Source organism: Hibiscus syriacus, unplaced genomic scaffold (genome assembly GCF_006381635.1).
Source record: "Hibiscus syriacus cultivar Baekdansim isolate YM2019G1 unplaced genomic scaffold, ASM638163v2 tig00110332_pilon, whole genome shotgun sequence".
Taxonomy (NCBI): Eukaryota; Viridiplantae; Streptophyta; class Magnoliopsida; order Malvales; family Malvaceae; genus Hibiscus; species Hibiscus syriacus.
In genome coordinates this window covers 1634623-1697345 of record NW_024062688.1, presented here as the reverse complement: position 1 = coordinate 1697345, position 62723 = coordinate 1634623, and the positions used below count along the sequence as shown (strand labels likewise).

The following is a 62723-nucleotide window of genomic DNA, read 5'->3' as shown; positions in this document are numbered from 1 at the left end:
GTTTCGAGTCCAATATCCTTCGTTGTGAAGTTGAAATTGGCTCTGAAATTGAGAATGTTTGTTGACAACCAGCGGTCCCTTCGTCGTGAAGTTGAACTTGCGTTGTCTGGAGTCCAATATCCTTCGTTGTGAAGCAGAAATTGGCTCTGAAATTGAGAAATGTTCGTTGACAACCAGCGGTCCCTTCGTCGTGAAGTTGAACTTGCGTTGTCTGGAGTCCAATATCCTTCGTTGTGAAGTTGAAATTGGCTCTGAAATTGAGAAATGTTTGTTGACAACCAGCGGTCCCTTCGTCGTGAAGTTGAACTTACGTTGTCTGGAATCCAATATCCTTCGTTGTGAAGTTGAAATTGGCTCTGAAATTGAGAAATGTTCGTTGACAACCAGCGGTCCCTTCGTCGTGAAGTTGAACTTACGTTGTCTGGAGTCCAATATCCTTCGTTGTGAAGTTGAAATTGGCTCTGAAATTGAGAAATGTTCGTCGACAACCAGCGGTCCCTTCATCGTGAAGTTGAACTTACGTTGTCTGTAGTCCAATATCCTTCGTTGTGAAGTTGAAATTGGCTCTGAAATTGAGAAATGTTTGTTGACAACCAGCGGTCCCTTCGTCGTGAAGTTGAACTTGCGTTGTCTGGAGTCCAATATCCTTCGTTGTGAAGTTGAAATTGGCTCTGGGTAAAACCTGCAAAGATATGCATATATGTGATGTTATGGATGTCATGCTCTTAGGTATGCCTAAAATGCATATGCAACATATGTTATTCTGGGCTCTGGAGAGTAATCTCGATCTCCGGTGGCCTGTCGTTGTTGACTCTTGAGCTTGAAGTTCCGATCTCTGATCTTGAATTCTTCAAATGTTTGATGATTTTTTTTTTTTGAAGATGCTCCTCAACCATCTCAAGCATGTGCATGAGCCTTGATCGGCTTCTGGATACCTGTACTTTTCAATGAATCTTTGTACAGTAATATGCGATTATCTTTCATAAAAATAAATAAACCATTAGGTTTAAATCTAATTCAAGATGCTCAAAAGGAATTAGAGGAAAGATGGTCTTTATTCATAAGGGAGGAGAAGAACAAATAATACATGGCAAACATTCTAGAAAATGAATACACAATGATGTGTAAATGAATGTCTTAGATCTCGATAACGTGGGCACTTCTGAGTTGAAAAGCCGTTTGGTGACTTTGAATGCAACCTTTGCCAAAGGATCTTTGAAAATGCGACAACGTTTGGGAGGTGCACATTTCTCCGATTTGTTGAGTTCGTAGAAGATTCATGTGTCGGGATGTTTCCACCGTTGATATCCAAATCGCCCTTTCCGGGTTTTCAACTTGGACCCATCCTTAGTTGCAAGACGCCCTTTTGCGGGTTTTCATCTTGAACCCACCTTATTTCCTCTTCTTTTTTCCTCTTTTTTCTTTTTTCAATTTAGGGTGCCCTTTCGGGTTTTCACCCTAAACGTTCTTTTTTTTTTCTCTTTTTTTTTTCAACTTAGGACGCCCTCTCGGGTTTTCATCCTAAGCGAAGTATTTCTTGACTGCGTCCGAGTTAATGGGATGTGGCAGCTCAGGTCCGTCCATTTCAGCCAGAATAAGGGCTCCTCCGGAGAAAGCCTTCTTCACGACATAAGGTCCTTCCCAATTTGGCGTCCATTTTCCTCGGAAATCTTTCTGGACTGACCAAATTCTTTCTAGCACTAGATCCCCTTCACGGAATATTCTCGGGCGCACTTTTTTGTCGTGTGCTCGGATCATTCGTTTATGATAGATTTGACCATGATGAATGGCTTTCAGTCTTTTTTCATCTATCAGATTAAGCTGATCATATCTGGATTGTGCCCACTCTGCATCATCCTGTTTGACTTCTGACAAGACCCTGAGAGACGAAATCTCGACTTCAATGGGTAGCACTGCTTCCATTCCATAGGCTAGTGAAAATGGAGTTGCCCCAGTTGAAGTTCGTACCGAGGTTCGATAAGCGAACAAAGCAAAAGGCAACTTCTCATGCCAGTCTTTGTAAGTTTCTGTTGTTTTTTCCACTATCTTCTTAATATTTTTGTTTGCTGCTTCTACTGCTCCGTTCATCTTTGGTCTGTAAGCAGTGGAATTGTGATGTTTTATGTTGAACTGTTCGCAAGCAGCACTCATCATCTTGTTGTTCAAGTTTGTTGCGTTATCGGTGATAATCCTTTCAGGTAGACCATACCGACATATAATTTCTTTCTTCAGAAACTTGCAAATAGTGGATTGGGTGACACTGGCGTATGACGCAGCCTCTACCCATTTCGTGAAATAGTCAATTGCTACGAGAATGAAATGGTGACCATTCGAAGCTTTCGGATGGATTTGCCCGATAACGTCCATGCCCCACACAGAGAAAGGCCATGGTGACGTCATTACATGAAGCGGATGGGGTGGAACATTTATCTTGTCTCCATAAATCTGACATTTATGACATCTCCTAGCATAGTTGATGCAATCACTTTCCAGTGTGGACCAAAAATATCCACATCTCATTATTTGTCTTGACATCATATGCCCATTTGCATGTGCTCCACAAACCCCATCATGTACTTCTTCCACTATCATTTTTGCCTCTTCAGCATCGACGCACCTTAACAGAACTTGGTTATGGATTTTCTTGTATAAAACCTCTCTGTCAAGGACATATCCAGCTGCCAACCTTCTAAGGGTTCTCTTCTCGATTTCAGTGGCTTTTTCTGGATAACTCCGATGCTTGATATACTGCAGAATGTCGTAGTACCAAGGCTTAGTATCTTTCACTTCTTCGATTTGGTAACAATGAGCTGGATACTCATACGACTGCATGTTAATTGGCATCATTTCAGACTCCCCGCCAGCCTTGAATGTGGCTGCCAAGGTAGCTAAAGCGTCAGCCATTTGATTTTCTTCTCTAGGCACGTAGTGGAAGGTGACTTCGTCGAACTCTTCGAGCAGATCCAACACTAGTTTTCGGTACTCTAACAGCTTTATATCCTTGGTTTCCCACTCTCCTCGGAGTTGATAGATTACTAAGGCCGAGTCTCCATACACCCGCAAAGTCTTTATATTTTGCCCCAGTGCAGCCCGAATTCCCAAGACACAGGCTTCATATTCTGCCATGTTATTGGTACAATCAAAGTTCAGTCTGCTGGTAAATGGGTAGTGACTCCCTTCTGGGGAGACTAGAATTGCCCCGATGCCATGTCCTAGTGCATTTGATGCCCCATCGAAGTGCATTCTCCAGGAACCGTCCGTTGAAATGCTTGCTTCCTCTAAAGATATGGCCATTAAGTCCTCGTCTGGGAAATCAAAGTCCAGTGGCTCATAGCTCTCATCAGTTCTGCTTGCCAAAAAATCGGATATGGCGCTGCCTTTTACCGCTTTTTGGCTCACGTATTCGATGTCAAATTCAGACAAAAGCATCTGCCATCGGGCTAGCCTTCCGGATAGAGCAGGTACACCCATCATGTATTTTAGTGGGTCTAACTTGGAAATCAGCCAAGTGGTGTGATACAACATGTATTGTCGAAGTCTTTTTGTAGCCCATACCAGGGCACAACAAACCTTCTCAATAGGAGGATATCGGACCTCGCAATCGGTGAACTTCTTGCTTAAGTAGTAGATGGCTCTTTCCTTCTTCCCAGATTCGTCGTGTTGACCCAGAACACACCCCATGGAGTTCTCGAATATGGAGAGATACAAAAACAGAGGTTTTCCTGGGATAGGGGACATCAGGACAGGAGTGTGAGACAAATACTCTTTTACCTTCTCAAATACAATCTGACAGTTTTTATCCCATGCTCCAGGGCTATTCTTTCGGAGGAGGCGAAAGATGGGGTCATATTTGTCGGTTAACTGAGAGATAAATCGAGCTATGTAGTTTAGTCTGCCCAGAAAACCTCGGACTTCTTTTTGGGTTCGTGGTGGAGGTAGATTCTGGATAGCCTTAACCTTATCAGGATCGACCTGTATGCCTCTCCTGCTGACTATAAAGCCTAATAGTTTTCCAGATGTTACCCCGAAGGTACATTTGCTAGGGTTTAGTCTCAGTTGGAACTTTCTCAATCTCTGGAAGAGCTTCTTCAGATTCTTGACATGTTCATTCTCGGTTTGTGCCTTAACAATCATGTCGTCAACATAAACTTCGATCTCTTTGTGCATCATGTCGTGGAATAGGGTCACCATAGCTCTCTGATATGTTGCCCCAGCATTCTTTAATCCGAAAGGCATCACTTTGTAACAGAAAGTTCCCCACATTGTGACGAAAGTGGTCTTCTCCATGTCTTCGGGATTCATCTTGATCTGATTGTACCCCGAGAATCCATCCATGAATGAAAAGTGCGTTCCCGGCCGTATTGTCCACCAGAGTGTCTATGTGTGGCAGAGGAAAGTTGTCCTTGGGACTGGCCTTATTAAGGTCCCGGTAATCGACACACATGCGCACTTTCCCGTCCTTCTTCGGCACATGCACTATGTTGGCCACCCACTCAGGGTATTTGGCCACTTGGAGAAAACCGGCATCAAATTGCTTCTTGACTTCTTCCTTGATCTTAAGGAGCATTTCTGGTCGCATTCTTCTCAGTTTTTGCTGCACTGGTTTGAATTCTGGTTTGATTGGCAGTTTGTGAACTACCATATCTGTGTCTAGTCCCGGCATGTCTTGATACGACCAAGCAAACACATCTTCGTACTCCTGAAGTAAGGCTATCAGGTTTTTTCTTGCTTCAGTCGAAAGAGTTGTGCCGATTTTAACCTCCTTTCGATCTTCCTCAGTGCCCAAATTTAAGATTTCGATCGCCTCCTCATGCGGCAGTATTTGCTTTTCTTCTTTTTCTATCATTCTCAACAATTCGGTAGGTAAGTTGTACTCTTCTTCATTATCGCATTCTTCAAATTCCCCAAGACAAATGGTTGATTCAAAATCCACCTCCGGATCAGGGTCATTAGTGCCCACATTATCGTTATCTGGGAACCTGAAAGGAGGAAGATGTGTATGTGTGAGAGGATAATATCCCACACGGAATGGTCAAGAACTAACTTTGAGAGTAACTGGAAATGAAATACTGAAGGAGATAGATAATGAATAAAAGAAAACTTTGTTTGCCATGGAAAAGAAAAATGCATCCTTATTAACTTAAACAAAACATTTATTCACCCTTACAAAAGATCACCTATTGCCCCGGGTATAGGCAAATAGGGATAGTTCGAATATTACTCTGAAAGATTCTTGTAAACCACAGGTAGTTCTTCCACCGACCAACTGCTAGGTACGAATCCATGCGGCAGAGGGCATATCCTGGATCTATCTTCGTTGTCAACATCTTCTGTGGTCACGGCATTAACGTTCAGATCTTCCAGAGCCGTTTGTAACTCGGACATGGTGGTCTCAAACATAACCACCTGACTTGAATGTTCTGAAGAGCGGCGGGAATGTCATAGGCTTCCATTGGAGTTCGTTTCCAGTCAATCTGGCTAACCTTCTCTCCCGGTTCTTTTGAATTTCCTTTCTCTTTTCATGATAACCGGGCTGAAAACCGAGCCCAAATTGGTCTAATTTTGGGATAGGACGGACAGGGTTGATCATTCCTTGCAAATATTTCCCAAAACCTCTCCCGGTTCTTGCGCCTCGGCCTAGGGTTTGCTTGATCTCCATCCTTGTGCATTTGGAGAGTCGAGGTCTTGGGATTCTTTTTCCTTCTGCCACGAATGTGGCATTCACAAACTCCAAGGAGCGGAACGAACATTCTACCGCTTCCTCGTCTACTTCGATGTATGGAGCCTCCGTGGTCACGCTTGCCACGATATCTTCCTCAGCGTTGATAATTACCAAGGCCCCGTCAATGACAAATTTAACTTTCTGGTGCAACGTGGAGGGTACTGCACCTGCTTGATGAATCCACGGCCTTCCCAAAAGACAGCTATAGGACGGCATGATATCCATCACAAGGAATTCAACATCATAGGTGGCCGGTCCGATGGTCAATGGTACCTCAATCTTTCCGATTACCTCTCTTTTGGTCCCATCAAATGCTCGGACCACATTCTGACAAGCTCTCATATGAGAGGTATCTATTGGTAGCCTCTTCAATGTAATCAAAGGCATCACGTTCAAGGCTGAACCATTATCGATTAAGACACTTGGTAAAGCGTGCCCCTTACAGTAGGTAGTAATGTGTAACGCCTTCGTTCGGCCTCTTCCTCCTGATGGAATCTCATCATCTGAAAACGAGATGAGATTATCAGCTTGAATATTGTTTACCAGTCGATCCATCTTGCTGACTGGTATGTCTTGTGGCACGAACGTTTGATTAAGGACATTCAACAACGCTTCTCGGTGTGCTTCCGAGCTTAAAAATAGTGCTAGCATTGAAGTACGTGTAGGTAAGTTGTGGAGCTGTTCTACAATGTTGTACTCGCTGTGCTTCAAGATCTTGAGGAACTCTTTAGCTTCTTCCTCCTTTATAGGTTCATTGACGACTAGCACATCTTCTTTGAATGGCTCCAGTGGTCTTTGCCCCACTTTACTATTACCTCCTCCGGAAGTGCTCACCTGACACTCGTACTTCCATGGCACTTGCCGATTGTCCTTATATTGAAAAGGCCGCGGTGCGGAGATTACCACCTTGGCTGGTGTTGTCACTGTCATGCTTGCCTTAGGGGTAATTATCAAAGGACTACCCCTACCAAATTTTCTATCTGATGATTCTCCGGTGGCACAAACATCTGCTTCCAAAGAATCTTGAATTTCTTCATAAAACTCCAGCTCCTTTCGATCCATCATGAGCTGGACTAACAATCTGAAATCTGGGCAATCTTGCACTTTATGCCCTTTTTTGTTGTGGTAACAACAATGGATACCATCTTCATTTTCTGTCGTATCTGGATATGGTGCAAGAAATCCTGCCTTTACCATTTGGCTCCATACCCAAGCCAGAGGAGATTTAATTTCCGAAACACTTGATTTAATTCTCCTTCCCCCTTCAGTAGTAATGGCATTGATTCCTGTCTCCTGATGATTGGGCAAGGGATTCTGGGCGACGTTTGGTGCTCCAGAGTTGAAAGTGATCCAATTTTTGTTTCGCATTCGTTGCACAAGTCTTTTGAATGCGAGACAACTTTCAATCGAATGCCCCTGCACACCGCCATGGTATTCACAGTGAGCACTCTCGTCATACCATTTCGGGTAAGGGGGATTTATTGGATTCATAGGATAAGGCGACACTGCATGAGTGTCGAAGAGCTGTTGGTATAATTCTTTATACGTCATGGGGATGGGATCAAACTGCTCCCTTTCCCTTTCTCTTCTTGGTTCCCTCTGGTTCTGTCTAGAAGTACCGGATGGTACAGCTGCTGTGGAATTTGAGCTTGAGATCGTAACCCCCTTGTTGACGTTGTAGGTGTTCACATTGTTGATCTCTCGCTCCTTGTTTTTCATGGGAGGTTTTTTACTGGAGTCTCCTCCCTCAATCTTTCCTTGTTTAATGGCCAACTCGATCATTTCGCCGGCCATTACTAAATCCGAAAAACTCCCCGACGTGATTGCTACCAAATGCCCGAAGTAAGGTGCCCTCAGGGTCTGTACAAACAGCTTTCTAGTTTCCTTTTCATCCAAAGGTGGATGAACTTGCACAGATAAATCCCTCCATCTCTGTGCGTACTGTCGGAAACTCTCGTTGTGTTTCTTCTCTAGGCTTTGTAACATGACCCGGTCTGGTCTCATATCGTTGATATGCTTATACTGCTCCAAGAAAGACTTGGCTAAGTCTTTCCACGTCTTGATATGAGTTCGGCTAAGCTGGTTGTACCACCGAATAGCCGAACCGGACAGGCTCTCCTGAAAACAATGGATCAGGAGTAGGTCATTCCCGCCATATCCTGTCATCTTTCGACAGAACATAGTGATATGGGCTGAAGGGCAACTGTTCCCGTCGAACTTCTCAAACTCAGGAATTTTAAACTTTGGTGGAAGCACCAAGTCTGGAACTAGGCTTAGCTCCATTGCGTCCACTCCATAATAATCATGGTCTCCCTGGACCATCTTTATTTGATCTTCTAATATTTTTATCTTTTCTTCCATCTTTTTGGATTTATCTTCCTCGTCAAAGTCTGGGACATTATAATCATCCGGATGATCATCAGGGATGATTGTAGAAGTTTGTATCTTCACAGCAGGTGCAACTTTCGCTTTGGTAGCGAATGAGTCCCCGGGTAGTGCTGTTTTCCCTTTAGTAGCAGATGCGTCCCCGGGTAATATTCCGGGTGAGAGAACCACTTGCGGGGTTGGTGGTATGGCCACCCCCTCGGAAGAGATGCCCCCTGATGCACTAGCTTGCTGTAGACCTGACAACTTGGCTACGATTTGGTCGACCAAGGACTCCTGATTTTTCTTGATAGACTCAAGAGTGCTTTCACTGTTCTGAGCCATCTTATCTTCTAGTTCCTTTTGAAGTCTTGCCATGTGCTCTTCGATTTTCTCCATTCTGGCTTCTATTTGTCTCTTTTTTGCTCGAGTATTGTGCGGGTGATGTGTATCTGATGCTTGTGGTGGTAAGCTCGGTGTCTGAGACATGTTCTGTTAGTTAATACGAATGTAAAAACATGGAAAATATAAAATAAATAAACATGAGATATAAAATGCAAGAAATGCAATGTATGATGTATGCAATTGGAGGCATTGATCCAGAAAAGTGTTCATTATTATAAATAATCCTTATTCAGACAAAAATGTTTTATCTTTTTTAGAGACATAAAAACAGATTAAAGGTACATTTGGACTAAATCCTCTAGACCCCGAACAGCTTCCAGTAGGTTGACAAGTCTTCTGCCTTCATCTGTCACTGGTTGAATGCCTTGTCGAACCACACCAGCTTCCTTTGCTAGGCCGTGAAGATGACGGGCTGCTTTTTGCACTTGATCCAGGAAATCTCGGATGGTTGCGTCTCGGGCCCTCACCCTTCGTTGTGCTTGTTCCCAACGGAAACGCCATTGTAGTCCTCCGTCGAAGGGCACCATCTGAAGCTCGTTTGCTTGCCTGTTGAACCCATCTATAATAGCTTCTAACTCAGCTATCGTCTTGCCATCTTTCTCATGCTGTTTCTCTAAGTCAGCTACCCGAACCCTCAAGCGTTGGTTCTGATATTGACTATCTGCCAAGCGTCTTTGGGCAGTCTTTGTTTGTTCTTTCCAAGCTCTCTACTCAGGCCCCTCGAACTTCCTTTTCAGGCTATGAGCTTCGTCTTTCCAGTATTCAGAGGTTACCTTCAACTTGGAGTTATCCTTGACCTTATCTTGATACCCCTTTCTCAAGTCTTCGAGCTCAAAACGGACTCTTTTTTGTTCTTTTTCCAGTTTTTCTGCCCGATCTTTCTGAGAGTCAGCATCAAGCTTCCACTGATAACGTTCAGCTTCAAGTTCCTTTATCCTTTGCTTCAGCTCATTATTCACGGCTTCAAACTCGGTCTTGGCTATCTCAAGTTTAGAAGGGACATGCCTGAGATGTTCCTCCATGGTCCGGGTGTCATCACAGTCTGGCACAGGGATATTGTCATTCTTTCTCAATCTTCGCCACTCCACATAATCCGGAGTGAGCATACTTCTGGCAGCTACAACATCCATCCAGAATACTTTCCTCCACGAATCGGCTACTTCTTTGATCATCTTCTTATAGCTGTCGCCGTGATACTCAAACTCTGACCTAGCTAACCCGCATGTTGCTGGGACAAACTGACGTGCTCCATATTGTCTAAGTGCTAATAGCGGAGCATACCCGACTGCTCCCCAAAGTCCAAGTAAGGTCACAGTGTCGGAGTCACCACATCGAAAAAGAACATCACTGAGGAAAAACCAAGGGGCTCTCCAAACAATATCTCGGTCTTGAAGATGCGTAAAGACCTTCATCCATTTTTCTTTCGAGGCGCCTTCATGCCATTTTAAGGTAATAAATTCACCTAGAGGTGAATAGGTGGTGCTGAAACGGCGGTAGGCAACCCCGTCAGTCTTCCAGAAGTGGCTGTGAATCCAGACTTGAAGGAGCTGAATGCACCCGGTGAATCTTCCTCCGCCAGTTCTTCGGCAATGATTGAGAGATCGAAAGGTCTCAGCCAAGATGGCTGGTGCTGGATTGACTCTTCTCGAGAGTTGTTCGAATAGCTCCACTACGGTGGCATCGATGTATCCCAAGGTCTTTGGGAATAAAATTAGACCATACAGACCTAATGCAAACAGGTCTATTGTCTTCCACTCGTCAGGGTGGTGCTTCATTAGTTGTTTGATATGAAGCCAAGCGATTCCTTCTCCACTACCCTTACATCGAGCTCGGTCAGTTACCCATTTTTCATCAACTCCGGCAACCTTAGCTAGTGCATTTTTGAAAGGTTGACTTTTAATGTGCTTAAGGTAGGCACGCTCGAGTTTGATGTTTTCACAATGCAACAGTGTAGTGTATTCTTCTATGGTAGGCACCATGTCTTCCCGGTTAAAGGTGAAGCAACTGTATCCCGGGTTCCAGAATTGAACCAAGGCTCTAATTAAGGGCTCATCAATCTTAACATGAAGCAGAAGTGCAACATCACCGTATCGTTGGCTGAACTTCTGTTTCACCTCATTCTTCCAACTGTCCCAGATGTCCCGGAGCTCTTGTATGTCATTATGCTTTAGGCTGATCGAGGCGTAGCTACTCTGACACATAGCTGTCTTGAAGACTGTCTCCCTTTTCCTTCTGAGTCTTCTCGGACCATAGTCGTACCTCAGGGTTTTTAATCTCTTGTATTACAACACCTTTATCCATTAATTCAGATTATTTTGTGCGTAATGAACGTCTTTTTAGGGATCAATGGCCTCTTGTTATGATGCAAATGCTAAAAACAAACACAAAGGCAAATGGTTAGTAAAATAAAAATAAATGGAAATAAATAAAAATAACAAGAAATAAATGGCAATAAAAACATAAGAAAAAACAAATGGTTAGGAAAAAATTGTCCTAGGTTTTGGAATGTGGTTTTGGGGTAGGCTCCATTTCTTCGAAGTCTCCTGGTTTAGGTTCTAAAAACGGTACCCGAGTTCTCCTTGCTGGTGCCCCCTTGGGCTTACCAGACCCTTAGTCCTAAACCCATCACAGGCTTGTGTGGACTAAGTTAAACTCGAGGGGACACATTCCCTTATGTCTATGCGGAGAATAAATTCACACGAAGACATAAGGTATATGAATCCCGAAGGCTACTTGCTAGGCATATGCGGTGAATAAATTCACACGAATGCGTCGCTTTCACCCCCACTTAAAGGGTTCGGAGCTCGGGTATAGAGCCTTTGGATGAAAAAGTTTGGAAGACTGAAATCATTAGAAAACGGTCAGTCCAACTATTTACTCGAAAAAAATATAACCAAAAGTAAGTAATAAGGATCGAAATGTTACCTTAATGTTCAAACTTACCCTTTTCATTAGAAAGACAACTGGAAATTACCTTAGCCTGACTCACTTACCTGTCCCCAGTGGAGTCGCCAAGCTGTCGTAACCGTCTTTCGGTTGTACCCCGGAATTGGGCTTCGACTTAGGAAAAAGTGGATTGGAGTCGCCACCGATCATTCATTTAAAAATAAATGGGTTGACCGGGTACCTTATTTCTTACCTGATCTACGTCTTACCAAAGATGTGTCGGATTCGGGAGTCGGTTACAGTCAAGGAAGGGTTAGCACCCTTGAACTGCCCTTTCGGTACTGTGTAATTTCCAGTTGTCTTTAATTAAGAAAATCGTAATTTTAAATTGGAAGGTAAAATATCGATCCGATTACTTACAATTGATTGACTTGAAAGTGAACCTTTTAGGAGCCGAAACGTATATTAGAAAAGGTGATGAAAATGAATTAAAATTGAAAGATAAAGAAAACGAAACAAAGAACAAAAATAACAATAGATGATACACCAAAAGTAACATAATCGTCATGGAGATATAGAACATGAAGGAAATAAAAATGAAGACAAGTATGACAACATGTGATAAGATAAAAAAAATGAAAGAATAAAGAAATAAGAAAATAAGACCCAATAAAACAGAAAAAAATAAATAAATAAATAAAACATAATAAAGGTGAAATAAAATAATATACAAATGTAAAGTGATAAGAATTAAATAAAATATACATATGTATATAAAAAATGTAAAATAATAGCGTATAAGGTAAAATTAATAAAAAACATATAATAATATTAATTCCATATATATATAATAGCTAAATATGAGAGAGAGGGAAAAATATATAATAATAATAGAAAAATTAGAAATGTAAAATAATAGCGTATAAGGTAAAATTAATAAAAAACATATAATAATATTAATTCCATATATATATAATAGCTAAATATGAGAGAGGAAAAATATATAATAATAGAAAAATTAGATAATAATTACAGTAATACAAAAGTAAGGAAATAATAAGATAGAATACAAAACATATATATATAATAACGTTTAAACAAGATATTAGTATAAAAAAAAAGATACAAAATGAAATGAAAATAAACGAAAAGAAGTACGAACGATAATATATCTACGTGTATATATAAGAAATAATGAAAAATGGTATAATATAACATAAATAAATAAAACACCAAAAAGATAAATATATTTTAGTATGTATATATATATAATAAGGATTGAGATGAAATGAAAAGCAAATCAAGTGGCCAATTTGAAAGTAAATCGGAATTTAAAATCGGATTTGGGACCAAAATAACGAGCCTTTAAGGAAGGAGGGACCGAAAGAGTAGTTTACCCTAATTTAGACAGAAACACGCGGATGTTTAAGCATAAAAATCAAAATTTTTTTAGCAAAATACACATTTCTCTCTTCTCCAAACCGAGTCCTTCCCCCTTTCTCTTTTTTCTCTGCTTGGTTCATGTGTTCTTGATGAACACATGAACACCGCCGTAGTTCCCAGACTCCGGCCACCGTATGCCGCCTCGTCGGCCACCGCGAACGGCGCTGGCCGCGGTCCTCGGCGGCGAAAATGAAAAAGCTTTTGTTTTTTTGAAAGGTCTTCTTGCGTAGGTTACAAAAATCCAACTAGTTTTTTTAAACGGGCCTCGGGGTCGCGTAGATCTAGCAAAATAGCTTCGAAAGCAACCCCCTTTGGTCCTCGGCCAAAACGTTTTTTGTTGTTTAGAATCAAACCAGAGTGAAGGAAATACATACATACAAAGTAAACAAGAAAGGTACGAAACTTTTACCCTTTATTTTGATACGAAACGTTTACAAAATATCGATCTCTGAAGTTACTTTGCTTGTATTTCACTAATGAACCCTCGTAATGTTTGTATGTGCGGGTTGTCGTGATGATCTCGTATGTTCGTCCAGTTAAAAAAAAACCTCCCCCTGAGTGTTCTAGTTACCTCTATTTATAGTGAAAAAATCAGCCTATTTAGTGTTCTAATTCGAGTAAAATACTAATGTGGGTTGTTGATGATGGTTGTGATTCTTGCGCCGGAGGACTCGGACTGTTGGGGACGTGAGGGAGGCGTGCGAGAGAAGGACTGCTGCGCTGGTGGAGAGAGGCGGCTGAAACCCTAATTTGCCATAGGGTTTCTTCACGTGGGACTTGGGTTTAGTCCACTGTTGGGCCCTGAAAAGAAACATGTAAATAAATATATAATATAATTTATAATATAAATATATATTATATAACATAAGGACGAAATTTAGTGTATTCAAATATAGATTATAACGGTGAATTAGAAAAAGAGTAAAATAAAATATAGGGTTTTAATGTTTTAAGATCAAGAATGAGAGGATGAGATAAAGATGTTGATTTAAAAATTTTAATTTATAAAAAAAATATGATACGACGCATATCCATTTAATTGGTTAGAAATTACAATTAAAGTAGTGTAAAAGGTTCATAAAATAATTTATTTATAGTAAAATTTCCTTGATCGGAGATGGATTGATTGATTTAACGAATGGTAGGGTAATATATAAACAAAACAGTATATTCTTATTAAAATTTTATTTTATTAGTATGATATTTTAATATATAATCTATATTGGTAAAAAATATTAAAAATTAATATATATTAAATGATACGATATAATATTGAACTCGGTTACTGGAATTTCGATTAACCCTAATTTCAACACAGCATTGGGATTTGAAAGAAAAGTGGGGGCGGGGTGGTGCTGATGAAGAAATGTTATGCTTGCAGTGACCCAAAATGTAAATGCTCCCCCACCATCTTTTACACCGTCCCTTACTCAACACTGCATCTCCCTCATCATAATATCATAAGTTGGTCGTACAAGTTATCACAATTTATTACTACGGCAAATTAAATTTGTGACAATTTAATTTAAGAATGATTTAAGATAAATTTTAATTTAAGATGTTAACATATTTAATTCAAAAAATTATATAGTTTATAATTTTCTCATGTACAATCGAAAATATTTACGTTATGATATGTTTACAGTTTATAATAAATAAAATTATACAATTCATAATATTTTTTATTATAATCAAAAATATTATTAAATATATTATATTTTATATTTCCACTTAAAATGTTACTATATATAACTTAGAAATTATAAGATTTACTGTTGCGATCGATTTATGTCATTTTTATTTATGTCATTTTTAAACCTTGAGACTCATGCTTGTGTAAAGGGATGAGTGTTCAATTGCGTTGAGTTGAGTAAAAAAATTACAAATTATTTGAATTGATGAATCTTATTTTATACCTCGAATTTGATTTAATTTTTTTCATGTTTTTTTAAAATTTAATTATAAATATTTATAATATTATAAAATTAATTAATTCTAATTTAAATAATTTTTATAACTATATACAATATATAATCATATTCTCTTAATATATATATTATACAAAGTCAAAAAACATGACTCAAGCTTAAAAATCAATTTAATATTTACTAAAATTTTTAAATTATTCGATTTATTCAAATTATATTTTATAATTTAATTTAAACCTAAAATATTTTCAATCAAATTTATAAATTTATAACTTAAAATTAATTCGAATCAAGTTATTTAAAATCAAATTTTGCTCAGCCTTACTTGTGTGAATAAACTTAAGGGTTGTTTGTTTGCCTTTTAATAGAGTCATTCAGCGCTAAATGTTGAACCGTTCAGTATTCAGCGCGTTTGTTTCGCACCTCTAAATGATTCAATGCTGACTGATTCAGCAAAACAATACAAAATGATTCAACACAGAAGTACATACTGAATTATTCAGAGCCATTATCAAACAGCATATCACATTCAAAACTAATTCATACAAAGACTCTGAATCATTATAAAATAAACAAACAACCCCTTAGATCTCTTACCATTCAACCCGAATGACGTTTCACTGTTTAGTGTAGAGAAACAAGAATGTTTAAAGTAACTGTTGATTAAATATAGTGGCTTTTTTAATGTGAAATTTAAATATAAAAAAAAACCCCAAACGGTCGACAGAGTTGTAGAAGGGGCAAGCATATGTCTTAACACTAAACAACCATGTGAATCCATGTGATGAAGGCCAAAAAAAAAACAAATCATAAAATATCTTCTCCCTTGAAACCACTTGAACAATTCTTCTTCTATAGTATTTCCAATCCTACTGTGTTTGTAGTAATTAAAACGAAATCAAAGATTAAGAGTTCAAAATAAAATTATGGGTAAAGTATAGTAATGGTCACTGAACATTTCTGAAACTTGCATTTAGGTCCCCCAACATTTAAACCTTGCAATACAGTCCCCCAACATTTATTCCGTTTGCAATATGGTCCCCCAACTTAAACCACAGTTAGAAAATTAGGATAAATTATATAAACGGTCATTGAACTTTTCAGTCACTTGAATTTCGGTCCCCCAACTTTTAAAACTTGCAAAACAGTCATCAATTTCATTCTAAACCCCAATTTCCAAAGTAATTCAATTTTATTCTAAACCCTAAATTCTAAAATACTTCAATTAAATTCTAAAATACTTCAATTTAAGGTAATATAGGCTTGAAGAAAGAGTTCAAGGCACAGACACAACGAATAAAAATATATTTATATAAATGTATATTTATATTTAGATGTATAAATAAAAAATATATTCATATATTAATGTATGAATCATTTATATTTTTTGAATATTTTATTTTTAATAAGAAATTAAAATTATTAATTATATTAGAAATACTCAACTTAAGATTATATATATAATAATGAATTATAAATATGAAAAATATAATTATTAAATTTAGTTTAAAAATATATAAATCTTAAATTTATTCTTTTAAAATATTGTATCAACTAATATTTAAAAAATATTAAATCTATCAAACAATTTATCAAATATAATATTTTTTATTGTAAAAAATATAATATTTTCCCATCATTTATTGCTTTCAAATTTTTTGCCGAAGTTCAAATCTCATTATTTCCATTTTACATTATATTCTTTTTTTTCTGGCATTGGTCATACTATTAGTATATGTATTATTGTATATCTCTTAACACAAACGATGGTGTTAGCTTAGTGGCTCCACCCTATATCTTTCATTTGCGTGACTCAGGTTTGAGTTTGCCCAAGACCCAAATTTTACTTCTTTGTAACTTAATTTTCTTCTAATTAGGAGGTGACATGTGTCACCAATAACACATATCATGATCATGTGTTAACACATGTCAGATCCTGATTAAATGATTAATTTATTAAATTTTATTTAATTTAGGACCAAATTGATAGCATATATAAATAATTAGGTGGTAACACGTGTCACCAATGACACGTGTCATGATCATGTGCTAACACATGTCAGATCCTAATTAAATGATTAATTTATTAAATTTTATTTAATTTAGGACCAAATTGATTATATAAATAATAAAGACTGAATGTATAATAATGTCAATTCCTTTTAACTGCCACATCATCATTTTTATCAATTGGTAACGACTAGTGGCTTAGTTGAAACAGTTAAATAATTATGTGGTATGATTGATAAATTTAAAAGATTGATGACAAAAGTAAAAAGGGCTAGATAGTTAAGTTGTCAACCGAGTAGTTTACACTTTTATTTATACGTCAAAATAACATTTTATAAATTTAAAATTTGAATTATTTTCAACCTCTTTTATATCCTAACTACTTTTTTTAATTAAAAAATTTCTTCAACAGATAAGAATTATACTATTATATTTATATAAAAAATACGTATCACATGAAATAAGATGAAATTAAATAATAATAACTTTGACATAATTGAATTTAATTTAAGTATTTTGGAATTTAGGGTTTAGAATAAAATTGAATTACTTTGGAAATTGGGGTTTAGAATGAAATTGATGATTGTTTTGCAAGTTTTAAAAGTTGGGGGACCTAAATTCAAGTGACTGAAAAGTTCAATGACTATTTATATAATTTATCCTAATTTTCTAACTGTGGTTTAAGTTGAGGACCATATTGCAAACGGAATAAATGTTGGGGGACTGTATTGCAAGTTTTAAATGTTGGGGACCTAAATGCAAGCTTCTGAAATGTTCAGTGACCATTACTATACTTTACCCTAAAATTATTTCCAGATATATGTAAAAACCAGTAGGAACAATTACGCAAGGGTGTAAAGGAATAGTCTCTCTAATAAAAGATCATAAACATGTAATAACTATTTAACCGGAACCAATAGTCGGCAAGCTCTTCACTTTTTTAGCTTCTAACGGCTAACAATGATGGAATGTCGGAGAGATTTGGGGTTGTGTTTTTGTTGTCGGATTCTCTAATCACGGCGGCGTTATTTTTCTTATCGGAGGACGGCTTGGTGAAAGCTCTCATGGGACTAGCAAAGGCCCATCCACGGCTCTTATTACTCCTCCCATTGATGTTATGATCATCGCCTGAAGAAGATACCCAGTGGGATGACGACGACGAGGACGATGAAGTGACGATGAAACCGCTGAAAATGCCACCGCATTTAACCCTTTCTTTCATTGCCGACGGTGCGCCGACGGCGGTGGAAGCTTTTGGTTTGCCTTCTCTTTGGGACTCGACTCTTCTCAGAGTGCAGTCCCCGAGCCCTGTCGAGATCCTCTCGAAGAAATCGCCCGAGAAGCTCCGGCTTCCGCAGCCGACGGACCTGGATCTCGAAACCTTCCGCTCGAACGACGAATCAGCTGAGGGAGTTGTTTCGTTATGGGGGATATCGTCGTCTTCTATTACAACAATACCTCCTTTCCTAGATGAAATTCTGCTTTTCTCCTTCGGCTTCACGATAGAACCAGATGAAGAAGCTCCTCCAGTTGCGGCTGTCGCCAACGTCGAGACGGCGGCCGTCGGAGGTACTACGGAAGCAACTTTATCTAGCTTTTTCGTAACATGCGACTTGGAAGAAAGGTAGAGAAATGACCAAAAACCGGTTCTTTTTCTAGGGCTAAAGTCCCCACCATGGTCACCATCCAAGAACCGGCCTCTAGTGGGAACTGAAGTTGACTTGCTTCTCTTAAAAGCAATATTACCACCGTGATGATAAGGATGATCTGATGACGCAACCACCGTCTTCTTCTTCTTCTTCTTAGCCAACAGGAAAGGGATCATAGCATAATGACTACTATTACTGTTTCCATTGTCGTTCCTGGCCAATGTGGGACGAACAATAGACAGAGAAGAAGTAGAAGTAATAACACCGGCGCAGCCAACGGTGGAAATCGGAGCGGTGTCAGATCTAAAAGGAGGGGAAGAAGAAGAAGGTGAGGCACGAATAGGTAAAGGAAGAGAGGATGAGACCAACTTGCCTAGCTTTTCTTGAAGGCAAAAAGCACAGATACCACCTGGGTTATTTCTATAAGGATGATTGCTGCATTGCATTCCATCTCCCATATCGTCGTCCCAAACGCCAACTCCTCCTTTGATTCCTTCCATCATATCTTCTACTTCAAACCTAAAACAAAAATATCAAAGATACTCTTTTTTTCTCTGCAAAAGAAAGAGAAAGTGGAAGAAGAATACAAACAAAAGAAGGGAAACAGAGGGTCAGAGAGTGAAATTGAAAAAATGGCATTGAAAGGGGGAAGGACTGAAAGGGAGAGAGTCCCTCCAGCACGTGGAACACTGACTTGCCTACACACTAAACAAAGTGGAATCATTTAGCAAGTCACAAACGCAAGCTTAACCCATTTTTCATCAAAGCACCTGCCAGCTTATCCCACCCATTTGCTAACATTCTGACTCACTCAGCTTTAGCTCTTGAGATGGTTTTTCATTAAAGTCTATTGCTTTGGCTAGGGTTCGTCCATGTTTTCACACATTTCTTTGTTTTAGAATTAGAAGTAGAAAATATGCTTAGCTGTGTAAGCTGAGAATAGTGTAGTTTCCTTCTTTTCTTCATTAATTAAGTGTAGTTTCCTTCTTTTCTATCATTAATTAAGTGTAGTTTCCTTCTTTTCTATCATTAATTAAGTGTAGTTTCCTTCTTTTCTATCATTAATTAAGTGTAGTTTCCTTCTTTTCTATCATTAATTAAGGATGGTAACAGGGCATGATGAAGAGTGGTCGGTTTTTACTATGATATTTTTCCTCTAAATTTGTTCATGACTTGATTATAATTATTTTAATATCATTTATACAATAAATAAGTATTTAAAGTATTTTTATTTAAATATTTAAAATATTGTTTATCTAAATAAATATCTAAATTTTAATCAAAATAGATATCTAAAATGTTTTAAGTTAAAATAAATATTTAAACTATACAATTTTTTCAATTAAATTCTAAAAATGTTGACATATACCATTAATTATCTTAAATTATTAAAAAATAATATAATAATTATTAAGAATTTTCAAAACAACATGCAACAAATAGATATTATTAATTTAATAACCGCAAAAAATAATTTATTGGATCAATATCTCCTATTCAATTTTTTAAAGAAAAATATCTACAAATTGCGCACATAAAACTCTCACATTCTACAAAACGCGTCTAACTTCCTCGCGTTCTATAAGACGCGAGTCTCCTCTAACGTGAATATATTTTTTCAGGGATGCAATTTAATATTTCAATTAATGATCTCGCGTTTTACGAAACACGAGGCTCCTGATATATTAAAACCTCCTCGAGAATTTGAAGTATCACTTTTTTTTTAAAGAACCTTGCATTTTGCATAACGCGACAACTATCGAATTTATTCTAACCATTTTACTTTTATTGTATAAATAATTAAAAATATTTTCGTTAAAATAAATTGAAACTACTTATTATAATTGGAATTCAATACAGAGGTAGAATATTACAAAATAAAATTCTTCATGGTTCAAAAAACAAGAATCATAACAAGTACATGTGTTCATTAGTTGCCAAACTTGGTCTTATGAATTACACTGACAATTTTTAGGAAAATTACAAGTTTTGATTTGTTCTAAGAAGGCAATGTTGTGCGACTCCACGACATTAAGCCTAAAAATGGATTCATCTTCGAACAATAACTTCTAAATTTATTTTCTTAGAATTGACGAGGTCGAGAGCTTTCATGATTCAAAGTCATTCATCTTTTTTAAGTCACCCCAGTATAAATTAGAATAAGACCATGAACATATATGGCTTTGATATTATATTTATCAATTGCTTTCTTCAGACAATGCAGACTGAACTTCGAGTTCATTCCACTAAAATAATTATACATGTCGTTTTTATATAAAGCTTCATGATTATTAGCAGCAATGAATCTTTCATGAAAAGTTTTTTGGCTTGATTCTATGGCATGATGTTGAAATCTTTCATTGATACATTTAAAAAAAATGTAATTGTAATCTGCAACTTCATGAAAAGTCTTGCAATTTAACAACGTGTTGACGAAGTCAACGATAGAATTAAAAGTCACATGCACATGATTTTTTATAACACTTCCCTCGAGAATAACTCCACGGTATTAAGACATATTTTTTCCATTTTTCTTTGAAATATGTTTAGGAAACCTTCCAAAATTGGTCTCTATTTATAACAGTCCTCAAATTCATTTCGAAGCGAGGAATCGATGCAACTCGTGTTTTCTAAGATGCAAGATACGTTGGAAAGGTGTGACCCTTTAAATTGAATAATAACCAACGTGTTAAAAAGGAAATCACGATATACGTGATGTGAGGAAAATTGAATTTGATCAGAATAAAATCCACTATACATTTCCTTCGCTGGTTGCAAAACACGAGGCTATAAATTGTAAATTCTAGTCCCCGTCACTTTTTTTCATATCCATGTTTGAGGCGTTCTCTCGGGTCATAAATTGTAAATTTTTGTAATTTATAAGATTAGTGCGTAATATTTGAACTTATATTTCAGTTTAGTCTAATATTAGCACATACGAGACATTATAAGCGGGGTAAAATTTGCATTCAAAATGATACCAAAACTTGGTTTGTGCATGAAGAACAAACTAAAATGGATTGATAGAAATGTTCGTTGAGTATTTTTCCATAAGTTAATAAAAAATTTGTGTAATGTTTCATCTTAAGGGCGCAGTATTACAACTTATATTTCAATTGAAATTGATATGGCTACATACAAACATATTTTCGTAAATAACTTGTGGTGGCGTAAACAACTCCAAAACTTATCTAAAGTTGTTGAAATGTATTGCATATCTTAGCACGGTGGACAAGTAGATGTTGTCACAAAAGATGATGTCTTCTATATTAAAGGGACACCAACACACTAAAGAAACATAAAGGAAACATAAAGGTATAAAACGCAAAGGAAAAAGTTGAATAACATCTCTTAAAGGGTGTCCGCTTAGACCTAATTGATGGAGAAAAAAGTTTCCCGAGAGGCCTAAGAGGAAATTTAGACGCCACTAGAAGAGGATGCCTTGCACAATGCGATATGAAAACCTAAAAAAAGCTCAAAAGTTTTTTGAGAAGTAGGTAAGAACCTTGCGTTGTACAGATTCATCTTAGCCATGAAGAACAATATATTTTATATCCGATGTTGTAGAGGCACTCATGGTGCCTATCTTAGCGTGGATAAATAAACAATGTCATCGGAAGAGGATGTCTTTTTTAAATTAGAAGTTTTTTTAGAAGGGATAAATAATTTGTAAAGAAAGAAAAGGTATCACGTAGATGATTAGGTTCGATGGAACAAAAGGAATTTAAATAGGCAAAACCCTCGACGTGATGTGGCAGTGAACTCACGCATTACACAACGCGAGTTCCCTTTCATTTCACGTCAAACTGTCATGTCAAATCAGTTCCAGCCACATCAGGAATCTCTGAAGAACTCACGTTCTGCAAAATGCAAGTTGCTTGGCATTTCACCTTAATAATCTTTGCAAACTCATGTCTCTTCCACATCACGTCAATAATATATTCTTTTGAAAAATGAGACTTCCATTTGAATCTTTAATCCAAGTAAGTGAAGGTAAACAAACGAACCATTTAAAATTAAAGTGAAGGCAATGATAATGGAATTGATCAACAACTGTTTTAATCATAAGTTTATTTGGCACTCCTCGATTATTACATAGTTTAAAGTTATTACAATTTTTCTAATAAATAGGCTAATCTTTGCATGATTATAGATATTTTTTTAAAACATCTCAATAAGAGAAAGTGTTACTGCTTTGGTATACTATGATGACAAAATGATGTGTGATGCATCTCTTTGTATCGTCTTTCAGTCCGCACATATTGTGATGATAACATTGTCGAAGAAATTAACGAATAACAAGTTAATAAAAAAATTCAAGAACAATGTTCCACATGGTCGCGAGAAAAAACTTGAACTGTTGAAGTATTGACTATTGACGTCATTGAAACCACTAACATACTCAATATACAATGTTGAGGATGACAGTGATGTGGACATGATGCTTAATTGTCACATACAATATTCATCAGGAGGGCTCTTGAGTTATATACAAATTTTTCTGATAATAATGATACTACCAATGTCCCAAATTAGAGATGGACAGATTTTAACTTTGATCATAATATTCATAGTCCGACAACTAATTTACGTAACAACTTCAACTTATTAAGTACATAAAGTAGACATAATGACTTGGATGCATCATTGTTTTTTATACCAATGCATTCTTACGTAGATATCTTTAACTTTGACATGAATCAACCACCAATGCAACATTGAACGCACAATCCATACAATATTGATGTGGTTATTTTAGACATATTTGCAATATGTTAATGCATTTTGCCACCACAAGATGATGGTTAGATCAATGACACTTGGTTGTACGAAAAATACACACAAATATTGTTGTTGGCAGTTGCACAAGACGACAATAGGAAAACTATTCTCATCGTCTTCATAATAATTGAAAAGGAAAACATGGATTCTTGGGAATTATTTTTTAAGTACTTGCACAAACATGTTCTATCACATGTTTTGCGTGATAGAGATGGTGGGATATGTCTTATTTTTTACAAAGGCGTAGGGATAAAATATTTAACCTAACGTGTGGGACGATCTTTGTAACCTCTCCATATTTATCACAAGTATTGTTTATGCCATACTGTTGTAAATTATGTGCAAAGTTTCAGGAATGGATATGAATGCGTAATGGTGCTTCGAATGAGTATGTCTTTCATTTTTTTGGGTTTAAGATATCTTTTCATTCATTATTTATAATTAACTGTTGCATTTTTAATCGATAGACCACTCGCATTCTGTACGTGAGGTTGAAGAGCTATTTCAAGAATTGAGACACATGAATGAACAAGGTATAACTACCTTGCTAAAATCTCGAGATAATAATGGCTTTGTTTATTTGATGGGGGTAGACGATATGGTCACATGATAACAAACTTGGTTGAGGCGATCAATTCATCATTGAATGGACTGCGACATTTTCCTATCACTTCTGTTGTCAAATAGACATATTATCAGTTGGAAACTCTGTTTGTAACCTTGGAAAAGCAAGCAATTGACTGGATTGCAAGTGGTCACACAATCCACTCAAACCTCCATACAAAATTGTAAACCTTTGTGCAATACTAAAACGCAATGAATGCAACATGCGTTTCTCGTGAACAAAATAAATTTCGTGTTCCGGAATATTCAAGGCCATTGGAAGACATACAAAACAACGCATATGTCATTAATATACGTGATAGAACTTGCGATTGCGTAGTATTTCAAACTTTCAAATACTTGTGTACGTGCATCATTGCTGCTTGTTCTTCTGTATGAACTGACTACATGCAATTCGTTTATCCCATATATTTACTTGAAACCATATTCAAAGTTTATCAATACGAGTTTCCTCTAATTGGAAATGAAAGGATTCGAATGAAGTTAATAATGAACCTACAATACAACCATATTTTGCACTACAATGCGAAAAATGGTCGTCCACAGTCAACAAGGATTTACTGTGACTAGGATTTGGTCGAACATCAAGAAAGAATCAGACAACCGAAGCTATGCAGTATTTGTAGGAATCCCGGACACATGAATAACCAATGTCTTAATCTATCACGCCACCGTATTGATTAATTTCTTTTAAATGTAATTTTTTATGTTATCCTTGAACAATATGATAATTAGTTTAGTTCGATGCATAAATACTTTGGGAACCATCTTGGCTTCTAATTTTACAAATTAATTTTTTTTAAGATTAACTACTCGAAAATAACTCGTCCAGAACATGCCTATCAAGCCATTTTAGATTCTTATTCATGTTCACAAACCAAGCTTTGGAACAATTTTGAACATGATTTTTATCTCTTACAATGTCTCGTATGTGCCGATAATACCCTGAATTGAAAGATAAGTTCTAATACTACAACTTTAATCTTATAAATTACGAAATTTTTTAGATGAACTACCCGGAAAACCTCTTGAATATGCCTATCAAACCATTTTAGCATTTCTTCATGCACAAAACAAGCTTTGAAACCATTTTCAACGTGATTTTTGACCCGCGTATAATATCTCATATGTGTCGATATTGACCTCAACTAAAAGATAAATTTCAATACTACGTCTCTAATCTTATAAATTATGAAAAAATTTAAAATAACAATTCGAAAAATACCCCCGAACATGCCTATAAAACGCTTGTAATTTGGGTTGAAAACCTGCATACCTCGCATTTTGTATAACATGAGGTATGTAAAATAACATACTTGATAATTTATCAAAATATTTCAATATCTTGGGAACCTCGCATTTCGCAAAACACAAGATCATTAATTAAAATATTAAATAAAATTCTCTAAAAAACGTATTCACATTGGAGGAAACTCGTGCCTTATAGAACGCGAAGAAATTTAACGTGTTTTTGTAGGACGCAATGTGGTCTTACTTGTACAATTTGAAAGTATTTTTTTCAAAAAAAAAAACTTGAATGAGAAATATTGGTCCAATAAATTATTTTTTTAGGTTATTAAACTAACAGTGCTCTACTTATAGGTCGTTATCTCTTTTAATCTCTCTCTCTATATAGTTGACCAACTGAAATAGTAAATAGTCGCCATCTCTGGAATTTAGTTCACCGTCTATCTATGATGAAATTAATTATATATCATTAGTTGCCCCACTTCCCCACCATCTTAACACTTTCATCCCTTTCTCCTTTCAAGTCATATATCCCTCCTCTCTTAAAGAAAGTTTCACGTGCGGTAATCTTCATATGGTCAGGAAAAACTTTGTTGATTTTGTTATTATTTTTTATTAAAATTATTAAAAAATTATTAAAAATATTATTATTTTTATCGATATTATTATTATTGGGTATTTTACCAGTTTTATTAACATATCCGGTAAAATGCTATCAGTTTTGTTATTTTTTCTATCGATTTTGTTATTATTGGACACTTTACCGGAAATATTAAAAAACATTAATGTTTTAGGTAGAAATAATAATGTTTTAGGTAATTTTTTACCGGTTTTGTTAAAAAATAATAACAAAAACCGTAACACTTTTCTTTAATTGTATATTAAGACTGTCGCATGGTAGAACTTCCTTTCTCTCTTCGCTAATTGTATTTATCATCTACTGTTAATCAAGTTTATGTTAGATGGAATCAATTTGGACTGAGTTCATATAAATTTTAAAAAATTTAAGTTATCATAAATTTAATTGTTTTGAGTTTAGCATTTAAGTTTAAAGTTTAATTTTATTGAATTAAATCATTTTAGGCATGAATCTTTTTCAAATTAGGAATCGCTTTAATATTAACTTATTTTAAATATTTGTTTGGATCACATCGATCTCACGCTGAAGATACTAAATTTTTTTTATCCATATTATTATTATTAATATTATTATTATCCTTATTATTATTAATAATATTATTATTATTATTATTATTATTATTATTATCATTATTATTATTATTATTATTATTAAATATATTAAAAAAATAATAATTACAGGCCCAATTACAATTGGACCGGCCCAGTTACAAACCAACCAGAACCGGTCCAAATCCAACCAGAAACCCTAAATATTTGGGTTTCCAGTTAGGGTTTCCTAACCCTAATTTGATCAGCCGCCTCAGCTCACAACCGTTGGATCTGATAAGATCCAACGGTCCAGATGGTGCCAGAAGGAAACCCTAGGGTTTGATACCTTAGGGCCACGCGGCGCCGCTCCAGCTTCCACGCGGCTGCCGACAGCCCTCGCCGCCTCCGCCGCTGCCACGTCCCAACCGAAGACTCCAGAAGATCATATACCAGCCGTCCATGCAAGGCTACGGGTGAGTCACCACTGGTAGTCCGGTGACTCACCGAGGCCCCCTCTTCGGACCGGTCTGAGACGAACACCGGTGGTGGCTATAAAAGCCACCACCCCATCTGCGAAGAAAAAAAAGAGAGGACAAAAACTAGAAACAGAGAACGGAGAAGAAAAGACAGAGAAAAAAAAAAAAAACAAACTAATACCAACGATCTCAGCAGCAAAGAACCAGAAGAAAAAAAAGAGAGAAAAAGGAAGAAGAGACTTACCGAGGAAGCGTCGACCACCGGATCTCGTCAGAACCTTCGAAACATCGAAGGTATTTTTATAAGATTTGCTCCGATTAGGAGCCTTTTAAAGGAAGAGAACACCGGGACCGTCCTTAGGACGGTCCGATCTATCTATTCGTATAAAAATATTTTTTTCCGGCCACCGGATGCGGTGGCCGGCGGTGATATTCACGGCGGCCCACGGTGGCCGACCGGTAACCAGCTTCCCTCTGATGAGGGAAGCTAGAGAGAAGGCAGAGAGTTTAAAACTCTCTCAGTGAAGAGAGAGAGAAGAAAATGGAAAATGAAGGTTGGCCCTTCGGGCCAGTCGGTTTTGGACTCTTATAGTCCTTCCCGAACGACGTCGTTTCGGGAAGGACTATGCGCGTAATTACAAAATAGTTAAATCCCGTCCGTAGTCCTCCCAACTTGTAAATTTTATATTTTGGTCACTAAACTGAATTTATAATAATTTTAATTCAGTCTTTGAATTTTAATTTTGTTCATTTTAGTCCTTTTTATTAAAATAATATATTTAGGATAAATGACAAATTTAATCCCTTAATTTTAATAAATAATATTTTAATCCTTAGTTTATATTTTTAATTTAATTTATTATAAAATTCGAATTTTAGATAATTTTATTTTGGTCATTAAATTATTAAATTAGAAGATAAAATATTTAATCCCTATAATTTCAATTAATTAGGAATCAGATTTAGTTTTATTTTAATTATAATTTAGTTATTTATTTTATATGTCTTCATTTATTTTATTGTTTTTAAATATATTGTTTTAGTAGTATTTGTATTTTTATTATTAAATATTTTATTAAATATTTTTATAAATATATAATAAATAGTATTTTTTTTTTAAATATTTATTTTTAATATCGAAGAAAAAGGACAGTCTTAATACAACTGGATGTCCTATTCTGATATTTTAAAATTAAAAAGTAAACAATATTATTTAAATTAATATTTATCAATATCAAAGAAAAGAGTTGTCTTAAGGCACCTAGAAGTTCTTTTCGGATATTTTTAAATAAATAAATATTTTTTATATAATTTTTGAAATAATAGGATTATAAATTAAATATATTTTTAAATTTTTAAATTTTAATAATAGAGACAATTTATAATTAAAAAGTACCAATTTTGGGCGTTGTAGGGGTGCTAATCCTTCCCTAAACGTAACCGACCACGAATCCCTTTTTATTATTAAAAAGAACGAATTTTTGGTTATAAACGCAGATCAGTTCATTTTTTAATTGATGTTTTCTTAAAACTCTTTTAAAAAATAATTTTTAGGTATTCGACCTACCTGACCCAAAAGGCCGATGGCGACTCTCAAATTATTTTCAAAACCATTTAATCACATCAATTTCCCCGCCAAAAAATTAATATTTCGTGCCCGGACGAAAACCGGTTACGACAGCTTGGCGACTCTGCTGGGGACTGGTCAAACTTTTAAAAATTAATTATAAATTGTCTCTATTAACTAAAAATTAAAAATTCATATATTTAATTTTTAATTCTTTCTTTTCAAATTTTTTATGTATTTATTATTTTTATAATATTTATATGTTTTATTTGCAAGTATTTTATTTTATTAGTTATTTTGTCAGAGGTATGAACATTTCTCCTCACACACAACACTTGCATTGCATAACATAAAGCTCTATAATTGAGTTGTCCCTTTTAAGTGGGAGTGAAAGCGACGTCTTCGTGAGAATTTATTCTCCGTGTCAGACCTAGCAAGTAACTTCCGGGGTTCATATGCTCTCTGTCTTCGTGAGAATTTATTCTCCGTGTCAGGCATAGAGAAATGTATCCCCTCGAATTGAACTCAATCCACTTTAGTCTGTAATGGACTAGGATTGAGGGTTAGCAGCCCAAGGGGGCACTAACAAGGACAATTCGGGTACCTTTATTCTTAGATCTGAAACATTGCATATAAAAAACCTTAGAAACTCTTCCGATCCGAAGTCATGCCAAAATTTTGTCCAAAATAGGTGTACACATAGGAGAAATGAATTCTGTCTTTTCTGTTAATTTATTTATTGTTTAAATTACATGTTTATTTAAATTATTTAAATTCAGAAAAGCATGTTTAAATAAAGAATATTTATGTAAATGTTATTATTAAATTTCTTTATTATGTAAACTAATTTATTTTCTTTTTGTGTGTTCTTTATTTTTCTGTTTGCATTGCATCATACATGATAAAAGACATTGATCCTTGTGTTAATTATCTCATTGGAAAGCCTTCATCTATGGATAAAAAGTGTTCAAGTCAAATAATTCTAAACTCAGAAGTAAGACAGTGGGCTGAGGATTTACAAAGACAAGAAGGAGACAGTCTGCAGGATGATTATGTATCTGACTTGGCCAGTTACGCTTCAGTTTCACTAAAAAGAAATGATATGCAAGATTTGCGAAGCATTTGGGAAAGTTGGGATTCAAACAAAAAATTGCAGTTTTATCAGACTTACGGAGACATCCCATATTTGCTCTATGTTGAAGTTGATGATGAATTACTCAGAGCCCTAGTTCAATTCTGGAATCCAGGGTACAATTGCTTCACTTTTAATAAGGAGGACTTGGTCCCTACTATTGAAGAATATACAACTTTGTTACATCTTGAAGGTGCTTTGGAGAATCGAATATATTCAAAGTCAATTAAAACTCAGCCCTTTCGAGTTAAATTAGCAAAGATTGCTGGGGTACGAGAAGAATGGGTAGCATCCCGTACAAAACAAAAAGGCGAAAGCGAAGGCATAGCTTGGACCAACATCAGAGAACTTATTCAAAGCCATCCAGATATTAAAGTACGATTCGATATATTTACTCTGGGTATATATGGTATGGTCATCTTCCCAAAAGTATTGGGATATGTTGAAGCTGCAGTGGTAGATTTGTTTGAACAGCTACCGAAGAAGATTAATCCTGTTTCTGCCATCCTAGCAGAGACCTTCAGATCGTTAAATGCTTGCAGAAGGTTAGGAGGTGGACGATTCTCAGGGTGTACCCAGTTGTTATATGTTTGGATCCGTAGTCATTTCTGGAGGACGGAAAAGGTTTCATACCGACGCTTCAATACGGATTATTCACCATTAAAGGAATTTCTGGAGCAGGAATGGCCTAAAGAAATTAAGAAAGATATGTGGATTAATGCCTTTCGAAATCTGCAAAGCAATGACGTTGTTTGGCGAGCCCCGTGGCAAATACAAAGAGAATTCTTTTACAGGTGTGGTGATTACAATTGGATAATGCTGCTCGGATTATGGGGAGGAATTGGATATGCACCACTTCTGGTTATAAGACAGTATGAAGGTCGTCAATTTGTACCTGTCACTGCTGGACTACAGTCATCTGAGTTCGCATTCCACAGCAAAAATTATAAAAGAAATATCATGGAAGCCGTTACAGCTTGGAAAACAACTTTTTGTATCCGAGCTAAAGCAGCAAAAGAAATGCTAACTCCTGATTATGAAGATTGGAGATCTGTCAGAAAAAACGAAAATATTCCTCTACCAGATCAAAATGAGGATATCTCTATGGAAGATCGCATTAAGGTGGTTCCATCAGAGATTGAAATCTTGAGAGCTGAGTTTGAAACAGAAAGAGATAGCTGGTCGAAAGAGTTAGAGCAAATGAGACAAGACAAAGCTATGTTGGGGGTTGACATTGACTTTCATTCATCACAATGTGCAATGTTGAGAAAAGATAAAGAAAAAGGTGAGGATGAGTACAGAGCCTTACAGAAAAATTACCAGGAGTTATATAAATCCCGAAAAGCATCAGGACCCAACCAATTGACGGTACAGATGACCAGAGAATTGAACATTGAGAAAAGACGAGTTGAAGATCTGAAAGGAAAGAATAGCCGTCTACTCAAAAGCCTAGAAAAAGGAAAGCAAAAAAATGGAAGATTTCGAGGTTGACAGAAGAGAGCGAATTATAAAACACAAGGCTGAACACCGCGAGATCATGAATGAAATGCAAAGAGAAAAGGATCGAGCCAAAGATTTAGAAGAGATGAAGAATGACATCTTTGATAAATTTGAAGGCGAGAAAAATATCATGTTCAAGGGATTTGAATCTGAAATGAATCATTTGATTGCTGAACTTGAAGTCAGAGGCCAAAAGATGGAAGAATCCAATGTTGAAAAAGAAAAATGGGAGCTAGAAAGAAAAAATTTCAACACCAGACTTGAGGTAGAGCAGGAGGTGGCTAGCAATTGGATGCAAAGATGCAGAAACAAAGATGTTCAAATCCAGAAGCTTAATCAAAGAACGCAAGAAGCACGAACAAAACTTGAAGAGGATCTGGATCAGTCTAGAAACAAAAACTCAGAGTTTAATGCTTACATTTTGCAACTTGAGGAATCATTGTTTCAAGAAAAGGTTCGTCTAGGACCTAATGATCTCAAAGAAAGTAATGAGGAAAATGCTTCACTGCGAAGACGCATTAGAGATCTTGAAAAAATTCTGCACAATTGTCAAGTCAGAATCACTGAGTTAGAGCAAACTCTTGAAGGAACAACTGAACAATGGCAAAAGTCAACTGAGTTCTATGTCGAAAGAAGTGAAGAAAGAAGCAATATGGTGTTCGAGGCCATGGTACAAATGAGCGAGGTTGCCAGATATGTTGGGGAACTAGCTGTTGAAGCCGAAATAATTGAGCATCAAGTTGATCCAGTTTCTAAGTGCAGAAAGAAGGTGTCATGGTTAATGAAAGAAATTATAGAGCTTAATAGGAAAGCTACGCCTTATCTGTAGTTATGAAATATTATAAAGAAACTTTTGTATGCCGATGGAAGTTGTTCTATGACAGTTAACTTTTTGGGATCAATGTTTTTACATACATGCATTTTGCATACATTCATCATTCATTTCATAATTTTCACTATGAATTATTTTATTTATTAAGTTAAAATTCATCAATTAAAATTTGAAATAATATTAAAAGATTTTTCAATCGCAGTTACTCTGGCCAAAAGAGAAATACTACATCACTACAGTACTAGACAAGCTACTAAGAGAATTATGGAGGATAAAATACAGCGTATTGAGGAACAGCATCATAAAGAACAAGAAGAAATGAGAATGAAGTTGGAAAAAATTGAAGCCAGCATTGCAAATTCACAAGACAGTATGATGAAGAAGATAGAGGACATGTTTAAAAGGCAGGCTATCAGTGGAAAAATGCATGAAAATCCTGTATCTTTTGACCAAGAACCCATATATCCTCTAGGTTTTTCACCAGAACCAATTTATCACTCTGGTACTACCCCTATACAAATCAATGCTCGTACATCTGCATTACAAGAAGCTAAACCACATGAGGATCAACAAGTAGATCCTGCATCTTCAAGCAAAAATCCGCTTATATCCGATGTGAAAATAGGGGATCTTAATACTGAGCATTTGATCCCAGATTTGAATGAGCTGAATGAGAAACAAAAAGTAAATGAAGAACTGACCAGACAGATCAAGAACTTAGAAGAACGAATGAAATCAGTAGAAATAACTGAATCATTCTATGGGTTTGATGCTAGTGAGTTAAGTTTGGTTCCAGACCTAATCCTCCCCATCAAGTTCAAAGCTCCCGAATTTGATAAATATGACGGTACTACATGCCCTTCATCCCACATTACTATGTTTTGTCGAAGAATGGCAGGATATGTGAAGGACGAGAAATTGTTAATTCACTGCTTCCAGGATAGTTTGACAGGACCGGCTTTAAAATGGTATACTCAATTGACCAAAGCCAACATTAGATCCTGGAAAGATTTGGCTAAAGCATTTTTAGAGCAGTACCGCCATGTGACAGACATGGTCCCTGATAGATGGACTCTCCAAAACTTGGAGAAAAAGAATAATGAAACATTCAGACAGTATGCCCAGAGATGGCGTGACACTGCAGCTCAAGTTCAACCACCTTTGTCAGAAAAAGAGGCCACAGTAATGTTTGTCCATACATTGAAGGCTCCTTATTTAAACCATCTAATGGGGAATGCAACCAGAAATTTTGCGGATTTGGTCATTTCTGGAGAATTAATTGAAAATGTCTTGAAAAGTGGCAAGATTGAATCGAATGATGGGTCTAGTTCCAAAAGACCTACATACCGGAAAAAGGAGAATGAGGTCAACAATGCAAATTCTTACAGCAAGGATTCATCGAAAAGTGTTACAATAACCCAGCCAAGGGTTAAGAAAGAGGAAACAAACACTAATCGAGCAGATTCCAGAGGATCTCGAAAGGAAAATGAAAGGTTATCTTTTACACCTTTACCAGTACCATATGCAGAGATCTATGATTCGCTGTTAAAAGCAGATGTTATAAGGCCCTATCCTTTGGTTCCCATGCAACCACCATTCCCTCCTTGGTATGATACAAAGGCACACTGTGTTTACCATGAAGGAATTACAGGACATTCTATTGAAAACTGTCTAGCATTCAAAAGGGTGGTTCAAAATTTGATCAACACTGGGAAGTTGGAATTCAATACACCATCCGCATCAAGTCATCCATTGCCAAATCATGGAGATAAAAACGTGAATGCAATTCAGGAAGAGAACAGAAAGAAAGCAAAGACTGACATTTCTGAAATTAAATCTCCATTTGTTTGGATATTCCAACAGCTTTCTTTAGCCGGTATAATTCCACAAAAATTCAGGCCAAAGCAGAATGAAGGCAAGAATTATTGTGAATATCATCAGGAGAAAGGGCATAAAATTCAACTATGTCCTGAGTTTAGAAACTTGGTGCAAAAATTGATGAACAACAGAGAAATAGAATTCTTTGAAGAAGAACCCGGGAAAAAAGAAGATGATGTTTGCTCATCAGAGGATTCTAAACCAAATCAAAGAATAAATGATCCTGTGATCATTAATGTGAAATCATCCACGGTGATTCCGGCACCAATAAGGCCAAAAGTAGTTATTACCACTCCTCTACCATTTCCATACAAAGATACCCGCAGGGTACCTTGGAATTATACTACCAACGTTTCAATGGTAGGAGGATCTGTTTCTCTAGATAAAACAGAAGAGAAAATGCAAAGTCTGAGTACAACATCAACGTCCGAAGCAGTGAGCGAAGTCGGTTTCTTTACGAGAAGTGGGAGATGTTACTCTCCCGAAACATCCAATGCTTCAGAACAAGTGAAAGCAAAAGGAAAAGCCATGGCAATACCTCAGAAGGTATTTGAGGATGAATCCCTTCCAGCATTCAATGAACCTGTGACAGAAAAACAAGCTCAAGAATTTTTGAAATTCTTGAAACATAGTGAATATAGTGTGGTTGAACAACTACACAAACAACAGGCGAGAATTTCTATTCTTGATCTTTTGATGAATTCAGAAGCGCATAGGAATGCTTTGATGAAAATCCTCAATCAAACATTTATCCCCGAAGATATATCCCTCAATAAACTTGACAGGATTGTGGGACATATAGCCGCTGACAATTACATAACGTTCACAGATGATGAAATACCGGAAGGCGGAATGGGGTCAGTAAGAGCTTTGAACATCACGACACACTGTCATGGTCATGTGTTGCCAGGAGTATTGATTGACAATGGATCTTCTCTCAACTTGATGCCTCTAGTTACACTTCAAAGAATGCCTCTGGATCAATCACACATGAAGAGTTATCAGAATGTGGTATGAGCATTTGATGGTACTCAAAAAGAAGTGCTTGGGAAAATGGAAATACCGTTGTTAATTGGCCCAGTCGTGTACAATATTGATTTTGTGGTGATGGACATCCACCCCACATATAATTGTCTCTTAGGGAGGCCATGGATTCACTCAGCAGGAGCCGTTCCTTCTTCATTACATCAGAAATTGAAATTTGTTGTTGATGGACAACTAATATGTGTCAATGCTGAAGAAGAAATCATTGCGTCTGTAACAAGCGATGTTCCATATATCGACACCAATGATAAGGCTCTTGAATGCTCTTTTCGAGCTCTTGAATTTGTAAATGCAACTTTTATTGCAGAAGGAAGCAAAATTCCATATCCCAGATTGTCTGATTGCACCAAAATGACGGTACAACAAACTTTAGGCATCGGAGCTAAAGCTGGGAAAGGTCTAGGAAAGAATCTTCAAGGGATTTCAGTTCCTATCAGTATAAAGATGAAAAAAGACCATTTTGGGCTGGGGTTTAAGCCCAATCCTCAGCAAAAGAATAAAGAGATGAAAAGAAGATGTGAAGACAGAAAGGCAAAATTGAAAGGGGAAGAAATCCTTTGGAAACACATGTCCTTCCCACAGTTGAAGACCATATTCAGATCAGGGGGAACAATTAATGTGGAACAGCAGCTTGTTGAAGCCTTTAAAGGAGAAAAGTTGACGAAAGATCAAGACATAGTTGAAGAAGCTATGAATGGATTATTTGTCAACATGATCATGAACGACAACAAGACTGGCAAGTACTGGGATAGGATTCGCCCATGTTTTCCTGGAGAAACACTCACCAATTGGACCGCTGAAGATCTTCCTATAGTTTTTAATATTAATGCAGAGTAATATTCAGAACTAATCTTTATGTTTAGCTCAAAAATATGAAAACTTTTTTGTTATCTTGTAAAGGAAATTATGTTAAATATAAGGAATTTTCTTTAAAATTTTCATATGGCAATCATTCTTTACATTTTCTTACATTTTTACATTTATTTATTTCATAAATTTACTATATTCTTTCGGAAATATGTCCGACTTAAATTTGCAGGTGTCACCATGTTAATAGCATGTTTATTCCTAAATTTAATCCAGTGATAAATTTAGAGCAGCCCATATGTCTGGAAGAAATCAATGGGTGTGAGGATGAACTGGAATGTAATGTTCCTACTGAACTATTAAGATTGGTAGAAAAAGAAGACAAACAAATTCTACCCCACAAAGAAAAGGTTGAGACTGTGAATTTGGGAACAGATGAAGAAAGAAAAGAGGTGAAAATTGGTACTATTCTGACAATCCAGATAAAGCAAGAATTGATAAATCTCCTTCAAGAGTTCAAAGATATCTTTGCATGGTCTTATCAAGATATGCCTGGTTTGAGCACAGATATAGTGATACACAAGCTTCCAATCAATCCAGAATATAAACCAATCCAACAAAAGCTCAGAAGAATGAGGCCAGAAATGTTGTTACAAATCAAAGAAGAAGTGATGAAGCAGATCAATGCAGGTTTCCTACAGGCATCTAAATACCCAGAATGGGTAGCCAACATTGTTCCCGTACCAAAGAAGAATGGGAAAGTTCGAATGTGTGTGGATTACAGAGATCTCAACAAAGCTAGTCCGAAAGATAGCTTTCCATTACCCCACATAGACACATTGGTGGACAATACTGCAGGGCACGCATGGTTTTCATTTATGGATGGCTTTTCAGGATATAATCAGATAAAAATGAATCCTGAAGACATGGAAAAGACGACATTTATAACCATGTGGGGCACATTCTGTTATAAAGTGATGCCATTTGGATTAAAAAATGCAGGGGCAACATATCAAAGAGCCATGGTAACTTTGTTTCATGACATGATGCACAAAGAGATTGAAGTATATGTAGATGACATGATTGCCAAATCCAGAACGGAAGAAGAACATATTCAAAATCTGAGGAAGCTTTTCCAGAGATTGAGGAAGTATCAATTAAAGCTTAACCCTGCTAAATGCACTTTTGGGGTAACTTCTGGGAAACTTTTGGGATTTGTAGTCAGCAAAAAAGGAATTGAGATTGATCCAGATAAAATAAAAGCAATTCAAGATCTTCCACCACCCAACACAAAAAAAGAAGTTCGAGGCTTTTTGGGAAGATTAAATTATATATCTCGGTTCATTTCTCAATTGACTGACAAATGTGATCCAGTGTTCAAATTACTTCGAAAGAACAATCCTGAAGTCTGGAATGAAGAATGTCAAGAAACTTTGGATATTATTAAGAAATATTTATCCAATGCCCCCATTTTAGTATCACCAATGCCTGATAGACCGTTAATTCTCTACTTAACGGTCTTCAAAAATTCGATGGGATGTGTACTAGGACAGCATGATAAATCTGGAAGAAAAGAAAAAGCTATTTATTATCTGAGCAAGAAATTTACTGATTGTGAAATTCGATATCCACCAATACAAAAATTATGTTGTGCCTTGGTGTGGACTACTCGAAGACTCAGACAATATATGTTATACCATACTACTTGGTTGATATCAAAACTTGATCCTTTGAAATTCTTAATGGAATCACCAGCTTTGACAGGCAGAATGGCTAGATGGCAGATGTTATTATCTGAGTTTGATATTGTATATGTCAACCAAAAAGCGATAAAAGGAAGTGTCATAGCTGATTTCCTGGCCAGTCGTGTATCAAATGATTATCAGCCTTTGAACTTCAATTTTCCCGATGAAGATTTGTTGTGCATATCCATGAATGAAGAAGTCAGAACAAATGATGAATTTGCAACTTGGAAGCTTTATTTTGATGGAGCATCTAATGCTTTGGGACGAGGAATCGGGGCAGTGTTGATTTCTCCAGAAAATGTTTATTATCCCTTTACAAGTAGAATGGAGTTCTTTTGCACCAATAACATGGCGGAATATGAAGCTTGTGTCATGGGATTGAAAGCAGCTATAGAAAGAAAAATCAAATTTCTCAAGATATATGGAGATTCATCTTTAGTGGTGTATCAATTGCGAGGAGAATGGGAAACGAAAGATCCCAAATTGTTAGAATATCGAAATTTTATATTCGAATTAGTGAAAGAATTTGAGAAAGTTACCTTCAATTATCTCCCTCGAGAAGAAAATCAAATGGCAGATGCTTTGGCTACATTAGCTGCTATGTTTCAAGCAACTAAGAAAGTTGATATGATGCCAATCAAAATGCAAGTATATGAAATTCCTGCACATTGTTATAATGTGGAAGAAGAGGTAGATGGTAAACCATGGTATCATGATATCCTGCAATATATCAAAAATCAAAGTTATCCACCAAATGCATCGGAAATTGATAAAAGAACTTTGAGAAGAATGGCTGCTGGATATTTTCTTGATGGAGAGATTATGTATAGAAGAAATAGTGACCAAATGCTATTGAGATGTTTAAATACCAGTGAAGCTCGAAATGTTATTAAAGAAGTACACAGTGGAATATGTGGAACACATGCAAATGGTCTTTCCATGGCCAGAAAAATAATGAGATATGGATACTATTGGGCTACTATGTACACAGATTGCATTGATTACGCAAGGAAATGTCATAAATGCCAGATATATGCAGACAAGATTCATGTACCCCCATCACCTTTACATGTAATGACAGCACCCTGGCCATTTTCTATGTGGGGAATAGATGTCATTGGGGCAATCACACCAAAAGCATCGAATGGACATTGCTTCATCCTTGTGGCAATTGATTATTTTACCAAATGGGTTGAAGCTGCTTCATACACCAATATTAAGAGGTCCACAGTCTGCAAATTCATAAAGAAAGAGATAGTTTGCCGATATGGCCTACCAGAAAGGATCATTACAGATAATGCTCTGAACCTGAACAACAAAATGATGACCGAACTTTGTGCACAGTTCAAGATCAAACATGCAAATTCAGTGGCATATCGTCCAAAGATGAATGGAGCAGTTGAAGCAGCAAATAAGAACATCAAGAGAATCATTACAAAGACTACTGAAACTTACAAAGATTGGCACGAGAAGTTACCTTTTGCTCTATATGCATACCGAACTACTGTTCGAACATCTACTGGGGCAACGCCTTTTTCTTTAGTCTACGGGATGGAAGCAGTCTTACCAATTGAAGTTGAGATTCCATCGCTCCGAATATTGAGAGAAACAAAATTGGATGAATCTGAATGGATCCAAGCTAGAGTTGATCAATTGAACCTTATTGAGGAGAAAAGATTGAAAGCTATTTGCCATGGACAGATGTATCAGAAACGGATGATGAAGTCTCATGACAAAAAAGTACATCCAAGAGAATTCCAAAAGGGTGATCTAGTATTAAAAAAGATCTTGCCTATACATAAAGATTTCCGTGGGAAATGGATGCCTAATTGGGAAGGACCATACGTTGTGAAAAAGGCCTTTTCCGGAGGAGCGTTGATCTTGGCAGAAATGGATGGAAAAATTCTGAGAAATCCAATAAACTCGGATTCTGTCAAGAAATATTATGCTTGAAGAAAAAAGAAAAGAAAAAGAAAAGAAAGAAAAGAAAAAAAATAGAAAATGAAAAAAAAGAGAAGAAAAAGAAAGGGGGTCAAGGTGAAAACCCGCAAAGGGCATCTTGTAACCAAATGAAGGATTTGAGTTGAAAACCTGAAAAGGCGGCTCAAATGCAGGTTGATATTAGGCATCTGGCAATTGAACCCTCTTAAGATTTTGACAGTTTGGGAGAAACTTCACATCTACAAGCATTTCAACAACGTTTGAGATCTTCCAGACAAAAGCTTACATCATCTCTAAATTGTGTCAACTTGATTAATTTAGAAATACTTATGCTTATAATTTGTTGAGACATTTGAATTTTTATTCTTATGCTTGTCATAACTTTGAATACAATTATATCTATTTCAAGTTCAATTTATTTGAGATTCAATTTATTTTTGGAAATTCAATTTATTCTTTTCTATTGAATTAACATAATTTTGAAATAATTTAAAGATTTCTGAATATCACTTTATGTTAATACTTTTAAATACATGGAATACAAAGTAGGCAAATCATCACTAGCTTAAAGCCATGAACATCAAGATTATTACAAGTGGTGCTACCGACAGCAAGGTCGAATCCGCCAAATCTACTCATCAATTGCTCCAACCGATCACCATTCAGTTCTTGCACATCTGTTTTCAAAGATATACTAAAACAGTAGAAGATGATCTTTGCAGTACTGATTCCAGCAAAAAGAAACAAGACATTGATATCACTGGGAAATATGTCTCTATATAGATCCTTGTGTATGGTTTTTAAAGAAAACTAGAAGCATTTCCACCTCATCAGGTTCAAGTGGAGCAACTTTATTCCTTCCAACCCATACTAGATTCCATTTTCAGCATTCATTAAGAACATACTTCTGGACACTCTAAGGTGGCTCATTGTCATAAGCTTCAAGAACCTTACAGATCCTTTCTGTCAATTTGGCACTTCATGTTCATGTTTATAAACAGTTTAACTTTATTCTTGGATTCCAAGAAGGCCATCATTTCTTTGTCAATGGAAAAGCATCAGCACATGAAAGAAGCAGAATAAGAGAAACTCTGTTGGCAGATTATGAATATAGCCTTTTTTAGTGTAGCAGCATGGAAATGCTTCGAATCTCCAAATTCTGGCTTTATATCGAATAAGTACTGTGATATCCCAGACCAAACATTAAATGGAAGATGAATTTGCCAATCGCATCTTCTGGAAGTGTTCTTTGAGTTATCTGACCTGGTTTAGCAGAACAATCATTGAATTTAGAAGATGAATTTGCCAATAGCATCTTCTGGAAGTGTTCTTTGAGTTATTTGATCTGATTATATAGAACCAAGCATTGAATTTGGAAGATGAATTTGCCAATCGCATCTTCTGGAAGTGTTCTTTGAGTTATCTGATCTGGTTGGACAGAACAATCATTGAATTTGGAAGATGAATTTGCTCATAGTAAAAATAAGGATACTCGATAGCATCTTCTGGAAGTGTTCTTTGAGTTATTTGATCTGAAGAAGTGCATCAGCAGCCTTAGTCATTTGAGCAGCATATAAAATTTGCCAATTCTGCAATTAATGAATTTGGACCACACATCTCTACCTGGCTATTGAAGCTTCAGCCTTTGAGAATCCCATTTTTGTCAAGTATAACAGTTTATTCTCCTCATCAGAATCAGAATTCAAGATTTCTCGGTATTAGAAGAACTATCGATATCTGTGAAATCATCTTGAAAGGTTACTTCATAATCAGATGAGTTGTTATCAGAATCAACATGTTGCCTGAATACAAGCTTTTCAAGAGCCTATACTATTGAATTTTATTCTCAAGAGATTTTTGTGACATTATATCTACATTTGTCAAAGATGATAGATTTCTTTCATTTGAAGAAGAAAAATCTATTGGGTTTTTACAATTGAAGAAATACTCAATTCACCAATCTGAAATCAAATAACTCAACATTCATGCATCATATTTTAAGTGTTTACAAAAATAGGTGCATTTTCATTCATTTTCATCTATGTTGAATTTTTAACAGGAATTTCAAAGATTTTAGCAAAAATTTGAATCCATCATTTGATGGAACAGCTTTTCCAGAGAAGGTTCATAATGAGAAGAACTCATCTGAAGAAGGAAGAAGAAATTCATAATGAGAAGAATTTGTTCAACCTTTTACCTGAATCCATCATTTGGTGGATCATCTTTTCCAGAGAAAGTTCATAATGAGAAGAACTCATCTGAAGAAGGAAGAAGAAGTTCATAATGAGAAGAATTTGTTCAACCTTTTGCTTGAATTCATCATTTGATGGATCAACATTGCCAGAGAAGGTTCATAATGAGAAGAACTCATCTGAAGAAGGAAGAAGAAGTTCATAATGAGAAGAACTTGTTCAACTTTTTGTTTAAATTCATCATTTGATGGATCAACATTTTCCAGAGAAGGTTCATAATGAGAAGAACTCATCTGAAGAAGGAAGAAGAAATTCATAATGAGAAGAATTTGTTCAACCTTTTACCTGAATCCATCATTTGATGGAACAGCTTTTCCAGAGAAGGTTCATAATGAGAAGAACTCATCTGAAGAAGGAAGAAGAAATTCATAATGAGAAGAATTTGTTCAACCTTTTACCTGAATCCATCATTTGGTGGATCATCTTTTCCAGGTAAAGTTCATAATGAGAAGAACTCATCTGAAGAAGGAAGAAGAAGTTCATAATGAGAAGAATTTGTTCAACCTTTTGCTTGAATTCATCATTTGATGGATCAACATTGCCAGAGAAGGTTCATAATGAGAAGAACTCATCTGAAGAAGGAAGAAGAAGTTCATAATGAGAAGAACTTGTTCAACTTTTTGTTTAAATTCATCATTTGATGGATCAACATTTTCCAGAGAAGGTTCATAATGAGAAGAACTCATCTGAAGAAGGAAGAAGAAATTCATAATGAGAAGAATTTGTTCAACCTTTTACCTGAATCCATCATTTGATGGAACAGCTTTTCCAGAGAAGGTTCATAATGAGAAGAACTCATCTGAAGAAGGAAGAAGAAATTCATAATGAGAAGAATTTGTTCAACCTTTTACCTGAATCCATCATTTGGTGGATCATCTTTTCCAGGTAAAGTTCATAATGAGAAGAACTCATCTGAAGAAGGAAGAAAAAGTTCATAATGAGAAGAACTCATCAAGAGCTTATTCAACCTTTTGAATGACTCTATCACAAAAAGGAGGTCATCATCATCCCCAGCAGAAAGTTCATAATAAGAAGAACTTATTTGGAGAAAAAGAAGAATTTATTCAATATCTCCATAATGATCAAAGTAAAGTCAAATGGATAAAAAATTTTATTATCTTTTCATCTTTGCCCTATTCTTGTTAACACAAGAATGAGCAAAGAGGGGCAGCTGAAGATACTAAATTTTTTTTATCCATATTATTATTATTAATATTATTATTATCCTTATTATTATTAATATTATTATTATTATTATTATTATTATTATTATTATTATTATTATCATTATTATTATTATTATTAAATATATTAAAAAAATAATAATTACAGGCCCAATTACAATTGGACCGGCCCAGTTACAAACCAACCAGAACCGGTCCAAATCCAACCAGAAACCCTAAATATTTGGGTTTCCAGTTAGGGTTTCCTAACCCTAATTTGATCAGCCGCCTCAGCTCACAACCGTTGGATCTGATAAGATCCAACGGTCCAGATGGTGCCAGAAGGAAACCCTAGGGTTTGATACCTTAGGGCCACGCGGCGCCGCTCCAGCTTCCACGCGGCTGCCGACAACCCTCGCCGCCTCCGCCGCTGCCACGTCCCAACCGAAGACTCCAGAAGATCATATACCAGCCGTCCATGCAAGGCTACGGGGTGAGTCACCACTGGTAGTCCGGTGACTCACCGAGGCCCCCTCTTCGGACCGGTCTGAGACGAACACCGGTGGTGGCTATAAAAGCCACCACCCCATCTGCGAAGAAAAAAAAGAGAGGACAAAAACTAGAAACAGAGAACGGAGAAGAAAAAGACAGAGAAAAGAAAAAAAAAACAAACTAATACCAACGATCTCAGCAGCAAAGAACCAGAAGAAAAAAAAGAGAGAAAAAGGAAGAAGAGACTTACCGAGGAAGCGTCGACCACCGGATCTCGTCAGAACCTTCGAAACATCGAAGGTATTTTTATAAGATTTGCTCCGATTAGGAGCCTTTTAAAGGAAGAGAACACCGGGACCGTCCTTAGGACGGTCCGATCTATCTATTCGTATAAAAATATTTTTTTCCGGCCACCGGATGCGGTGGCCGGCGGTGATATTCACGGCGGCCCACGGTGGCCGACCGGTAACCAGCTTCCCTCTGATGAGGGAAGCTAGAGAGAAGGCAGAGAGTTTAAAACTCTCTCAGTGAAGAGAGAGAGAAGAAAATGGAAAATGAAGGTTGGCCCTTCGGGCCAGCCGGTTTTGGACTCTTATAGTCCTTCCCGAACGACGTCGTTTCGGGAAGGACTATGCGCGTAATTACAAAATAGTTAAATCCCGTCCGTAGTCCTCCCAACTTGTAAATTTTATATTTTGGTCACTAAACTGAATTTATAATAATTTTAATTCAGTCTTTGAATTTTAATTTTGTTCATTTTAGTCCTTTTTATTAAAATAATATATTTAGGATAAATGACAAATTTAATCCCTTAATTTTAATAAATAATATTTTAATCCTTAGTTTATATTTTTAATTTAATTTATTATAAAATTCGAATTTTAGATAATTTTATTTTGGTCATTAAATTATTAAATTAGAAGATAAAATATTTAATCCCTATAATTTCAATTAATTAGGAATCAGATTTAGTTTTATTTTAATTATAATTTAGTTATTTATTTTATATGTCTTCATTTATTTTATTGTTTTTAAATATATTGTTTTAGTAGTATTTGTATTTTTATTATTAAATATTTTATTAAATATTTTTATAAATATATAATAAATAGTATTTTTTTTAAAAATATTTATTTTTAATATCGAAGAAAAAGGACAGTCTTAATACAACTGGATGTCCTATTCTGATATTTTAAAATTAAAAAGTAAACAATATTATTTAAATTAATATTTATCAATATCAAAGAAAAGAGTTGTCTTAAGGCACCTAGAAGTTCTTTTCGGATATTTTTAAATAAATAAATATTTTTTATATAATTTTGAAATAATAGGATTATAAATTAAATATATATTTTTAAATTTTTAAATTTTAATAATAGAGACAATTTATAATTAAAAAGTACCAATTTTGGGCGTTGTAGGGGTGCTAATACTTCCTTAAACGTAACCGACCACGAATCCCTTTTTATTATTAAAAAGAACGAATTTTTGGTTATAAACGCAGATCAGTTCATTTTTTAATTGATGTTTTCTTAAAACTCTTTTAAAAAATAATTTTTAGGTATTCGACCTACCTGACCCAAAAGGCCGATGGCGACTCTCAAATTATTTTCAAAACCATTTAATCACATCAATTTCCCCGCCAAAAAATTAATATTTCGTGCCCGGACGAAAACCGGTTACGACACACGCCATATGTATTTTGGCCGATTTCAATACAGGCGGGGATGAAGCCAATAAGGGATGGAGAATACACTATGCCCAAATTTTTTAATATAATAACATTTTAAATTTATTTTAATTTAAATATTATTCAATTTTTTATATATAGATTAATTTAATTCCTTCTAATATTTGATTCTAATTTTACCATTTTTAATTCATTGTGTGTTCTCTATAAAATGTTTATATTAAAATTAAGGATGGTAAAGAGCTACACACAAGTAGTTTACCTCTTTTTTTTGCTATAATTGCGTTCAATCTGACCATAAAAGAATAATTTGGGTTTTAAATTGTTAAAGAAAGGTGTTATTTTTCTTTTGACGTCTTGAGTTCGACAAATATATTTATAGGATGCGTATTGTCAATACAAGGAGAACAACTAATTTAGTTTTTTATATATAAGAAGAGAAAAGAGGGGGGGACCATTCATGCTTTTAGGGCACATTTCATACTTTTAGGGCACAAATTTAATGCACGTCCTTGGTATTAAATGCAAACCCCATTTTCTTTTCCTTTAAAAAACTATATTGAAATTGTTTCTTTATTTGCATGGACAGGCGAGCAACGACTTTACCATCAAATTGTCCATTTTTATTGAAAAATATTATAGATATTTAATGGAAGTATTGTTACTTAAACATAACTAATTTTTAGCTTTGAACCGACACTACTCAATGTAGATGACGTTTCATAGGCCTACTTTGCCTAAGCCCAATGAAATATTATTGGATTTGACCCGCAAACTTTTCGAGTTCTACGAGTTTTACCTATTTTCACTTTGGATTTCAGTTATATATAGGGTAAAGTATACAAATGATCTCTCCACTATAGGACAGTGTTTTGTTGAGTCTTTTGATTATTCAAAATTATAAAATAGCCCTATGATTATATGACATTACTTTGTTGAGTTCTCCAACTATTAAAAGTTACAAAATGATCACTCACCTATTCATATGTTAACATGTTGACTGTGATATGATATTCGTTTGAGATTCCATGATCATATTTATCATGTTATAGTCATCAGGTTAATGTACAACTCAGATTGTCGTCAGTTTTTTTTAAAGGAAAATGATGATTTTAGAACATATGAATAGTCGGGTAACTATTTTATAATTTTTAATAGTCGTTGACTCAATAAAGAAATGCCCTATTCTCGGTAGATTATTTTGTAACTTTTAATCGTCAAAGAACTATTTTATAACTTTTAATAATCGAGAGACTCAATAAAACAAAGTCTTATAGTCGGGGTCTATTTATATACTTTACCCTTATATTTATATATATGTTACCTTGTTAATTCGTTTGGTTAAAGTCTATTAGAAACTTATCTATCATACTAAAAAAATGTATTTCAGTCATTTTATTATTAAAAGAGATAATTTGGTCACTGTACGTTTGGAGAATTGAACATTTTGGTTGGCCTTTTGTTTTTTTATTCAAGTTGTTATTTTTATTGGTATATGTTACTTTTATTATTTATGTTAGAGATTTATAATTATTCTCAATTGTTAATTTTTAAATATAAAATATAATATTTTCTTATTATTGTAATTCTATAAAGAAAACCTTTGATAGAAAATAAAAAAATGCATTGTAATCGATCTTCCATCATAATATCAACTTTTCTCTTATTAAAAGAAAAATAAAAACAATCCAATACATGTGTAGGAAGATTTTTCATTTGCAATAATAATGTAATCGGTGATCGGACGAATGATAAAATAAAATCCCAAACCATAAATCGAGTGACCGGAAAATTTAAGGGACGTGTTGAGTTTTTCCCTCTTTTCTTTGGGGCTACTTTGGGAAGCCTTGTTCCAATAATCCTTGTGAGATGCTGTTATTTGATGGCCTTGCCTTGTTATAAATGGCATAAAGAATTAGTTGTGCTGTTCCAAGCAGAAAACCTATTCCATTTGGTACCTATACTCAATCAAACACCCAAAGTAAATAAAAACTAAATTCATTTTAGACATTCTATGCTCTTTACCTGAATAAAAATAAATTTGAGGATAATGGTGTTTAAAAAATGACTATGAGTTGGGATAAAATTTAAGGGTAAAGTACAAAAATGGTCCTTTTACTATAGGACACTGCTTTATTGAATCCCCCGACTATGAAAAGTTATAAAACGGTACTCCAACTATAGGGTGTTGCTTTGTTAAGTCATTTGACTATTACAAGTTACAAAATAGTCACACGACTATTCATATGTCCCACACTCATCGTTTTCTGTAAAATTGACGATAATATGAGCTGAACATTAACATGATGACTGGAATATGATAGTCGTTTGAGATTCTGATATCGGATTTTATCATATACTAATCAATATGTTAACGTCCAACTCAAAATGTCATCTTTTTTTAATGAAAAATGATGAGTTTGGAACATATAATACATTTTGTAACTTTTAATATCATAGGGACTAAAAAATGCAACACCCTATAGTTGGGGGACCATTTGTGTATTTTACCCAAAATTTAAAATAATCATAAATGTTATATTTGCATTTTTTTATTATTTACATCATTTTCCTTTGAAAAAAATTAAATCGGAATTTTCAAATTTGAATTCTCAAATTGAAATTAATAATGTTTTTCTTGATTAATTAAACAGAAAAGGAAGAGATAAATTACCCCCAGGAAAATATCTTGCTCCAGGAATGCATAGAAAGCCCAAACTCCTCCATTCAAAAACAGAAAAAACGACAGGAAAAATGGCATGTACTCTACACTCTTGCTTGTGACCACTGTTTTCTGAAACAATTGTATAGTGGTTGATATATATTAGATTTTGTCACATTTTATAATATGGATTGAAAAACTCATATGAACATAAATTTTATATGATTATAAATAAAATTCATAAAAATAATAATCATTCAATAAAGTAATACTCTTTGCATACGCAACTACTCGAATTTAAGACTTCAAAAGGAAAAAACATTCCACCATAGATGTAACTACTCGAATTCAAGACGTCAATGGAAGATATCACTCTCTACATATGTAACTATTTGAACCTAAGGTCTTACCCTATCTTATTCAATGTGAGAGCTAAAATGCAATTTATAAAACTTTTGAGGGGGTCGGGGACATTACTAAATCCCTTATCCTATCTCTATGAGGGTTATCTTTTCCTTTGTTTATTTTTTTTGGTAAAATATGCCATTTCCCCGTAAAACATTGTTTTATATAATAAAAATTAAACAATATACATATATTTAAATGATATAATAATGTATATGATTATTTATTTTATAAAGTAACATTTTTTTTATAAATTTATAAACAACATTTTAAATATATTATAATTTATTTGATGTTTTATAAATATTTTTTAAATATCTAATCTTTAAAATATAATAAAAATGAAACCATAAGCATGGTTAGATCTTTGACCTTTTTTAATTAAAAGTTAAAACTAAATTTATTTTTAAAAAATTCATATGTTTTTCCAATCATTAAATTTTTTAATCAAAAATATTTCGTTCTTTTCATATTCTTGAGAAAATTCACCCACAAAGTACAGAAACTAACAGTATTATTGCAAATGGTCCCCATGACCCTAAAACATGAGGAGCAAATGCAGGCAGCGTTTCACCCACTGATTCATCAAATCATTTAATGTTGTACTGCTATTTCTTTATTATAAAAGGATGCAATCATTTAATTTTCTAAAAAACCGGTGTATAAGATTGTTTAAAGTCTAACCCTACAGCTTGAATTTCTTGGCTAAAAGAGAACGAAACAAAGAAATAATTAATATTTGCGATGCCATATTTTATTTATTTATTTATTTTGTTATACGGATAGATTCAAAGATGAGAAATAAGGAACGGGATGAGAGAGAAAATGGAAAGATTAAAGAAGAAATGAAAGGTGTTACCATGGCAGCTAAAGGGGAGCCATACATGATGATGTTAAGGGCGGCGCACATGAACCCTATTGCATCGATTCGAGACTCTCCTTCCAATGCTAAACGAGTCACCAAAACAGCTGCTGAAAGAATTCCCACATCTAATATCCCTACCAAAATCCCAGTCTTCACCTGCAAATTCATTCATAATAAAACCTTTCATTCATCTGATCATTTGCAATTTATTCTGCACAATATATGTACCCTCATCTTTCTTGGTGCATATATGAGGAACAAAACAACGTAGATAGCTTCAGCCAGGATGCCAAAGCCATTAACAGTGGCAACAAGATAAGCTCCAGGCTTAGTGATTCCATAGTAAGTCCATAAGCTTGAATTCAACAATGTGCAAACGTATGGAAGACTCGAGAAATCCTCTGTTGATCCATGCTTTACTATCCTCCAAAAAGTCCCTCTTCAAAAACAAGAAACACTAATTAAATGAAACCAAAGAAGCATTATATTTGTTAGATTTTTTGAATCTTACACTGGAGAAAGAAAAACCAGAACTGAGATAACATTGCCTGCAAGAACAGCAACATGTTAAAACTATATGTATAGGAAGACGAAAGGGATTTGATGTTTTGTTGAAGTTTACCTATAACACCTACGAAGAAACTCAACCCTTCCATTTTAGGGATATAAGATTCAGTGTTTGGGAATGATGATGAAAGAGGAGGGAGCTTTGAAAGGGAAGTAGGTGTACTTGACATTTAAAAGCTATTTTTCTTTTTATAAAAGAAATGGAATAATTTCGTTCATGTTCAATATAAAGAACTTTTAGTAATTCAAGATATCTGAAAGGGAGAGGGAAGGTGTTGTTCATTGTGTGGTGGCATCGTATTTTAAACATTCTACGAAATCTTTTCGTCACTACAACTACGACCACTTGTACAAGTATTTATACTATTTCGAGAATTATAAAGTCGTATATCAATTAATTTATTTGGTAATCCTAATGATTGTCAATATTATATGATATTTGTGTTTAATAACAAATATATGGTTTTATCTTAGAGGGGATACATTTATAAAATTTTAAGAAAATATAAACTTATAATATTATAAAGACAAAACCAAATTTCCAACAGAAAATATAAAAATATTTAAAAGTTTAAAATTTTTAGAGACCCACACCACACCCCATCCCTCTCGATCCATCACTATTTGTATACATGTGAAATATTATGGACGGTATGCATAGTCTATACGTTAAGGATATTTGTTGAATATTGTTAGTTTAAATTGGCTTTATAATGACATATGCATTATTTTATATGTTGTTAATTATCGAGTTACGCAAAGAAATATGTTTTATTCAAATTTAGTAGTATAATAAGTATTTAATATTTTAATTTATTACGAAGATCTGAGGTGTTTTTTGATTAAAAGATTTTATCACGTGGTTGAAATAATTGTATGGATACAATACTTCCCCTACATAAGGTTAAAACTGTCCCATCAGATGTTGGGGACCTCAATAATTGACGAAATAGTGAAGTTTAGGTGTGGGAAATGAGTCACAGCGTGTTCATCCACTTGTAAATTGAAAAGCTTACACGACCTTTCATCCAAGAAAAAATTGTATTAGTTGGATCTTAAATTCTTCGCCCGTCAACACAAGTTAACTATAAATTAAATAATAAAAATGTGAAGGATCCTCAATTTTAATTTAATCTCTTTTTTAAAATTATATTTTGAATTTTTTTAAAGTTAATAATTTATTTTTGAACCCTGATTATGACATGATATAAAACAGGAATATGCTGCAAGTGAAGTACATGAAATTCGAGGTCTAGTTTTAACAATGCAAACGAGGAAGCTTTTATGAGCTCTAGGTTAGAATTAGGAACGGTGAAAAACAGAAGCAGATCTAACCACGTAAACTGCCTGATAAACGGACATGCTGTTTTTATTTCATTTGCAAAAGCAGAGCCCACCAACACAGCTTCCATGAAAACAACATGTTAACAAGACATTTGAAAACATAACCAATTTGGACCGCTCTTGCAATAATGTTTAGGCCCCCATCCTACGCGACAAACTTTTAAGGGTCATTTGGTTTCAGATTTTTTCATTATTGCCTCAAATTTGAGTTTTTTTTTTTGTCACGTTTGATTTGAAATTATTCATCAGTTTTTTAAATAATGAATATTACGTAGGTTGCCAAAACTCAATGATATTGAAGCAATTTATTATTCACGACTCTCATTTTATGCTCCGAAATGATACGCTAATAAAGACATACACTTGATTTTATGTTAGAGATGGCGAATTTATAAAATTTTAAAAGGACGAAAATTGATTATCAATAAAAAATACAAAAAATATCTAAAATATATGATACTTTAATTTTTTTTAGAGGGTCACTGCTCCCAACCGGTTCCTCCTTTGGTCCATTCCCTATGCAATAAGGCTTATTTTGTGGGATTTTCTCTTTGGATTTTGATAGAAAATTCTGATGGGATAATTCACATAAATTGTACAAGGATGAGATTGTAATTATCCAAAGGTTAGGATGGGTTGGATTTAAATTATTGCTTGCATTGTGAAAGTTTATAAGTGAAATATCTTTTATTGGGAAGGCCTCCAGATATAAGTGCATTAAGACTTGCTTGTTCTTTACTTTATTTTGTTATGCAACTTTGTTGTGAAGAATTATTGTGGCCACTCGGCCTAACCGTATCAGTAATGAATATATAATTTTTTGTTAGGGATGATTTTAATAAAAAAGTAAATGTGAAAACAGATAATATATATATTATATGAAAATTTAGAATTTTCCGAAAATAATTGAGCGCTTTTTAGTACATCCTGACCAACCTCTATCAAAATTAAAATCGGTTGATTAGAATTCTGACACTGTGAGGCTCCTCATGCGGTAACGGATTTAAAAATTTATAAATAGGGTCCAAAAACTTAATTTTTTCTTAAAAGTAATGGGGTGTAAATATTTTTTTTCCATTTATCTTTAACATGTTATACTAAATTTCACTTTTCCCCCCTAAATAATGGTCCTCATGTATGGTGAAACGAATGCAGTAGCCTAAGACGAGATGGACCATTAAGCAACCCTGATACAATTCAGAGGATTTATTTAATGGAGTAATACACAAGAATTGAGGAGGATTTCCAAATGTGTTTCAACTTGTGAAAACTAAGCAAGAAGGAAGTCGTACAGTCAAACTATAAAAACTTCAAATGCTGACACCAGATTTGAAACCATATGTATGTTTTCTTAATATTGTAACTAATGAGGTTTCAGGTGAGGAATATCTGCACGAGAACGTGGTTCGAAAGGTACTACCATCACTTCCTAAAATACTTATTAAAGTGACGTTCATCAAAGAGGTGAACCATTTCAGATCTATGTGTATCAGTGAACTACTGTAGTGTTCTCTCTCTCCAAACTTATAAGATGAACCTTGACCATGTCCAAACAGTTTTGCCGATGGTTCCCAAAATAATTTAGTCTTCAAAAGTTCGTTAAAAGGATAGAGTTTTCACCCCTTGTTTTAGGCTATGCGTTTAATATCAGGATCAAAGGTGGTTTTAAGGATTAGTTACTTGCGACGAAGATTATGGGCGTTGATTTCGTGGTTCTAACCGAATTAATCGGTTGAATTGAATTAGTTGCATTAATTCCGTCAGAAAATGGTTAATTTTTTTAATATTTGATTAATTGTTAATTCGATTCAAAATCAGTTAATTAACATAATATATTAAATATTAAATATATTAAATACATATTTTAAGCTCAAACACAATTCAATTAATTATATTAATGAAAATTCGATTCGATCGGTGATCCAATTAACTGTTTGTTAAACATCTATATAATTTTTGATTAATTAAACATCTATATCTTTAGAGCATTCAAAATTTGATATTTTCTTTTATATATATATATATATATATATATATATATTAAATAAATAAATGAAACATCTATTACAATGACATCGTAATAGAAAATGTTAAAACGAATTTGTAATTTTTTTTATTAATTTATAAATTATTTAAAAAAAAAACTAAACTCTTTCTTTATTTGCAAGAAACTCAGATTTTTTAATTTGTTGCATAATTTTTAAATAACAATTTAACAAATAATTATTTTATAAAAAATATCACTTTCAATAATAAAATATATTATTATCCAAAATAAATTTCTACTATTAATCATTTTTAATTTTTAATATAAAAAATATTGCTTTCTAAAATTATTTTACATTCAAATGGTATTTAACCAATAAGTGGATGTAATATTAAAAATTTCAAAAGAAGTATACATATTTACAAGATTATTTATTATTTCACAGGTTTTCATGACTTAAATAAATTAAAGTGTAATATGAATCAGATTATCTCAGTGGTTAAAGGAATAACTATTATTTATTGAGGTCTCGAGTTTGAGCTTTAACAACTGAACGCTCATAGTCAAATGATTAAGAATATTTAGAAGAGATACTACTTTGTAATCATCTTAATCTAATAAGAAATTTTTTTTAAAAATAAAGTGTAAACTATACAAATTATCATTAAAGTTTAAGTAAGTTTCTCTTATCTCTATTAATATTTTAAAAGTAATAATTAATATTATTAATTTATAATAAATCGATCACTCCATCGTTAATAATTGTTACTAGAGTAATATTCTTTTTAGACAATTACAAACCCCATTTTTTATTCTCTCTAGATATAACATGTTAATATCACTGACCTAACACCATTAGACCTGCATGAAGATTACCCTTTCAAACCCCATTTTTTGTTCTCTCTAGACAGTTACAAGAAGAGCTCGTACACTTGATCAACTGCCAAACCCAGTAAAGGTTTGGCCCAAGTCTTTCTTTACTTCTTAGCTGATGTAATTTTATCCTTCTTTTCCGATTGATTTTGGGTACTTGGGAGTTTATAGAGATTTGAATTTTGCATAAAAGTTTGGTCAGTGTTGATTTTTAATAATAAAAGAAACTCAGGGCTTTGTATTTTAATGGTGCCAATGTCCCAAGACGAATCATCACAAAAAATGGTGGAATCATTTTCAGAAGAAGGGAATTTGAGATCGGTGGCTCGATCGAGTCGGTGCTAGGTTCATTAACGGTGCTCCCAAATGATGATCAAACGCATATTTATGCTTTTGATTTCACAATCACACCCAGATCAAAGGCATACATCAATCTGCACCTAGCAAATAGGAGACCAAAATCTCCTTTGGGATTCTTGTGCACTTTAGCTGATAAATGCAAAGCCCCGACAATAAACCCAAGCTGCAGACTCCCAATCTTTACAATAACCAAATAGCTTCGATTGAGTATATATACATCAGTACAACCAAAATTCACCAACAGCAGACACAAACAACTAGCACGAATTTGTACACCAAGCCCCACGCCCTTAAAACTGATGAAGAGTATCACCAGGACAATAAGCTTGGATTAATTCAACGAATTTTCACCCACTAATCTTCAAGTTCATCTCACCCACCTTATCAAGCTTGGATTATTATGTAAGACTCTTAAGGTCGAAAATAGCCTACTCTTCACAGAAAAAGAAAGGATTATTCATCTAAAGCAGCTCCTACGCCGTCTACTTCGGTTCACTTGTGAACAGCTGTTTCATTCTTGCTCGGCTTTCTCGATCTCAATCACCCTAATAAACTCCCAAACATCTACCCCCATTAATCCCACCAAACTTTGAATAGATTGGCACGAGAAAGGCCTTGTTTCGTTAGACAATCAGCCAACCATTTCCTTTCCTCTGTATATATTCAAACCTTATGGATTGAATAATTTTCATCAGGCTATCAATCTCCTCCAAGAGCTGCCACCATTTCCGTGGTCTCAATTGCACGGATCCAATCCAATTCAAAGCTACTTGTGAACCTGATTATATAATTATATTCCATTGTTAGTGTCAACCAGTTTCAATAATAATATCCAACGCTGTTTTTATCGCTATGAATTAAGTTAACTTAAATCAAACATTAATCGAATTTTAACTGAACCATTTCCTTTCAGCCTAGTTGCTACTATGTATGAAAGCTTCATTTTCATGACTATGAAATAAAACCAAAGCATTATTTGTTTTTCTATTTCAATCATCCCTATAGTATAGTGACTATACATATAGTTTACCCTTCAGAATAATTGAAATGAAATTGAATTAAACAAAACCAAGTGGAAAGCTATCCAAACTTTATAATTCGATCAATTTTCCTTTGTTTTGCTCAGTACTTGTTAGCGGTGCTCATTCGTACATTTGAGTTCGATTTAGTTAAAATCCGGTTAATGTTTGATTTAAAACAATTTAATTTGAATTTAAATTCGACTTGAAATCTTAATGAGTTCATTCGAGTAAAATCTAACTCGACTTGATAAGTTTGTGAGCATAACATTAATTTTTTTATAATTTTTTAAGATGTTAATTGTTTTACTTTTATGACTGATTGTATATTATTAAACTTCTTTTAAGAATGTTTGTACTATACTAGTTTGGTGTATTTGTGATTTTTTACCTTTGATTGTAATATGTTAATTTGGAGTATTTATAGTCTTATAGATTATTATTTTGAACTTTAGTCTTTAGAATGATTTCAAACACTATTTAGATCATAAAGCAGTGGTTAAATCATCTTGTTTGTCTTCACAACGGAGCTACTTAAGTCACTGCTGTGGTTAGCAACTGTATGTATTAATCCAAACCATGCTTCTAGTTGTCCTAAAATGTCTGCCCAACTTGTATATGTTATATCGCTTGGACTGCCTTACTTATTTTTCAAAGGTTGATTCCTATGTTACAAGAAATTTTCTTATATTTTGGAGGTCAAAATTAATGTTTTACTATTTTAAGCCATGCTCGGACCGGTCCAAGCTCAGATGTTTTGTGAGAAAATCGGCGACTTGTTTTTGAGAAGGAAGGAGAAATAATATGCTAATATTTAGGCTTAAATACCCCCTCCAAAGCGATGCAGTGTTCGGATGGGGCAACTTTAGCCAAAACACAACGTTTTGGTGATGACCCGACCCAACTAGGGATGATCCACGTGTTTTTGGCCAATTTGGGAAATTCAACCTTTTGTTCTTCATATTTTGGTTAGGATTCAATTTGGCCTTTAATTGTAATAATTAGCTATTAATTATGGTGCAATACCCTCAATTATTTGGGTTTAATCCATAATTTTAGTAATTAGATATTAAATTGTCCCATAAGTATTCAATTATGTCAATTGGTTCCTCGACTTTATTAATTAGATACTAATGAGATATTTTTATATCGAAAGGAAATTATTTGAAAACGTGTTCTTGTTATGGATTGCCCATGCCCATAGGGGAAAAAATCAAAAGCCCAAATTTAATGTTGATGAGCTCATATTTAGAAAATTAAAGTGAGTACACCTCTAATTCCAAAGTGTTTCATAATTATGATGTCTTGAATGTAATGTGTGAACACTAGATTAAATATTTGAGTCACATTAAGGATCAAATTGTCCCTAGTGTGAATAGTGACTAAATGATTTGAAAGGCACACTACAGTATAAGACTTTAAGAAAGTAATAAGACATTAGTGCGTACGTGTTGGGCTTAATGGAAGACCAATGTACCCTAGAGTTGGTGAAATGACTAAAATTCTCTTGGTCAAAACATGTGATAAGCAAAACCTAGAGTATGCGTAAAAGGTTGTTAGAACACTAATAATTAATTCACTACTCTTTTCATAACTTAATATTTTAATATATTTGAGAGTGTTAAACTATTAAAATACAATTAGACTGCTGAAATTGCTAATTTTCCTTAGATATCTAATTGAATGAAATAATTTGTGTTGGTAAAAAGAATAAGTGTCTTGAGTGTGGAAAAATGCAAATACACTTATGATAAAGAAAATAGGAAATAACTATAAATTCTATAAGTATAAGAAATGACCAAAATAATTTTGGACCAAATGATCAAATTACCCTTGAGTTTAATTGATTAATTGTGTAAAATTACGAATACCTTAAGGTTAAGAGATTAAATTATTAATAATGTAATAAGAAGAATAAAAAATAGGCAATATAAAAGATAATCATATATATTAAATAAATTAAAATAATCAATAAAATATGGTAATTCGTAATATTTACAAAATCCCGAATTAACACATATGAAATTTCTGCATGTGTTGTCTTCACTAAAAACAGGCGTATCTTTAGTTTCCGTCATCGAATTGACGCGGTTCAAGAATCGTTGAAAAACTAAGAGATAGTCGATCATATCTCCAGAAGACATATTGACCAAATAACACCCGATTCTCATTCAAAAGTTGAAACAATTTTGATGTTGTTCTGATCTTCCTTTCCAAAGCTTGGTTTTGTGGATCAATTGGAAGAGATAGTCCATTTTCTTTTGGTATGAGTCTTCTGGTGTATTATCATATTCCTAAAATGAATTATGTTGGTAATGTTTAGACACTATCCCATATTGAGTGAGAAATACCATTTGCAAGGGTATTTATAGTGTTCATTTCCCTCTCTTGTTGAGATAGAAAATAAGGGATTATCTCATGCGCTGCTGCTGTCGCCATCTATTCATCTCGGCGATTTTGTCCCTAAACCTAGCCTATAAATAGAGAATCATTTTCAGCTTCTCACATCATCCAACAACTCGAAAATCATCTCAAATCCTCTCTAAAGCTTCCTAAGTTTTCTATAAATTTTTCGGTGCTACAGAAGAACAGTACCACCACAGTCTACTCCGGTTTTGGGTGTCCAAATTCTTAGAGCTCCGGTTTTGGGTGTCCGAATTCTTGGAGCGGCTGTATTAACCTCTGGGGACAATCCGCCTAACGCAGTGAATATACATATTGAGACAAATTTGTTTATAAGGCAATAGTTTCACCATGACACGGTTTTAGTTTCATTTAGTGATTTTATTTTTAATTTGTTATGTCAGTGCTAACGGTGTGCTTTTGCAGTATTATATATATCCGACAAATTATTTACTCAAAGATAATTTCATGGAATATGAACTTATTTAGATTACCGATTACATAAATTATTTTTGCATTACCATCTTATAATCTAACTTATAATTAGTTAGACGGTAAGATAATCATTAAGTTGATATTTACTTTCACTTATTGTTTTATATGTAATTCTAAGTTCTAAAATAATATACGCATCATATAGATAAATAATATAAAAATATTTAAATGAATCAGATCAAATAAATTACAATAATTATATGAAATTGTTACACTACATGCACAAAATTCCAACAATCAGAGGCATTTAACTATTGGTCACATGCAGCCATACCTCCTCCCAATAATGATATAGCCATATAGGAGAGGATTTGCCTAGATGGAAGGGGATGAAACGAGTGCTTGCTCCGTCAAGTCGGTTTATATTACCAGTCAGCAGGAAAACTGGAATAGCTGTAACAATGCTTAGAACGTTGCGTGGAAGTACGATGGCCCCAAAGAATCAAGCATTTCATTTGGCTTGCACTTCATGAGAGACTTATGACCAACGTTGCGGGCGAGGCGAGGGATCACCATGGATAACCACTGTCCGGTTTGTAATAGTGGAGAGGAGACCATCCCCACACCCTCCGAGACTGCATGTCGGTTCGATCGATTTGAGAATCACATATCCCTAACCAGGCTAAGATAAGTTTCTTCTCCAAAATTCTCTTAGAATGATTCTCGTCTAATCTTTCTAAAAACGTAGGCTGGGATCATGAGGAATTTCCCTGGAGACATCTTTTTGACATTCTCACTTGACGTTTTGGAAGCAATGCAACAATATAGTCTTCAGTGGACAATTTGGTCAGCGTCGGAGATGATTCGCTCGGCGTGGATTTGGGCCAATCAGTGAAAATGAACCCGTCACACAACTATACCAGCCCGTCGGGAACAAGGATGGATACCGCCTCCTATTGAATTTGGTGAAGATCAATACCAATGGAGCGGTGGTCATAGCTCGTCGAAAGCAGCCGGTGGAGGAGTAATTCGAGACGAAGATTGGCAAGTGGTTAGCTGGTTATCACAAGAATTAGTCGGTGCCGTTTTTCAGGCAGAACTTTGGACGATCTTCGACGACACTATAGCTTGGAATAAAGACTATCGTGATGTAGTGGAGATGATAATAGCGTAGTAGTGAATTGTCTTAACTCTCTGAATCAGGCCACCGATGATGCCATCACCCAAAGGATTCGAAAGTGTATAGACCAGAAATGGAGGGTGCGTTTTGTCTATATTAATCTCGAGGCTAACTAGCTTGCCGATGCCCTAGCTCATATTGGAGATGTTGACCAGATGGGGTTGTCTATGTTCCAAAGCCCCCCAAGTGATGTCCTGCAACTTACAATGCAGAGATTATGAGTATATCCTTAAGTTTAACCCTAGTACCCGAGTGGCTCCTTGTGTAACCAAAAAAAAACTATTGGAAGCCTGTGATATACTATAATATTAAAAGCTATTATAATGTTACGTATCGTTGAGAACGTATACCTGTCACCAGTATTAAAGGCATAGATTGTCCCCGTTAATTATTGTAATTACAATTAACTCGAACCAAACTCAGTCAAAGTCATGAAGTTTAAACGTCACATTTTGTGATAAAATACCCCCAAAATGGCACTTTGTTTCACTAAAATAATGCCCCAACCTCATATTGTGAAAAAAAACATTTCTATTCAGACAGTCTGTTTGTTCCCCTCAAGATGCATAAATAAATGGAACTTAATGGGAAGAAGCATTTTCTTTATGGGACCATTAGCATAGTCCTACAGTAATACCAAAATGCAGCTCAGATGAACAACATTTACAATTAGGCATTTATTATGAAACCTTTTGTCGTTTTCGAAAACAACAATCGTACAAAAGCTCCATCATTCTTATGACTCTTTACTAACAATTTCTTCTCTTGTTTTCAAATAAAAAATAATTTGCCTAATAAAATCCGTACTTTACATATTTCTTCTGCATCAGACCTACTAATTCCAATTAATCTCCATTATTGTTATTTAGTTAATATTCTTAAAGTTAAACTCATTAATTCGCTTTATTGTTTATTTACTTAATATTCTTAAAGTTAAACTCATTAATTCGCTTTAGTAGTAAAAAAGAATATTAATTTTTTTGAAAGATTTTTAAGTTTTGAACAGTTAGATTTGTACATTGTTAATCGATTAATTTTTTTAAGTTTTGAACAGTAAAAAGAATATTAATTCGCTTTAAGGACAAAGACTTTTGGAATGTTGACATCCGTTCATCGTAAAGTTAAGGTTTAAGGAAACTCCTAAAATTAAGACAGAAAGCTCGTCCTGTTCTGGAAGCTGGAAATACAACAATTACAGCAATTTGGGATGCCATTAGAGTCAAAAAAGCTATTGTTCCTTGGCAGAAAATTGTCTGGTTACCTATGCACATTCCTAAGCATAGTTTAATCTCTTGGATGGCTTTGCTTGATAGGCTTCCTACAAGAGAAAGACTAAACCGTATGAGACTAATCACTGCCTGCAAATGTATTTTCTGTGATGAGCCTTTAGAAACTAGGGACCATATTTTTCTGCTCTGTCCTATGGCTAATTCAATCTGGAAAAATGTTTTTTTCTCTCTCGGACTTCACTTCTTCCCTTGCCCGTGGGACGCTTTTGTGCAAGGGCTTCCAATGCTCGAAAAGGCAAATCAATGCTTACTCTTATTCTGAAGTTATCTTTTAATGCTACTATTTATTATGGGATGAAAGAAAACAAGCGAATGTTCCAAGGTATATCCAAGAATGTTCAAGAATTATTCCATACAATCAGATATAATTGGACTGCACTTAAGCAATAGGAAATTCAATTGTAATGACAATGTTAATATTACTCTTTCTAGGAATTGGAATATAGGGTGATCTTTGTTTTTGTGTTGGATGATCACTGTTTTTTTTGCTCCGTTTCTTTGTATCTTAATATTGTAATGGTTGATTTTGGGTAATAAAAAATTTTAATTATCCAAAAAAATAAAAAATATATTCTAAAAATAATTTTTTTTATTAATGTGATGATTATAATGTAATATCTATCTTAATTTTTTTAATCATTTACAATACACTCACATCTTAATACAATTGTTCAAATTTAAAACTTTAGAAAAAATAATATATCATTTAATTAATTTAACCACTTAATTGCGTTGTTTTCATTATAGTTACGGACATAATATATATTATTATTTTGATTATGTGTATTATAATCGTATAACAACACCACCATTATATAACTGACGTTATTATAGTAACATACGACTATTTAAATCCAGTGAATATATGCTCATTTTTAGAGGTGAATTTAGAAGGGAACGAAGATGAAAAATGGTTTAAAAGAAAAGCTCTTTTGGCCTCATTCCAGGAACAAAGCTGCAACACATAGCATTGTCGTTACACAAAATTAGCCAAGCCTAAACCAAAATACAATCAAAATTAACCCAAGTAATTCTCAACAACAACAACAACAAAAAACCCTTTTTTTTCATTCATGGCAGCCATTGGTTTCGTCCATCTCAATAAGCTTTGCGATGATGGCGAGAACCTGAAGGAGAGGAAGGAGAGGAAGGAGTTGAACGTTTCATTTTCCTGGAAGCCAAACAACAATTTTCTTTATTCACAGTTTCTTCTTCATCCATGAAAATTTGCCTGCACCTGCACTCCACGCTGCAAAAACCCCTATCCCCTCTACCCAAAAAAAAAAACCCACATCAGTCATATAAAACTGGAAAAAAAACTGGGTTTTTTTAAAAAAAGAAACTTACTTGTACATGTAGATGTCTTTTCCAGGTAAAAGCTTTTGTTTGCAAAGAAAACAATGTTCAAGGAAAGAAGGAAGTGATGAAGATGGAGGAGAAGAAGAAGAAACATGGTTGTTTTGCTAATGACTTGTGGGGGATTTCTTACTGATAATATTACAACTCTTTTGATTCTCAAGAACAACACTCAGTCCCCACCATTTTTTCATTATTTTCTTTGGGAGAGAAGAAGGGTTTTGTTTGGTTGATGAGAAAATTACAAAATGTGAGAGAAAATATTTGTTTGCTAATGACTTGTGGGATTTCTTACTGATAATATTACAACTCTTTTGATTCTCAAGAACAACACTCAGTCCCACCATTTTTTCATTATTTTCTTTGGGAGAGAAGAAGGGTTTTGTTTGGTTGATGAGAAAAATTACAAAATGTGAGAGAAAATATGGATGAAAAGCTGGAGATTTAAAGAGATAGAGGGTGTTGGCAGAGCTAATAAGAATAGCAGCAGTAAGAAAAGTGTACTGCCTTTTTCTCTTCAACTGCCACGTATCATTTCTTCTTCTTCTTCTTTTCATGCTATGTTTGTTTTTTTGTTTGTGATTTTTTATTAAATTTAATTATAAATTAGTGTTTAAATTATATTTTTTTATTATAGATGTTAATATCTACATGAGCTTTCGCTTCCGTTACTTTTTCAATCCAAACTTGTAAGTTTGTTTAACTACTGCTAGATTGTTTCTATTGTGATTAGACAATAACACATATTATTTAGTATTAATTTAAATATAATAATATATATATATATATATATATATATATATATATATATATATACATACTTTTTATAGTATAATATTTAAAGTAAATATATATTTAGTCATTCAATTATAGTTTTGGTTATATTTTGGTCCATTCAACTATTTTTTTAATCATATTTAACTTATATTTTGGTCACCCGCCATTAAAAATTAATGGTGATGGTGATGTTGATGTATCATTATAAGGTAATATCATTATCATTTGAAAAAAATTTAAAAATTATCACATCAACAATATGTTTTTTTATAACGATTGTTCAGAATGGAACTAAACGTAGTTCTGAGATCAAAACAGAATCAAGTAAATAATAAAATATATTTATAATTTTATTTTTTAAGAAGATGTTTTGGGGACAAATTATTTGATTCAGATTTGATAAAAAAATAAACAAAATGTATGAAGAATTAGAGGTGGGTATCGATCAACT

The 62723-nt window shown here is 34.5% G+C and overlaps 3 protein-coding genes across 3 annotated transcripts; all 3 read right to left on the bottom strand.

Annotated features, from left to right (window-relative positions):
• Window positions 1–17596: 17596 nt before the first annotated feature.
• LOC120119880 lies at window positions 17597–19088 on the bottom strand. Its single transcript, XM_039139677.1, has one exon. The coding sequence runs from the start codon at window positions 18908–18910 to the stop codon at window positions 17699–17701; it is 1212 nt and encodes a 403-aa protein (XP_038995608.1). The 5' UTR covers window positions 18911–19088; the 3' UTR covers window positions 17597–17698.
• Window positions 19089–46357: 27269 nt separating this feature from the next.
• LOC120119170 (bidirectional sugar transporter SWEET17-like) lies at window positions 46358–49419 on the bottom strand. Its single transcript, XM_039139045.1, has 6 exons — window positions 49305–49419; window positions 49194–49230; window positions 48911–49121; window positions 48677–48838; window positions 47425–47544; window positions 46358–46708 (listed from the first exon to the last, which is right to left on the bottom strand). The coding sequence occupies exons 1-6, from the start codon at window positions 49417–49419 to the stop codon at window positions 46583–46585; spliced, it is 771 nt and encodes a 256-aa protein (XP_038994976.1). The 3' UTR covers window positions 46358–46582.
• An 11639-nt stretch (window positions 49420–61058) lies between these two features.
• LOC120119220 (FCS-Like Zinc finger 15-like) lies at window positions 61059–61842 on the bottom strand. Its single transcript, XM_039139071.1, has 3 exons — window positions 61741–61842; window positions 61487–61602; window positions 61059–61409 (listed from the first exon to the last, which is right to left on the bottom strand). The coding sequence occupies exons 1-3, from the start codon at window positions 61840–61842 to the stop codon at window positions 61238–61240; spliced, it is 390 nt and encodes a 129-aa protein (XP_038995002.1). The 3' UTR covers window positions 61059–61237.
• Window positions 61843–62723: the final 881 nt, after the last annotated feature.

Excerpts from the sequence above, each read along its gene's own strand:
- LOC120119220 (XM_039139071.1), bottom strand. The coding sequence starts at position 61,842 with ATGGTGGGACTGAGTGTTGTTCTTGAGAATCAAAAGAGTTGTAATATT. Across the intron at positions 61,603-61,740 it reads AATATTTTCTCTCACATTTT|CAAAACAACCATGTTTCTTC; the intron begins GTAATTTTCTCA and ends ACAAGTCATTAG. Across the intron at positions 61,410-61,486 it reads AAAGACATCTACATGTACAA|AGGGGATAGGGGTTTTTGCA; the intron begins GTAAGTTTCTTT and ends TTTTTTGGGTAG.
- LOC120119880 (XM_039139677.1), bottom strand. The coding sequence starts at position 18,910 with ATGATGGAAGGAATCAAAGGAGGAGTTGGCGTTTGGGACGACGATATG.
- LOC120119170 (XM_039139045.1), bottom strand. The coding sequence starts at position 49,419 with ATGTCAAGTACACCTACTTCCCTTTCAAAGCTCCCTCCTCTTTCATCA. Across the intron at positions 49,231-49,304 it reads TTTCTTCGTAGGTGTTATAG|GCAATGTTATCTCAGTTCTG; the intron begins GTAAACTTCAAC and ends CTGTTCTTGCAG. Across the intron at positions 46,709-47,424 it reads AGCAAGATATTTTCCTGGGG|GTACCAAATGGAATAGGTTT; the intron begins GTAATTTATCTC and ends GATTGAGTATAG.